The sequence below is a fragment of the Ursus americanus genome, chromosome 18 (assembly GCF_024610735.1).
Source record: "Ursus americanus isolate L20-20 chromosome 18, mUrsAme1.1.p, whole genome shotgun sequence".
NCBI lineage: Eukaryota > Metazoa > Chordata > Mammalia > Carnivora > Ursidae > Ursus > Ursus americanus.
This window is the reverse complement of record NC_142144.1, coordinates 36,363,168-36,424,830: the sequence shown is the minus strand read 5'-3', so window position 1 is coordinate 36,424,830 and position 61,663 is coordinate 36,363,168. Positions and strand designations below refer to the sequence as shown.

The 61,663-nt window shown below is 42.9% G+C and overlaps 1 protein-coding gene across 2 annotated transcripts; it reads right to left on the bottom strand.

The window, feature by feature from the left end:
- Nucleotides 1-28,529: 28,529 nt before the first annotated feature.
- DCAF12 (DDB1 and CUL4 associated factor 12) lies at nt 28,530-61,386 on the bottom strand. Of its 2 annotated transcripts, XM_045780378.2 has the most exons (9): nt 60,800-61,384; nt 59,287-59,541; nt 42,162-42,368; nt 40,805-40,865; nt 36,557-36,750; nt 35,539-35,604; nt 34,040-34,202; nt 31,241-31,419; nt 28,530-30,708 (listed from the first exon to the last, which is right to left on the bottom strand). In XM_045780378.2, exons 1-9 carry the CDS (start codon nt 60,875-60,877, stop codon nt 30,550-30,552), a joined length of 1,362 nt encoding a protein of 453 aa, XP_045636334.1. In that variant the 5' UTR covers nt 60,878-61,384; the 3' UTR covers nt 28,530-30,549. The 2 variants fall into 2 exon arrangements, with proteins under 2 accessions (XP_045636334.1, XP_045636335.1); XM_045780379.2 differs by lacking the exon at nt 42,162-42,368 and having other exon boundaries at nt 60,800-61,386.
- Nucleotides 61,387-61,663: the final 277 nt, after the last annotated feature.

The following is a 61,663-nucleotide window of genomic DNA, read 5'->3' as shown; positions in this document are numbered from 1 at the left end:
GGTTCTAGAACAAGGGTCAGCAAACTACAACTCGTAGGCCAAATCCAGCCCATTTCCTGTTTTTCTATGACCCACTAGCTAAGAATTATTAGCCATTTTTTCTTTCTTTCTTTTTTTAAGTAAGCTCTATACCTAATGTAAGGCTTTGAACTCACAAAACTGAGTTCAAGCACACTGTGCTCTATGGACTGAGCCAGGCAGATGCCCCAAAGTCTGATGTGTTGTTTTGTTTTGTTTTGTTTTGTTTTGTTTTTTTAAAGGGGGGGAGGAGCAGAGGTAGAAGGAGAGAAAGAAGGCCTAGGCAAGCTCTAGGCCTAGCATGGAGCCTGATGTGGACATCATAACCTGAGCCAAAATCAAGAGCCTGACACTTAACCAACTGAGCCACCCAGGCGTCCTTTGTTTTGTAGTAAACTCTACACTCAATGTGGGGCTGGAATTCATGACCCCAAGATCAAGAGTCACATGCTGGAGGTGCCTGGGTGGCTCAGTCAGTTAAGCAGCTATCTTCACCTCAGATCATGATCCCGGGGTCCTGGGATCAAGCCCTGCATTGGGCTCCCCGCTCATCGGGGAGCCTACTTCTGCCCCTTCCCCCTGGTCACGCTCTCTTAAATAAATAAATAAAATCTTTAAAATAAATAAATAAATAAAGAGTTGTGTGCTCCCCCAGCTGAGCCAGCCATGTGACCCTTGTTAGCCATCTTTAAATGGCCCAAAAAAATCAAAAGAAGAATAATATTTCATGGCACACAAAAGTTACCCAAATTCAAATTTTAGTCTAGTAAGTTCCATTGTAACTCAGCCATGATTATTCATTTATGTATTGTTTATGGCTACTTTCATGCTACAATAGCAGAGTTGAATATCTAGAACAGAAACCATGTAGCCCAGAAACCCTAAAATATTTACTGTCTGGTCTTTCACACAAAAGTTTGCAATCCCTGTTCTAGAAGAATCTAACTGTGTGGCCATAGGCAAGATACTTAATCTCATCCTATCTTAGTTTTCTCAAATGCAAAATGGGGATCACAATACTAGAGGATTAAAAGAGTTCAATATCATGTGGGGTTTGCATCTCTTTTTTCTTTTTTTAAAAATGATTTTTTTTTCTTTGAGTAATTTCTACACCCAACGTGGGGCTTAAACTCATGACCCCAAGATCAAGAGTCACATATTCTACTGACTGAGCCATCCAGGTGCCCTTGTGTTTTTTTAATTTTAATCCTTTTTGACTGTAATTTACAAAACCTACAAGAGGAAATACATACATACATATCTAAAACTGCACATGTTTTACAAAGCAATACCTACTCATATATTTACGTACTCTGAGGATTTCAGTATACCCTTCATGCAGCATTCCTTAATGTTACCATTTTACATCATCATGGCACATTAAACTGTTATTTTTCATTTTTTCTATTTCCGTTTTTTAAAAAATAGATAGGGAGGTGGGTAGGGAAATGGATGAAATAGGTGATGGGGATTAAGGAGTATACGTGTCGTGATGAGAACTGGGTGTCGTGTGAAATTGTTGAATCACTATATTATGTGACTTATATAACTAATATAATGCTGTATGTTAACTGTATTGGAATTCAAATAAAAAATTTAAGAATAGAGCTTAGACCTAGTTTGCCACGACATGGCTAAACGCACCAAGAAGGTCGGAATCCTGGGTAAATGCAGGACCCGTCATGGTTCCTCCCTCAGGAAAATGGTGAAGAAGACTGAACTAACAAACGGAGAATGGAATGAGAAAAATAATAACTTTATATAGAGACTTGACAGACACTACCTTAACCAAGTGATCAAGGTTAACGCAGAAGTCATATTGGTATCATGAACACCTGATCTGATATGAAGCAATGCAAAGGACACCTCACCTCTGTGGCATTCTTCGCAAAAATCTATCACTTGAGGGTAATCAGGAGAAAACATTAGATAAACCCAAACTGAGGGACATTATATAAAATACCTGAGCAGTACTATTCAAATGAGTCAAAAATCATAAAAAAAAAACAAGGAAAACAGAAACTGAGGCACATCAAAGAGTCTAAGGAGACATGACAACTAAATCCACTGTGGGATCTTGATTTGGATCCTGGGATTTTTTAAAAAAGGACATTAATGGGAAAAATGAAAAAATGCAAATAAAGTCTGTAGTTTAGTTAAAAGTTTTGTACTAGTGTTCGTTTGTTTGTTTTTTTCTAGTGTTCATTTCTTACCATGATTTCTTACATCAGAAAGCTAGATGAATCTAGATGAATAGAAAAACTCTCTTTCCTATTTTGCATCTCTTCTTTAGGTGTAAATTTATTTCAAAATAAATTAAAAAAAAACAGCAGGTCATAACCCACTAAACTGATTTCTTTCTTTTTTTTAAGGTATTTTTAAAAAAGATTTTAAAAACATATTCATTTGACAAAGAGAGTGCACAAGCAAGGGGAGCGGTGGGCAGAGGGAGAGTGAGGAGCAGATTCCCTGCTGAGCAGGGAGCCCCATGCAGGGATCAATCCTGGGACCCCTCTTTTTTTTTTTTTTTTTTTTTTTTTTTAAGATTTTGGGGGCGGTGTCTGAGTGGCTCAGTCGTTAAGCATCTGCCTTCGGCTCAGGTCATGATCCCAGAGTCCCCGGATCGATCAAGCTCTGCATCCCCGTTTCCCTGCTCAGCAGGAAACTTGCTTCTCTCTCTCCCACTCCCCCTGATTGTGTTCCCTCTCTCCCTCTCTCTCTCTCTCTCTGTCAAATAAATAAATAAAATCTTAAAAAAAAATTTTTTTTAAGATCTTTTTTTTAAAGTAATCTCTACACCCAACATGGGGCTCAAACTTAGAACCCCGAGGTCAAGAGTAGCTCATTGACTGAGCCAGCAGGTGCGCCATGATTTCTTGACTCTTTAATGCATCTGAATCTTCAGGTTGAAAAAGACTAAATTAATTAGTACAAGTAAAATGTTTAGAACATTGGCACATGGTAAATGGACCATAAATATTAGCTATTATCAATATCCCATAATGTTAATTTTTTTCCAATGGGGTGCCTGGGTGGCTCAGTCGGTTAAGCATCCAACTTTCGATTTGGGCTCAGGTCGTGATCTCAGGGTCCTAGGACTGGGCCCTGCATGGGGCTCTGTGCTCAGTGTGGAGTCTCCTTGCAAATTCTCTCCCTTTCCTCTGCCCCTCCTCCCACTCACAGGCACTCTCTTTCTCTCTCAAATAAATAAATTCTTAAAAAAATTTTTTTCGGGACACCTGGGTGGCTCAGTTGGTTAAGTGTCTGCCTTCGGCTCAAGTCATGATCCCAGGGTCCTGGGATCAAGTCCTGCATCAGGTTCCTGCTCAGGTGGGAGCCTGCTTCTCCCTCTGCCTGCCGCTCCCCCTGCTTGTGCTCTCTCTCTCTCTCTCTGACAAATAAATAAAATATTTTTAAAAATAATAAGAATAAAAATAAATTAAAAATAAAATACAATAAATTTTTTCTTCCAGTTTCTCTTTTTCTTTTGTTCAAAAGAGACCTGCCCTGAGGGCAGCTGGCTGGCTCAGTTGGTAGAGCATGGGACTCTTGATCTTGGGGTCATGAGTTCACGCCCCATGTTGGGCATAGAGCCTACTTAAAAATAAATAAACTTCAAAAATAATTTAAAAAACCAGAGAGACTTGCCTTTAGTGACTGAAAATACATAGACCTCAAGATAGACTGTTATGTATCATCTGTACCAGTCAGAGTAAAGAGTCCAGGGTAAAATGGGAAGGAGACACTGATTTAAGGGGTTAAAATAGTTCATTACAACTGTATTTCCATGCTGTCCAAGTTGTTATGCCTAAAACATTGGGCCTGAAATATCCCAGTTTCAAAATATACACTTCCTAGCATTAAGATACCAAAAAGAACCTACAGAAAAAGACCCAGAGGGAAAGGAAAAATTTAAATAGTCTAAGCTAGACTTCAAAAACATCTGCCACCATGACAGTAGTGTGCTTGCTGTCAGTTCATAAGAACACAGATTCTTGCCTTGCAGATAATAGTTAAAAGTAAGTAGGGAGTAGGGAAAGGATGGGGGCATGGGCAAAATGATTGAAGGGGAGTGGGAGATTCAGGCTTCCAGCTATGGAATTAATAAGTCACAGGGATGAAATACCAGTATAGGGAATATAGTCAACGTTATCGTAATAGCATTGTATGGTGACAGAAGGTAGCTACACTTGTGGTGAGCACAGCATGACATATAAGCTTGTCAAATTACTATGTTGTACACCTGACACTAATGTAACATTGTGTGTCAACTGTATTTCAAATTTTTTAAGTTTATTTATTTATGTTTAATAATCTCTACACTCAACATGGGACTCAAACTCATGAGCCCCAAATCAAGAGTCACATGCTCTACCAACTGAGCTAGCCAGGCACCCCTTAAAACTTTTTTTAAAAATAAAAATTAGAAAGACAATTTATTAACAACCTGGGGGAAAGCTTTAGAGCCATACTGCTCTCCTTATACCAAAATGATTTAAAGAGGGTAAGGGTTTACACTGACTGTAAAGGTAAACATTTACTGTCTATTAGGCACCGTGCTGTTCATGTCCATCTTATTTTTATCCTAATTACAAGTATGCAGGCAGGTATTCTGACTTTACAAAACAAAGAGAAGAGAACACATTAAATAGCAGACCCAGAATTCTAAATTTTGACTAGAAAGTCTGTGCTCTTTCTACTCACTTAACCGGGCTGCCACTCTATATAAAACTGTTAAATAGTTTTTTAAAACATTGAAAAGCTTGGGGCGCCTGGCTGGCTCAGTCAGAAGAGCATGTGACCATGTGACTCTTGATCTCAGGTTCATGCATTGGAAAGCCCCATGTTGGAGGTAGAATTTACTTAAAAAAAAAATCTGAACAGCTTGAAGAAAACAGAAATGGCTATAAGTAATGGACAGGCAAAAAAGGAAATAATCAACATATGAAACTACTCATTTCTATTCTTAAAAATTTTATTATTTATTTATTTATTTATTTATTTATTTATTTATTTATTTATTTATGAGAGAGTATAAGGGGTGGGGAGAGGAGCAGCGGGAGAGGGACAAGCAGACTGGGAGCCCAACTTAGGGCTAGATCTCACAACTCTGAGATCATGACCTGAGCCAAAATCAAGAGTTGGATGCTAAGCCATCCAGGTGCCCCTGAAACTACTCTTAAATAGAAGACTTTTGTATGTAACATTAAAAAAAATTTTTTATGGGTGCCTGGCTGTCTCATTTGGAAGGGCATGTGATTCTTGATCTCTGGTTTATGAGTTTGAGCCCCATGTTGGTGTAGAGATTATTTAAAATTAAAAAAAATTTTTTTAAATAAAAATAAATTTCAGGGGCGCCTGGGTGGCACAGCGGTTAAGCGCCTGCCTTCGGCTCAGGGCGTGATCCTGGCGTTATGGGATCGAGCCCTACATCAGGCTCTTCCGCCATGAGCCTGCTTCTTCCTCTCCCACTCCCCCTGCTTGTGTTCCCTCTCTCGCTGGCTGTCTCTATCTCTGTCAAATAAATAAATAAAATCTTTTAAAAAAAATAAAAGTAAAAATAAATTTCAAGGTAAACAGTAGATCTGGGGGGGAAAACAAAACAAGTTTTTGAATGATAGATATTTTTACAATAAACAGAATCTCATACAAATTGACAAGAACAGTGACATTTCTATGGATAAATGGGCGTGCCTGGGTGGCTCAGTCAGTTGAGCTTCCGACTCTTGATTTTGGCTCGGGTTGTGATCTCAGGGTCGTGATCTCAGGGTAATGGACTGAACCCCGCATCAGGCTCCGCATTCGGCAGGGAGTCTGCTTGAGAGTCTCTCCGTCTCCCTCTGCTGTTCCCCTGGCTTGCACTCTCTCTCTCTCTCAAATAAATAAATAAAATCTTTTTTCAAAAAAGAAAGAAGGAAATTTCTGTAGATAAATGGACAAATCTTATTGATGATTCCTAAAAGAAGAAGTAGAGGTAATCAACAAACATGGAAAAATGTTTTGCCTCGCAATTTTTAAGCGAGCTATAGCAATAACATGCATTTTGTCTATCAAATTAATAAAGAGTAAACATATTGGTGTTACCCAGTGCTAATTAATTTATATCTAAAGAGGCACTCTCATGTATCTTCAACCAATGGTGTTGGGAAAACTGGACAGCAACATACAAAAGAATGAAACTGAACTACTTTCTCACCTCATACACAAAAATAAGTTCAAAATGGTTTGAAGACCTAAATGTGAGACCCGAAACCATAAAAAATCCTTGAAGAGAACACAGGCAATACCTCTTTGACATCAGCCTCAGCTACTACTTACTAGGTGTGTCTACACAGGCAAGGGAAACTAAAGCAAAAATAAACTATTGGGACTACATCAAAATAAAAAGCTTCTGCACAGGGATGCCTTAAAGGGATACATGCACCCCAATGTTTATAGCGGCATTATCTACAATAGACAAATTACGGAAATACCCCAAGTATATCATACACACACACACACACACACGCACACACACACACACACACAGGAATATTACCGAGCCATTAAAAAGAGCGAAATTTTGCCATTTGCAACAATGCGGATGGAGCTAGAGAGTAGTATGCTAAGCAAAATAAGTCTGTCAGAGAAAGACAAATACCATACAATTTCACGCATATGTGGAATTTAAGAACAAAACAAACAAATAAAGGGAAAAAAGAGAGAGAGGCAAACCAAGAAACAGACTCGTAACTATACAGAACAAGCTGATGGTTGCCAGAAGGAGATGGGCAGGGGGATGGGTGAAACAGGTGATGGGAATCAAGGAGTGCACTTGCTGATGTGAGCACTGGGTTATGTACGGAAGTGTTGAATCAGTATATTGTACACCTGAAACTAATATTACACTGCATGTTAACCAACTGGAATTTAAATTAAAACTTTAAAAAAAAGGGGCACCTGGCTGGCTCAGTTGGTTAAGGGTCTGACTCTGATTTTGGCTCAGGTCACGATCTCAGGGTCATGAGAGCAAACCCCACATCAGCATTGGGCTCTGTGCTCCTCAGGGAATCTGCTGGAGATCTCTCTCTCCATTTCCCTCTGCCCCTCACCCTGCTCACACTAAATAAATAAATAAATAAATAAATAAATAAATAAATAAAATCTTTTTAAAATTTTTAAAAATAAAGAGGCACTCTCTTATTTGGCTAATAGAAATACAAATTGGCATAAACCTTTTGGAAAACAAAAAGTCATTATGTATTAAAACCTCTTCACTATTCTTCACAAGTCTAGTACTCTGCCCCAAGGAAATAATTTTATTTTTTAAAGTTTTATGTATTTAAGTACTCTGTGCACCCAGCCTGGGGCTCCAGCTCACAACCAAGATCAAGAGTCTCATGCCTGGGGCGCCTGGGTGGCGCAGCGGTTAAGCGTCTTGATCCCTGCGTTCTGGGATCGAGCCCCACATCAGGCTCCTCCGCTATGAGCCTGCTTCTTCCTCTCCCACTCCCCCTGCTTGTGTTCCCTCTCTCGCTGGCTGTCTCTATCTCTGGCGAATAAATAAATAAAATCTTAAAAAAAAAAAAAAGAGTCTCATGCCCCTCCAAATGAGCCAGCCATGTGCCCCAGGAAATAATTTTAAATAAGGAAAAACTGTCGTGCAGAAAAGAACATTTCTCACAACTTTATTTATAATAGTAAAAGATAGGAATCTCCTTTCATGTCTGAGTGTAGAGAAATGGTTAAGCAAATTATGTCATTCTTACTAGATCTCATATTATACAGCCTTTATAAATAACATTTACATTCCCAGGACATGGAAAGACATTTTTTTAATACTCTCAGATATAAAAAGCCAAAACCAAATCACTGAGTGAATATAACTATGTAAGAACACTATGCATAAGAAAAAAAGACTAAAAATACATCAAAAGTATATTAATATGGGCCACGTATCAATAATGGGATTATAGGTAACATTTTCCCATTTCACTTCTATATTTTCAAAATACATTTATTTTATTTTAAAGATTTTATTTTATTTTTTAAAGATTTTATTTATTTATTTATTTGAGAGAGACAGAGAGAGAGAGAGAGCACAGATAGGGGAGGAGCAGAGGGAGAAGAAGGGGGAAAGAATCTCAAGCAGACTCCATGCCCAGCACGGAGCCTGACTGGGGGCCCAATCCCACAACCCCAAGATCACGACCTGAGCTGAAATCAAGAGTCAGACACTTAACTGACTGAGCCATCCAGGTGCCCCTAAAGATTTTATTTAAAAAAAATTTTTAGGGTGCCTGAGTGGCTCAGTCAGTTAAGTGTCTGCCTTCAGCTCAGGTCATGATTCCAGGGTTGTGGGATCGAGTCCCACATTGGGCTCCCTGCTCTGCAGGGAGCCTGCTTCTCCCTCTGCTTCTGCCTCTCTCTCTGTCTCTCATGAATAAATCAATAAAATCTTTTTTTTTTAAGATTTTATTTATCAGAGAGGAAGCATGGGAACAAGCAGGGAAAGCCGCAGGCAAAGGGAGAAGCAGGCTCCCCCCTGAGTAAGGAGACCGATGTAGGACTTGATCCCAGGACCCTGGGATCATGACCTGAGCCGAAGGTGGATGCTTAACCATCTGAGCCACCCAGGCATCCCATATTTTAAAAATTTTTTAAAGATTTATTTATTTTAGCACCTGGATGGCTCAGTTGGTTAAGCATCTGCCTTCGGCTCAGGTCATGATCCCAGAGTCCTGGAATCAAGCCCCACACTGGCTCTTGTTCAGCAGGGAGCCTGCTTCTCCCTCTCCCTCTGCCTGCCACTCCCCCTGCTTGTACACACACTCTCTCTGTGTGTGTTAAATAAATAAAATCTTTAAAGATTTATTTATTTTAGAGAGAGAGCAGGGGGAAGGGTCAGAAGGAGAGGGAGAGAGGAATGCCAAGCAGACTCCCCACTCAGTGTGGAGACCCATGTGGGTCTCAATCCCAGGATCCTGAGATCATGATCTCAGCTAAAATCAAGAGTCGGACACTTAACTGACTGAGCCACCAAGGTGCCCAATGAGGATTTTATTTTTAAGTGATCTCTACAACATGGGGCTCAAAACCACAACCCTGAGATCAAGCATTGGATGTTCCATTGACTGAGCCAGACAGGTGCCCTTCAAATTACCTTCAATACTCAGGTTTTATATAATTTTAAAGACGTTTAAATTAAATATTTACAGCGGTACTAAAAGTTGTATGCTCTAAGAGAGGAATCTAAGACATATGGTTATAATAACCTATGGGATGAATTATGTCACCCTCAAATCATATGCTGAAGTACTAACCTAGTACTACGAATGTGAGTGTATTTGGAGATAAGGTCTTTAAAGAGGTAATTACGGTTAAATGCGGTCATTGGTGTGGGCAGGAATCCAGTATGAGTGAGGCAGAAAAAGGAAGGACCATGTGAAGGCAAAGGGAGAAGACAGCCAACTACAAGCCAAGGAGAGAGGACTCCGAAAAAAACCAATCCTGCCAACACCTTGATCTTGGACTTCTATTCTCCGGAACTGCCAGAAAATAGATTTCCGTTGTTTAAGTCACCCAGTCTGTGGTACAGTCTTAGAGTAATGCTAGCAAACTAATATAGATGAGATGTTAGGGTTTACTAAGCAGGAAGAATAGGGGCTTGCAAAGAATTATCTTCCTTCCTCTTGGAAGACATTATTTTAGTTCGGGTAAGTCCATAGATTGTGAAGTAGAACGACCTCGGACATTACTGTCTGATTAAGAACAGAATACCCCTTAAATAAATACAATACAATACAATACAATACAATACAATACAATACAATACAATGAATAATTAAAAAAAAAATAGAACACCCTTACCCCTTCACTTTCTACCCAACCTTCAGTGGTCAAAGACCTCTTTTAACATATGAATGTTTTCTTAAAAGATGTAAGCCTATCTGTCTTTTCTTTTTTTTTTTTTTTAAGTAGGCTCCATGCCTAGCGTGGAGCCCAACGTGGGGCTTGAACTCATGACCCTGAGATCAGGACCTGAGCTGAGATAGAGTCAGACACTTGGGGCGCCTGGGTGGCTCAGATGGTTAAGTGGCTGCCTTCTGCTCAGGTCGTGATCTCTGGGTCCTGGGATCAGGTTCCTGACTCACCAGGAAGTCTGGTTTTCCCTCTCTCTTTGCCTCTTCCCCTGCTTGTGCTCTGACTCTTTCTCTCAAATGAAAAAAATAAGATCTTTAAAAAAAAAAAAAAAAAGAATCAGACACTTAACCAACTGAGCCACCCAGGCACCCCAACATATGTCTTTTATAGAGCAAGTGGATTTTTTTTAAAGATTTTGTTTATTTATTTGAGAGAGAGTATGGGGGGGTTGCAAAGGGAGAGGGAGAATCAGCAAGGAGCCTGATGGGGGGCTCCCCGAGTAAGTGCATTTTAAAGATGTTTACAGGGGCTCCTGGGTGGCTGAGTTGGTTAAGCAACTGCGTTTGACCCAGGTCATGATCCCAGGGTCCTGGGATCAGGCCACGCATTGGGCTCCCTGCTCAGTGGGGAGCCTGCTTCTCCCTCTCCCTCTGCCACTCCCCCTGCTTGTGCTCTCTCGCTCTCTCTCTGTCAAATAAATAAATAAAATCTTTAAAATAAATAAAGATGTTTACAAAAATTACTTTTACTTTCCCACAGTAATTCTGAAGTACTATTATATTTTTAATAATGATATATTTTACTTCATTTATTAATTTTTTTAAGTAGGCTCTGTGCCCAGTGTGTCACCCAACACAGGGCTTGAACTCATGACCCTGAGATCAAGACCTGAGATCAAAGTCAGACGTTTAACTGACTGAGCCACCCAGGTGTCTCTTATTTCATTTTTTAGATTTATTTCTAAGTAATCTCTACACCCAGCGTGAGGTTTGAACTCACAATCCAGAAATCAAGAGTTACATGCTCTCCCAACTGAGCCAGCCAGGTACCCCCTGAAGTATTATTTTTATAATCATCACCACCCCTCAGAAAAACTTAATTCAAAAATCCTAATGCTACCAAGTTGCAGAGTTAGTGGTCAAGTCCAGGTTTCCCTAATTCCAAACACCGTGTTTTATTTTCTCCAGCATCATTAGTGTTTCTGCTTGTCTCTTCCCCCTGGACTGTAAGCTTCTTGAGACAGGGACTGTGTCTTTTCACCTATGTATTTCCAGCACTTAGCATAGTATCTAACAAATAATAAGCATACTCAATAAATATTTTTAAAATGAAGAGTGATGGGACGCCTGGGTGGCTCAGACAGTTAACCGCCTGTTCATGTCCTGATCCCAGGGTCCTGGGATTGAGCCCCACATCAGGCTCCTTGCTCAGTGGGGAGCCTGCTTGTCCCTCTGCCTGCCACTCTGCCTGCTTGTGCTCTCTCTGTCTCTCTGACAAATAAATAAAATCTTTGAAAAATAAATAAATAAAAAATGAGGAGTGATGCTTTCACATAGTTATCTTGTAAAAGTCTGTTTTTCATTTCTACATTTTGCTTACAAAGGAGACACGGAAACCTATACACACGCACCTGTATATCCAAATCAGGATTTAGCAAATTCTAGAGATGAGAGGAATAAGAGGCAAATTTTACTGGATGCCTACTATGTGCCCAGCTCTATTCTGGCTGCCGTGAATAATTACCAAAATAAATAAATAAATAAATCCCCGACACAGTGCTTCACTATAGTAGGTGATAAATAAACATCTACTGAGAAAAGGAAAAGAGACAGGCTAGAGGGTAAGTGGCCAGAAAGGCAGGAATTCCAGGCAGGGGAAATTGTGTGAACAACAGGAAGAGGGAAACAAATGCAAGCAAGGCAGGCTCAAAGACCAGTTTGGATGAAGGGAAAGTTCTTTGGGGATCAACATAGCGGAAGATAAAGTTATAAAGGTCAGTAGCGTCTGATTGTATAATGTCTTGAATGTTAGGCTGAAGAATTTGTTCCCTCCTGTTACTAATCCCTCCTAAAATGCTCTTTCCTCAGGAACTGGAATGTCAGTAGGGTCTCTAGCAGCAGAAAAGCCTCCTCAGAGACACTGAAGAATTAAGCTCTAATGGTGGAATGACAGGTGGAGGGGTGGATATTTTAGATGAGGAGGCCACCCCCTCAGATCCTCTGCTGATGTGGCGCCAGTTCTGCCAGCTCGAGGGTGGGCCAGCTGTGGTCGCTAAATAAAGAATATTTTCACTGAGCACTCATTTGCACGTCAATTTTTTGTAAGTAAGCTCTGTGCACAACATGGGGCTTGAACTCACAACCTGGTTGTGAAGACTCTCACGCTCTACCGACTGAACCAGCCAGGTGCCCCACATGTCAGTTTTTTAAAAAAGATTTATTTATTCATTAGAGAGAGCGCGCGCATAAGCGGGAGGGGCAGAAAGAGAGGGAGAGAGAATCCCAAGCAGACTCTGCACTGATCCCGGAGCTCCATGCAGGGCTCAATCCCAGGACCCCGAGATCATGACCCCAGCAAAAACCAAGAGTCGGGAGCTTGACCAACTATGCCACCCAGGCGCCCCACCCACATACCATTTTTTAATTACTGAGTGAACTTAAAACTTTCTTGTCGAGCTTCCAAGAACATACACGTGGTAGTCACCAGGACAAATCTGCTGTGATAAGCATGAGTAGAATTCCCAGCCTGGCTATGGAAGAAAGTGCACCTCCCACAGCACGCTAGAGGAGGGAAGGGGGGCGCTTAACAACCTGTTCACCTCAGACCTTCCCTGACATTCCTCCAGCCAAACGCTAATCTCCCAGCAGCTTGGGCCATGTTCAGGCCAAAGATAGTTGCTATGGCCTTTTGCAGGGACAGAATGGCTACACCTGTTGGCTTCTCCCCTGCACGCCCCCCACCCCGTTGGCTTCTTAAAGTAAGATCAAATGCCTTCGGGTTGAAGGATAAAACCACAGTGCTTCTCAACATTTCGGATACCAGGCTCTGCCCTAGGGGAAATTGTGAAGTAGGTCATGTATCTGGGAAATGACTATGAGCTCATCAACTTCGACTTCCTGGCAGGCAAGGAAACATTAGCCTTATTTTAAAGAGGAGCTCTGAGGCCCAGGGAAATTAGCTGCTAAGCTTTTCTCTCCCTAAGCCGCCCCTTAAATAAAAATTGTTGTTGCCTACTAGATAAATGCTTGAGACTATATTAAGTGATGGGAGACAACGAATCAGATTCTGCCTTCAAGACTTTCATAATCTAGCCAGGCGACAGATATGTCAGTTATTTACCCCCCCTCCAGCTTTATTGAGATCTGGTTGCACATATAACATTGTGCAGATTTAAGACATACAATATGATGATCTGATACACATACATTGCTAAATATTTACCACAGTTAGGTTAGTCAACAAATCCTTCATCTCATGTAATTACCATTTTGTCGTTGCTATGGTGAGAACATTAAAGCTTTCTTCTCATAGCAACTTTCAGGTATACAATACAGTATTGTTAACTGTAGTCACCATGCTCTCCCTTAGATCCCTGGTATTTATTCGTCTTATGACTGAAAGTTTGTACCCTCTGACCAACATCTCCCCAGTGTAGATTCTTTAAGTGTACGGACATAGAGAATCAGTTATGCCAGAGGGGACGGGGCACCAGCTAAGAGGTCAGAGAGGAGAAACTGTACAAGCAGAACGTGAAAAGATGTAAATTTGTCTAGGTTAGGAAGGAATAGAGGGCATTCCTGGTAGGGACTGTAGCATAGGCAAAGCTCTGCAGACAGGATAGTGCAGAGCAAGTTCAGGGAAAGCGTGAATGGCCTGGTAAGGTTGGGCATGAGGGTAAGAATGTAGCGATAGAGATTAAGCTGGAAACATGAAGGACCTAGATAAAATTTAGAATTTTATCTTTTTTTTAAAAAAAAAGATCTTATTTATTTGAGAGAGAGAAAGCATGAGAGGGGGGAGGGTCAGAGAGAGAAGCAGACTCCTGGCAGAGCAAGGAGCCCGATGTGGATCTCGACCCCTGGACTCCAGGATCATGACCTGAGCCAAAGGCAGTTGCTTAACTGACTGAGCCACCCAGGAACCCTAGAATTTTATCTTGAGAGGCGCCTGGTGGCTCAGTCAGGTAAGCATCTGCCTTCTACTCAGGTCATAATCTTAGGATCCTGGGATAGAGCCCTGCGTCAGGCTCCCTGGTCAGTGGGAAGTCTGCTTCTCCCTCTGCCCCTTCCCCCACTCATAAATAAATAAATAAATAAATAAATAAATAAATAAATAAATTTTTTAAAAATAGAATTTTATCTTGAAGGCTGGGAGACATATCAGAGATGTAGGCTGAAATGTGTTTTTTAAAAATAATAATGATGGCAGCATTGCGAAGAATGACTGAAGTGATAGTGTTACAGACATTTCCACTCTCCTCATTCCCAATCCGGAGATTTCAGGCCCCCCTGACCAATTTACCCCTCTCATCCAACCTTCCTCCAGATTTCTTTAGACAAGACGAAAGAGTCTAACAACAGCTCAAATAGTGCCCAGCCCCTACTTCCCCTTACCAAAATGTAGTCAGGCTCTTTAGGTGTCAAGGAACTAAAATACCAGTAAAATCACATTCATTTATTTATTCAAGAAGCATTTACTGAGTTCATTACATGTTATCTTCACAGAGCTTATAGTCCAGTAAGGAAACCAGGGTGTGCTGGAGCGGGCTCTTGGGGGCTCATGACAGCCATTTGCTAAATTTTCAGGAATTCTGCAGGTTGTCAAGAATTAAATAGCATACACGCAAAATTAAATAACTTACACTAAAAAAAAGGTGAAAAATACTCAGATTCATTCTGTTGTAATAATTTCACTATTATCTATGCTATTTTATCTGTACGGTGGAAAACTATATACTGTGCATTTCTCCCTAATTTGTGTTCAGTGACATCATGCTGGTAGCTTGAAATAGTCTATGTTGGGATTATTTACACGCCAGGAATCAGCAAATGCTACAAATCAGGCTTGTTTCTTTCACTGTCTGGACTTGGGAAAGTGACAGAAAATAGGTTAATAATGCAAATTAAGGGGCGCCTGGGTGGCACAGCGGTTGAGCGTCTGCCTTCGGCTCAGGGCGTGATCCCGGCGATCTGGGATCGAGCCCCACATCAGGCTCCTCCGCCGCTATGAGCCTGCTTCTTCCTCTCCCACTCCCCCTGCTTGTGTTCCCTCTCTCGCTAGCTGTCTCTATCTCTGTTGAATAAATAAATAAAATCTTTAAAAAAAAAATAATGCAAATTAAACTTAAAAGTGTGTCGTGCCTGTAGCTATTACACTGTGAATACAGCAAAAATTAAATATTTGTTTCCAGTATTCCAAAACTATTATTCAATTCAGCAAGGAAGTTACTCACTTAACTGCCGACTAAGTTCCTACACTTTTCGCCTCACTCTGCTGTGTAATAAGGGATATATTTGGTCCCTGGTTCCCGGCACAGAGCTCTAAAACCTTTGTTTTTCCCAAGTGATAGGAATGTCTTTTGTTATTCGTAACAAGCCTTTTCTCTTTCAACTGAGTTTATGCTAATGGTGAATTAGGATGGGGTCCCTACGTAGCCGCAGGATGGGGCTGGTTACCCGAAAGACCCAGTGATTAGAGGGTTGGAAATTTTGGTTCCACCCACCGACCAAAGAGTCAAAGGGAAGATCTCTGAGCTTCATCCACCTGCAAGGTAGCCCGCTCCCGTTCCACTCCTGTACTCAAGGACCCTTCTGGACCTCACCCTGTGTACCTTTCTATCTGGCTTTTCATCTGTATCCTTTAAAATATCTTCTTTTATAATAAAACTGATAAATGCAGGTAAAGGCTTCCCCGAGCTTTGTCAGCTATTCTAACAGATCACTGAACCCAAGGAGGAGGTCCTGGGAACCGCCGATTTACAGCAGGTCTGTCAAGAGCAGAGGTGACAACCTGGACTTGCAGTTGGCATCTGAAGTGGGGCAGTCTTGTGGGACTGACATAGGTAGACAGTGAGTGTCAAAACTGAGTTAAATTGTAGGATACCCAGTCCGTGTACACCTGAAAATTAAAGAATGGCGTGGTGGTGTTGGGAAACACTCCACCTGTAAGTGAAACTCTCAGCCCCATTTATGTTGGAATACATTTATTAGTTGCAAAAACAGATTGGCTATGGTTACAAGAATTTGGCAAATATTAACAAAAGCACGCAGTGAAAATATGGAATTTACAATAAAGAGTATGTTTTGCTATTATTTGCGAACTGTGTTGAATACATCTTTATGTCAGTGAAATTTATAAACACGATTATGTGTGTCTGTCTGTGCATTCATACTTTTCAGAGAGCTAGTTGCCAAACATTTTACCAGCACAACCACTGGAAGAAACAGACAATAAACAAACATAATTTAATGTGAGGTGTAAGGACTAGGAAGAAATCATAAACAGTCTGGGGCCAGCGTGCCAGAAGAATATGTTATTTAGCATGCGCAGGCGATCTCTGTACTAAGATAGCAAGTGGGCAGAAACCTGAAGGCACTGAGTGAGCCACGTGCAGAGCGTCGTAGGTAGAGGCACCAGCAAAGACGAAGGCTCTGAGGTAGGAATGTGCTCGTGTGTTCGGCCGAGTCTGGTTTAGCCAGAGCCTCGTGAGCCACGGAAACGGAGTAGACGGAGATCCAAAAGGTGGAGAGGACCTTGCAGGCCAAGAGCAGAGACTTTGAGGTAAATTTTACTCTAAGAGACAGTCAGCATTGGAGAGCTTTACACAGTTGTATCATGCCGCGGACTTCACTTTTTTTCTTGAGAGAGAGCGAGCACACATGAGTGGGGAGGGGCAGAGGGAGAAGAGAGCGAATCCTAAGCAGGCTCCATCTCAGGACCCTGAGATCATGACCCGAACAGAAATCAAGAGTCAGGTACTTAACTGACTAAGCCACACAGGTGCCCCTGAACTTGACGTTTTTAAAAGATCACTCCAGGCAGCTTTGGGAACAGACTGTAGGGAGAGGGCATGTGAATGTGAGGAAGCTGGAGACCAGTCAGGTGAGAGATGATGTGGCTGGGACGATGGAGGCAGCAGTGGAGTTGATGAGAAGCAGATATTTAAATTTTATTTATTTTATATATTATATACATTTTTATATATTATATATACATTTTATACATATACATTTTTATATATTTATATATTATATATACATTTTATATATATTTATACACTCATTATATATATATGTGTGTGTGTATGTATATATATATATATATTTTTCTTTTTTTAAGCAGTTAGATTTTAGATATATTTTGAAATCTACCTGACAGGAAATACTGATGGGTTGGATGTGGGATGTGAGAGAAAAAGATGAGTTAAGGATGACACCAAGGTTTTTGGCCTGAGCAACTGGAAGACTGAAACACCATTTACTTGAAAGAAATCAGAAAGTGGTTGGGGAAGGGCAGGATGGGAGCCTTGGTGAAAATTTATTGGTTAGAGGCTTGAATGAACTTTCTGAGGTCAAGGAAATGTTCTATGCCTTATCTGGAGAGGTGGCTGTCTGGGTGTATACGCTGTGAAAACGCAATGAACTGAATATTTAATAACTGCATTTTATTTTACATAAATTATGCCTAAACACAACCCCCCAGTGGAATTTACCTTTTTTTTTTTTTAAAGATTTTATTTATTTATTTGACAGAGATAGAGACAGCCAGCGACAGAGGGAACACAAGCAGGGGGAGTGGGAGAGGAAGAAGCAGGCTCATAGCGGAGGAGCCTGATGTGGGGCTCGATTCCAGAACGCTGGGATCACGCCCTGAGCCGAAGGCAGACGCTTAACGACTGAGCCACCCAGGCGCCCCACCATTTGTTGATATGAGGAAGCCTTAAGAAAAAAGGGGTTTACTTTATTTTTTGTGTGTGTTTTTTTTTAATAATCTCTACACCCAACGTGGGGTTTGAACTCGTGACACTGAGATCAAGAGTTGCATGTTCTTCTGAGCCAGCCAGGAACCCTAAAAGGATTTTACTTTAAAGGTTACACATGAGTGGGAATGCCATCCATCTGGAAGCTATTGAGGTCCAAGGCTGCTTTGGGGGCAATCCTCCCATCTCTTTCATGGGGTCTCTGCATCTCCCTAAGCCTCTGCATCTACATCACTTTTTTTTTTTTTTAAGATTTTATTCATTTATTTGAGAGAGAGAGAGAGAAGGAGCCAGGGGAGGGGTAGAGGGAGAGGGAGAAGCAGACTACCTGCAGAGCGTGGAGTCCAACTTGGGCTCGATCCCAGGACCCTGAGATCATGACCTGAGTCAAAATCTGGTCAGATGCTTATCTGGCAGATCCACCCAGGCGCCCCTACATCACTTTCTTCAGGCTTGATAATCAAGAAAACAAGCCTGATTTGTAGCATTTGCTGATTTCTGTGATATAAATATTCCCACCACACCTATTTCAAGCTACAGGACACATTAAGCTACATCAAGTTACAATATAATCCTGATGGTGGTATGAGGTAATGGAGAACACAGACTCCAATGCAGGCAAGTTTCTTTGCCCAGTGAGCCTCGGTTTCCTCATCTGTAAAATGAAATGATAATAACTAATGCTTCCTCCACAGGGTTGTTGTGAAGATTTAATGAGTTGATATATGAAAAGCACTCAGAGCAGAGCCCAGCATTATGTACCTTTTAACTGTTATTAGCTCTGCTCTTAATTTATTTGTGTGACTTCGGGCAAAACCATTCGTCTCTCTGGATCTTAGTTCCTTTATTTGTAAAACAAAGAGGTTTATTATGTATAATCTTTGAAGTCCTTCCAGCTCTAGAAATCTTAGGGCCATCTATGACTCCAGTTAAAGACAAATCTCAGCCTCCCTTTCTTTTCTTTTCCTTTTTTTTTTTTAAGATTTTATTTATTTATTTATTTGAGATAGAGTAAGCAAGAGAGAGCGAGCATGAGCGGGGCGGAGGGGCAGAGGGAAAGGAAGAAGCAGGCTCCCTGCTGAGCGGAGAACCCGATGTGGGGGCTCAATCCCAGGACCCTGGGACCACGACCCGAGCCAAAGGCACATAGACACCTCGCCAACTGAGCCACTCAGGCGCCCCATCTGGTTTTCAAGCACTTTCCCTGAAATCACCGGTATAAGGCACCTCAGTGGTACAAGAGACAGCCAGGTGAATTCTGTCCAAAATAAATTCAGCCCCATGTGTAGAGTTAAAATTAACGGTCAGCTTTGGTCTCAGCGTGGGAAAACTTCTTCAGGCCAAAAGTTTCCAGCATCTGGGACTTCTTCACTGCAACTGGCAGCTCCAGGTGCTGGTCAGGCTGCCTCATTTGCATGCGGGCCAGGTGCCTTTGTTTAAGAACTTCCTGATTCTCGTATGGTGACTAACATAATATAATAAAAAATCATTAAAAAAAAAAAAAGAACTTCCTGATTCTCCCCTGCTAAGGAGGTGCTGAGGGAAATGTTTTCTTTTTTCTTTTTCTTCTTTTTTTTCCTTTTCTTTGTTTTAATGGAAAGAAACAGAAATAAAAAGAAGGAAAAAATACAGAGAGAGACTAGATATATAGAAATAGATGAAAAGAAACAAATTGAGAAAAAAGCATTAGGAGAAAATTCTTTTTTTTTTTTTAAAGACTTTATTTTGAGAGAGAGGGCATGAAGTGGGGGGACGGGGAGAGGGAGAGAGAATCTCAAGCACAGTCCATGCCAAGCACAGAGTACAAGGGAAGGGATACCTGACAGGGGTCTGCAGGGACCCTGCTTTTAGGAAGGTGGACTGTACCATGGGGAATAAACACTCTCACATCCCTCTCCTTCTTCCCCCTCGTCTCCATTGGCTAAATATAATCAAAAGCTAGGGTCAAGGAACCTTGTTATTAAGAGACAAAATAGAAGCACTGAGGAGCACAGAAAGCAGATCTTGAGGGGTACAAGGAAAGCATACCTCTCATCATTTTATTTACTGGAATTTCTTTTTCTTTTCTTTGTTTTAAGATTTTATTTATTTGTCAGAGAGCGAGTGAGCACAAGCGGGGAAGGGGCAGAGGGAGCGGGAGAAGCAGGCTCCGTGATGAGCAAGGATCCCGATGCAGGACTCGATGCCAGGACCCGAGCTGCAGGCAGATGCTTAACTGACTGAGCCACTAAGGCGTCCCTGGCATTTCAAACAATGCTGTTTATGCCCCGCTGATTTCGCTTGAAAGTGCAACAGAGCAAACCACCAGGAACTAAGACACAACAGGAGTCAAGAAAACTATGGGTGGCGCTCCTGCTCAGCAGGGAGTCTGCTTCTCCCTCTCCTTCTGCCGCTCCCCCCACTGGCGCTCTTGTTCTCTCAAATAGATAAATGCTTCTCCCTCTTCCTCTGCCCCACCCCCTCGTGATCTCTCTCTCAAGTAAATAAATAAAATTATTTTAAAAATGTAAAAAGCAAGCTCAGTTCCTGACCTTAAGGAGCCTGAGTCAAGTGTTACGGAGAGTGAGTCCTGACCGTAGGTGACCACTCCTGGAGAGCTGTGCAGTGGTGCCGGGCGGGGAAGACTCCTCTCAGAGCACAACTTCCTGCACGATCAGAAGTGACCCAAGCTATAGGAGAGACTGGAGCCTCTGTTCTGGGACCTGTGACGAGATAGGTTGGTGGAATCTGAGGGAAGCCTGGAGCTCCACCCCCCACCCCCTCCAGAGTAGTTACCTGTCCAAGGATTTCTTGACTTCACGGTTCCCTTTGGCGGTATCTTGTCCCCCCTCCCCCACCCCTCCAACTCCCTTCCCTGAAGCTAAAGGAGTCTGGGGTGGAGCCAAGACTCCCAGAAGCCAGTTAAACCAGTTCCTGCGGGCCTGAACACGCCCTGCTGAGGAATAGCCCCTGCAGAGCACTACTGTCCCCAGCTGTAGCCACAGCCAGCAGAGACCTGGGGTGGGCAAAGAACTCAGGGAAAACACAAGATCAGCACTTCCTCCGAACACAGGTGGACCCAACCTGGACCTATAGATGCCGAGGCCTTGCGGGTGGGGCAGAGCTGATGCTGGTCACCCCCTAACCCTGGTCAGCAATGGCAGAAGTAGGACTATGAAATGTATGAGTACCAATGTCTCTCTCTAATTCTCCCAGCTCAGCTCTTAGCAGAGTTCTTAGTGTTATCTGAGAAGCTGCCTGTCAAGGTCTCAGAGAGCCCAGAGCTCTCTCCAGCGTTGCTTAGGCCCCCTGTGTCTTGGGGGAAGGGCCACACAGGGATTCTTTCTCCAGCATGGGCAGTCTGGCTAAGCCTCTCTCCTCTCTGGTTAAAAGCGGAGGTGGCAACCAGGAGGGATACAGAGGCTTATGGTTCCTGCTTTGGTAAAATCCTGGCTGGATGCTCGAGGACTTGAAGCTTTTTGTCAAAGTAAACACCAGCTAGTCGCTATGCTCCTGGCTGCCCCAGAGTCACAATCATTTGGACTGAGCTTAAGTGAAGGAGACCTGCCATATCCCTGGGCCTGTGAAATCTCAACAGATGGCTCAGGCTGTTGGGAGCCGTGGGAACGCTTTACAGTTGTGCTCTATTTCAAAGCACCTTCGGATCCCTTATCGGGGAAGTTCACAATCAACCCAGACAGATTCAAACACCTTACAGCCAAAGAGCTGGTTAATCATTAGAGACAGGATTTAACGAGAACAGACCCAGCACTTTTCCTCCAAGCTGCCTCCTACCTGATTTTTAACTACACACACACGCACACATGTACACATACCTTTGAGAAGTTGTGTGTATATCTTTTTGTAAAGAATCTGTTCATAAATGTAAAGAGGAACTTGGTTTAAGGATTGCTACTCCGAAAAGTTCCTTAGAGCAAACCCACCCCCAAACAAACAGCAAAACTCTCCTTCAAGACTGATACTAAAGCTCTGCCTGCCCCTTCTCTTTCCCTGCCTTGGTCAGCGGGAAGCCTGCTTCTCCCTCTGCCTGTGTTCCCTCTCTCGCTGTCTCTCTCTCTCTGTCAAATAAATAAATAAAATCTTTATTACCGAAAAAAACCCCCAAAACCCCACTTACTAAGCATATCTTGGCTCACACTCTGTACTGAGTTAATGCAGGGGTGGTACCTCCAGAGTTTGGGAACTAAGTTCTGGCTCCCCCTACTGGGTGGATGATGGATTCATTGGCCCAAAGGAGAATTTACCCAGTCTCCTCAGAAGTTTCTGGATCTCTCAGGAAAATCTTGTATTTGCCTGTGCTTGGAAAGACCCCAAAAAACAAGGATCCCTGTGAAGGAGTGTGATCATGGAAGATTTTCTAGAAGATTAGGACCTGAGCTTGAAGGATTTTGACAGGAGTTTGTTGTGAGTAATTTCTTTTTTGATTGCGAGCAGTTTTGACAAGGAAAGTGCCCTGTGAGTTGAGAGGATGAATGAGCTAGCTGGTTTAAGCAGAAAGTTCATACCAAAGGAAAGGAAGTGAGGGATTTTTGTTTTAGGTTTTTGTTTAGTCTTGTTTTAAGTAGGCTCTATGCCTAAAGTGGGGCTCAAACTCATGAGCTTGAAATCAAGAGTTGAGTGTTTTACAGACTGAGTCAGCCAGGTGAGTGAGTGAATGAATGAATGAATAAAAACATGACCACAATATCATTATCATACCTAGAAAAAGTAACAATCACTACTTTTAAAAAGTTTTCTTTCTTTTTTTTTTTTTTAAAGTAATCTCTATGCCCAACATGGGGCTTGAAATCACAATCTAGAGATCAGGAGTTGCATGCTGTACCGACTGAGTCAACCAGGTGCCCCAACAATCATTATTATTACCTAATAACCTAATATCCAGTGTTGATTTTCTTTTTACAATAGCATTGTTTTGCATTGTTTTGAATCAGGATGTAAACACCATCTACACATTACATTTGCTCGATGTCTGTCTCAGGTCTCCCTTAATCTATTGCAGTTGTCTTTCTTCTTGCTATTTGTTTGTTGGAAAAAAACAGGTCATTTCCCCTACGTCCTGGATTTGATTGTTTGCATCCCCATTATGCCATTAATATGTTCCTCTAGCCACTGTATTTTCTTTCTTTTTTTTAAAGATTTTATTTGTTTATTTTTGCGAGAGAGAGAGAGAACGAGTAGGGGGTAGGGAGAGAGGGGCAGAAAGGGAGAAGCAGACTTCCCACTGAGCAGGGAACCCGAGCAGGGACCCTGGGATCATGACCTGAGCCAAACAGAAGCTTAACTGACTGAGCCACCCAGGCACCCGCCACTGTATTTTCTTAGAATTGATGGATCTGTGCTTGTTTAGATCAAGTAACAAGATTACTTGTTAGTGATGCTGTTAACTTCCTATCACAGGGGTGCCTGGCTGGCTCAGCTGGTGGAGCATGTGACTCTTGATCTTAGGGTTGCAGTTTCAAACCCCATGTTGGGTATAGAGATTACTTGAAAATAAAATCTTAAAAAAACGAAAACAAAACTTCCTATTGCAACCCTTCAGGAGGCACATAATATCTGGTGGTCTCTCTTTCAGTGATGAGATTAACCAGCAAATATATTTTTTTGAAGATTTCATTTATTTATTTGTCAGGGAGAGAGACAGACCATAAGCAGGGGGAGCAGCAGGAAGAGGGAGAAGCAGGCTCCTAGCTCAGGAGCCCAATTCAGGACTCGATTCCAGGACCCCGGGACCATGACCTGAGCTGAAGGCAGACGCCTAGCTGACTGAGCCACCCAGGTGTCCCAACCTGCAAATATTTTAAGTAGGCTCCATACCCAGTGTGGAGCCCCACATGAGGCTTTAACTCACGACCCTGAGTTAAAGACCTGAGCTGAGATCAAGAGTCTGATGCTTGGGAGCGCCTGGGTGGCTGGGTCCATTAAATGATTGACTCTTGATTTTGGCTCAGGTCATGATCTTAGGGTTGTGGGATTGAGCCCTCCATCGGGCTCCCCACTTGGTGAGGAGTCTGCTTGAGATTCTCTCCCTCTCACTCTGCCCCTTCCCCTGCTCGCATGTGTGTGCATTCTCTCTCTCAAATAAATAAATCTTAAAAAAAAGAAAAAGAGTTGAATGCTTAACTGACTGAGTCACCCAGGTACTCCATGACCTGCAAATACTTTACATTTTCTTTTCCTTTTCCTTTTTTTTTTTTTGGATTTTATTTATTTATTTGACAGAGAGAGACAGCCAGCGAGAGAGGGAACACAAGCAGGGGAAGTGGGAGAGGAAGAAGCAGGCTCCCAGCCGAGGGACTCGATCCCAGAACGCCGGGACCACGCCCTGAGCCGAAGGCAGAGGCTTAACAACTGCGCCACCTAGGCGCCTCTCCTTTTTCTTTCAATTTTGCATTTAGCCATTTCCTTATTAATAGACTTAGGATACTTCCAGGTGTTTTTTTTTTTATTTTTAATTTAATTTAATTTTATTTTTTAAAGATTTTATTTTTTTATTATTTATTTGAAAGAGATAGAGACAGCCAGAGAGAAAGGGAACACAAGCAGGGGGAGTGGGAGAGGAAGAAGCAGGCTCATAGCGGAGGAGCCTGATGTGGAACTCGATCCCATAACGCCGGGATCACGCCCTGAGCCGAAGGCAGACGCTCAACCGCTGCGCTACCCAGGCGCCCTCAGGTGTTTTTTTTTTTAATTAATGCTATGACAAACCATCCTTAAACATCTACCTGCATGCTTGCCTAGAACATTTCCTAAAATTCCCAGAAGTGAAACTGCTGGGTCAATGGATATAATCAATAATTTTTCAACACGATAAATCCATTTTGATAGGCTAAGGGTTCCTAATAAAGACCACAGCCACCAGTGAGATTAACCAATAGCCTAGAAACAATAAAGTAAATGCTAACTTTATCTAATGACTCACGCATTTTCTATCTTTGACTCATGCACGCATCCTTGATCCTTGGGGATCTTTCTCTCACTCTGGCTCGTAACTCCAGGTCTGCACAGGCAGGCACCAAGCAGACCCTATAGTAGAGCAAGTTTAGGTCTGACAGGACTTACTTAGACCTATTATCTCCTGCTATCAAGGGGGACTGCAGAGAGCCGCTTGTGTTATCGGCCAATAAACTCAGGATGGGAAAGCATCCTGACTCTGTAATGTGCACTGTGAAAAGATGACCTTAAGCAAAAGTTAAAAATATTTAGACAGTTTGTGATAGGTAGGAAAAAGCAACCAGCAGTGAGCAGTTTGGGGATTACTGCCTTGGCCCTAGAAGGAACAGATCTTCCAGGAAGAATCAATTCAAGTGTGGTTCTGGGCTTTAATTTTTCTTTTACAAGTCTTAGCACTATTATGTGAGTACCATTCATCTTTGTAGTATCACAAAAGAAAATTTTTTCTTAAATCTCAAATGTGGTTTTATAAAAATTGGTATCTGAAAATTCCTCAGAGTATTCCTATATTAGTTTGCTAAGGCTGTCGAAACAAAGTCCCACAAATTTGGTGGTGTTAAAACAACCGAAATCCATTACAGTTTTGGAGGCCACGAGTCCAAAATCAAGGCATTAGCATGGACACCCTCCTTCCCAAGTCTCTAGGGGGATCTTTCCTGGCCTCTCCCAGCTTCTGGTGGCGGCTGGTGTTCCTTCGCTTAGAGATATATCACTCCAATATCTGTTTCTCTCTTCACATTGTCTTCTTTGCACGTTCCCATATGTCCTTTCCTATCTTTTTTTTAAAAGATTTTATTTATTTATTTGCGATAGAGCGAGCACACGTGCAAGAGAGAGGCATTCTCATTGCAGTTAGGGCCTACCCTAACCCAATACGATTTCATCTTGATCCTTAACTTAGTTATATCTGCAAAGACCCTCATTCCAAATAAGGTCACATTCTGAGGTTCCAGGTAGACTTGAATTTTGGGGAGACACTATTCGACCCACAATTCTCAATGTTTTATTGGAAGCCATTAAGAAAATAAGACACATAACAAAATTTAACAAGCCCTGCTATAATATATTACCTGCTTTGAGGACAAACTGCTTGAGGGGAGGGATTGCTTCCTATTCTTAGACTTCGCTGCACTAGAATAGTTGTGGATGTTAAGGACTCAGGAAATCATCTAATGTCTAATCTGAACTCCTCTCCTCATTGTAGAAGACGAAAATCTAAAGAGAGGAAAAGACTTGTTCAGTCATGGCCAAAGCAGCTGCAGAACTAGAAAAGAACCCATACCCTGCCCTTTTGGTCCACACACACCCTGAGTGGTTGGTCAGCACTTGGGGGGTGGCATGGATCCCCCTTGAGGAAACAGTATCTCTAATCAGTGATAGACTACACCTCTCCCCCAGTGGGGGAAAAAGATCTAATGGGGGAAACTTGAGTATGGTGGTTGGGGCAATAATTCTGTGTTTTTAGCAAAAGAGCCTGGAGGAGCAGAGAGTGTGGTGGTGGTGACGATGAAGGATGTTTCTTACATAAGCAGTATATTACCACCACACCTCAGGCCATGGTACCCAGGACAGTGTTATCTGCAATGGGCAAATGGCCTTGACCCTGGAGCCTCATTATTATTTCTAGTCCTCTGTTTAAGCTGCCACCAGTTAAGAAAAGAAAGTAGCTACAAGTGAGGGAAGTTTATTTTCTTTAAGGCAGAAGTTGATCATTTGTTTTCATCCTGTCCATAGCACTAGGGATGTTAATTACAGCTCTGAATGGTGCTTAACAAGAAATGCAGTAAACATGTGACTCTGAGCTCAGTTAATGAGTATTATTATCCTTTAAAAATTCTGACTTCGGCAATTACACACTAATCAAGAGGAGTGTTCAGATGTGAGGCTCAACCCAGCAGGAATTTGAGAGGACAGCTCACAGCCCTGTCTTGGAGAGATGAATCATAAAATGGCTTACAACCCCATCTGGAGCGGCTTGGTTCACACCTCTCTCTCTAGGAGTAGCATAGAAACAAATTTCTCACGTTTCTCTGGATTATTCCTCGGAGGAGTTGAAGTAAGGGCAGAAGAACCAAGCTAAGAAACCCAAACTTTCTTGTCTTCATTGGTGGTTCCAGACTTAGCCTATGTCTCTATCCTTGAAAAGCTCCAAGCTGTCTCAGCACACTAGCATGAAATGAGATGTGGCTAATAGCAAGTAACATTGAGTGATTCCTCCCCAACCCCCATCCATTGTTGACTCCCAGACATCAGCCAATTGGAAAGGATGGGTCATAGGCTGACTCTTACAATTGACCCCAATGCTAAGCCAGGGGTCTTGACACCCTGACTTGTTATTTTCTGTGTGGCAGCTGCATCAGAGAAGCCTAGATCGGGAGTCTTTATTGGAAACACTGGAGGCCAGATTAGTACTAATCAACTCTTGGAGTGGCAAGGGTAGGGAACCCAGAGCATAAATTAATTTCCAAAGCCTTCTGCAAAAGGACCCAAAAGATGACGGGAGGAGCCAGTAGACCACTTGGAATGAGGCATATGGCCTGAGGGATAACAAGGAAGTTCTTTCATGGCCTGGGAATAGGGACTGCTGGAAGGAAAGGGAGGGACCCTATAAAGTCCACAAAGCTTTTCTGTGAGATACATACTTTGCTGGAAAGCCTGGCTGGAAAACAGAAGCAGGGCCAAGATTCCATGGAGGACAGCAGCCTAAGCCCGGTCCCCCCATATCCCCGTCACCTTTCTCTGAACACGTTCCAGGAACATGAGTCCCATAGTAACTAAAAACCTGAGGTTGGGAAGTAAAGAAGCATGTCTTTGTTTAAATTTGCATGTCCCAGAAATAATTTGACCATGGCACATTCTGCAAACACCCATCACTATTCCATGGCTTGGGTATTCTCAAAACCTCATTTTGGGAAAGGCTCTTCTCTAGGAAGCCCTCTCAATTACAACCAATTCACTTCCCCCTTCCTGTTTTATCGCCTTTGATTATACAGGGAAATACCTGTATGAATCATTCTGAACTAGTCAGCCTCTGAGGCAGGTGCAAAGGGCAGCTACATCTAGCTTTCCTGAAGAGGAGTTAAGTACCATATGACAGAGGAAGGTACTGCCTTGCCTGGCTCTGTGGCCCAGCCCCGATGGGTCCTCCAGAAATGGCTGTGAGGAAGTTGGTATGATTCAGCGGTCTGCCTCTCAGCCAAAAACAAGCTCTGGGAAGAGCATCACTCACCATGGTCGCTGTTTCCTCCCCCTTATAAAGGGCAGCTAGGAGCAATGGTGCCAACTTAAAAAAGATATCCTATTCTCTGGGCACTGTGCAGCCACTTTCAGGGAACCCGCCACTGAAGGAGACAGAGCCTATCACCAGCCCGTCTAGGTAAAGGAGCTGGACACCTTGCTCAAGTCCAGTCATTCAGAGCAGGGACTAGCAGCCTTCCTGCTCACATTCAGCCCGCACATACTCATCCTCCACTGGACCCCAGAGCCACTGATCTTGGTCCAGGGCTGGAGACGAGGCACAAGTAGGTCTTAGTGTTTGTGTGTTTGCACTTGACCTGTCTTTAACTGTGAGGGAACTCTTGTGTTCCTCTTCTGTTCCAAGCAATCCTAGCCCCCCAAGGTAACCCTCCAACCAGTCATTTCCTTCTGTCTCTTGGCTATACATACTCACTCAAACCACTTTGCAACTGGAATAATATTTATTTTTTTTTAAACTTGGCAAAAAGTCAAGTGCTACATTTTTAAAAACAAAATCTCAAACAATCAAACATATTGCCCATCACAGAAGAGGGTCTGGCAACAGTACAAAACGTCCTACTTAAGATTTTTTTTTTTTTTAATATACAAGTTGGTTTAAAATGATAGAAGTTCTGTGAGAACTAAGAAATCTACAGCTTGTAGTTTAATAATAGAAAAAAAATTAAGACAATTAAAAGATCTATCATATCCAGCATTTTACTTAATTCCCTGTTTATAGCACCTATTTCTCTAGGTTAGAAGATAAGAATTCTAGAACCTGTGGTGTGCACCTGGGGTATCACCAAGATAGGGTGGACTTGCTGTCTCCCTTACCCACCAGCCCCCATTACCGAGGAGAAGGCACTCTTTTTTTCAATCTCCCCACTTAGACCCAGAGCAGAGGGAGATAGCTGGGACAGCAATTTAGAAACTAGAGTGCAGGAATAAATATGACTTTTCCATTCCCCAGGATGGGCTGTTGACAGAAGCACAGTATGTGCTTAGAATGGAGGAGCAATCTGTGGGTGGGAACAGCTGCTATCTGCAACATGATGCGTAAAAAGCAAGGAATAACTGGACATCACGGTCAGTCAGTTGCCTGCAAGTTTCAAAACCTCAGACTAAACACAGTTCAAGGGAAGAACAAATTACTAGTCACATCGATGCTTTTACATGCACAATGTTGCTGGCTATAGGCCACCCACCACCACCCCAGGGCTGAGCCAACAGAGTGGGAGAGGTGGCTTCAATTCCAGCCCCACTGTAATAAGAAAATGAACATTCCACGCATGAAGCACTCGATACACACAGATAAACCCCCTGCTTACCCCCACCCTCCTGGACTGAACTCAATTTAGAAAAGAAAAGCAAAACCCACTGGGGAGATGAGAAGAAAGGCAAAGGAGAAGTTTCTCCCCAAAGCCAAGGGGACTGAGTATTTGAATCTTAGCAGACTTAAGGCCCCCTGCTCCAGGCCCCTGAGATACCAGATCAGGTCTTGTTTGAGGAAGGAAAAGAAAGGCTGGGATGGGGATTCTCTTTACCAAGTTCTACCAAGTCTTCTGCAGCCTCCAGAGCTGCATCCGGATGGAGACCCTGATGTTTTCAGGGAGTGGCCACTGGCTAAGCAGATGGGAAGTTAAAGTGGAAATGACACACAGAAGTATTCTCAGCTGGTGAACACAAAGTTGGGAAGTTAGGTAGAGGATGGATCACTCTGGAGTCCTGGGATGAGTGTCACCAGGAAGCCTGCAATCTAACTCAAAGGGTTTTCCTGATGGTGATTGTTTTTCTTTGTTTTTACTTCCTATAATCAGTGCTGTTAGGCTTTAAAAAACAAGATAAAGACTAGTGCCAAAGCTGACTCTGTGAATAAAGTTGTTTTTTTTTATAAATATTTTAATTACAAGTAATTCTTACTCCAGGTAATTTCAGTGACACACGGTGTTTGCAGGCACCCAAGTTTTCTCTCTCTCTCTCTCTCTCACACACAGACACACACACAGACACACACACACACACACACACACACACACACACACACGCAGCCCCCAAACTTTCACAGAAAGTCTGACAGCAACCACATAATTATAAAGGAGCCCCACCTCTCAAGAGTGAAGTAAGGGTGAGAATGAGTATGCCAGCCTAAAGAAGCGAAAGGGGAGAGTGTGTGTCACTTAAAGAAAAAATAAGAATTAACAATGTTTGGTTGAGAAGCCAGAAAGAAAAAAAGACAGTAAAATTCTGATTACCAAAAGCAAAAAAAGGAAAAAAAACCAACAACAAAAAACGCTTCAGAATTCTGTACAGAGCTTCCTGTCAAGTGCCTAAACCATAGGCAAACTCTTGTGTTCCCACTAAAATGAGGGCCTCACACAACTGGAAGAAAATCAAAAGAAACAAGAAAACTAAGAATGGAAGTTAGTGTAAATCTCTGCATTTTGGGAGAGAGTTAGTTGTCATTAACTCCAGAGCCCAGCATAGTTTCCATGGAGCCCTGAAGGGAGGGGTCCTCCTGCTACAAAGAGTTTCGTTCCCGACGAGTCGTAGCAGTGGGTGTAAACAGCATTGGGGAAGAAATCAATGTCCGAAAAGTAATTCCTCCAGGTTTCATCATGATTCTATGGGAAGAAAAAGAGACTCTGTTAGCACCTCTAGGCTAAGGGGCAGAAAAGAGACAGAAAGGGACAGGAATGCCTTCTGGTCTTAAGAGGAGGGGGTTCTGCATCTAACCTGATGTCAGGAGACTCTGACTGGTGCTCATGGGAATTGGAGCCTCATTTTTCCAAATGAACATTAGGGAGGAAATGAACAGGTTGAAGAACTCTATACAAACCTAAGGTCTCAGGACAGCTGGAAGCAAACTCTTTAGTAATTCAATGGCAGCCACAGTGGGGGGGGGTTCCTTCTCCTTCACCTGGGGGAAATCCCAAGTCAACTAGCTTATCTTACTGGGCCTAAGTTTTCCCACGGACATGTAGACACAGAAGCAAAATCAAGGGAAAGTGCCTTTCTCTGCTCTAAGGAGTGCCTCTTTCCATTGAAAAAGTATGTGGGTAGCTGATGTATCAGTAGGGGTGGGAGCAGGTGGGTAGACTGAAGACAATTTTTCTGTCACTGTTCAGTAACCGTATCAGGCAGGGGCTTACTCACCAGCCAGCCTTTGCCAGTGGTTAGTTTCAGATTCTCCCCTGCTAGTCTGGGCTTGGACCCATAACAAGCTGAGAGCCTCTCTTCCAGGAATCTCTGAGCTCGGATGTCATAGAACAGCAGGGAACCCTGCCCTGTGCCCACAGTGATGATGTGCTCGTAAAAGCTCACTGACCGGATCCCTGAGAGAGAGAAAAGTAAAGGGCAATGAGTAGGGAGAGCACACACTGACAGTCTATTAACCTGTACTCCTCTGGCACTGAGTTCACATGGCACCTCCAAATACCAGACAATGCCTCTCCCAGGTGCATATGGCAGGTATAGCTCATGTGAAAGCCTGAGAACCCTGGTGCCACAAAGCCCATTCATACACTAACAGGAACCCTTCCATAAGCCTCAGAGAAGTGCCAGAGGCCTGATGATGCCTAACATGCCTTTGGCCTAAGACCTTAAGTATACTCAGAACCTCCCTCCCCTAGACTCACTGTGAAGTCATCTTTTATAACTCTAAACTCTCCTTCAGTATGTCACTGAAACAGGGTAATCTGCATATTTACAAATCATTATATTAAAAAGGACTTCTTTCTACCTGACCTAAAACCACTAACATGGCACTGCAAGAGGTCTTTATCTGGTATTGCATCTGTGGATCAAATAAGTGCACGGGATACAAAGATGTCTCTTGGCACATAAGAGGTGCTCGAGAATATCTGTGCAATTGGTATTTCCTTATTAGGCATGAAAGCTACTCCTGTAATAGTAATCAAAATCTCATAAAGCTTTTTTTTTTCAGATTTTATTTTTAGGGGCTCCTGGGTGGCTCAGTCAGTTAAGCATCAGACTCGTGATCTCAGCTCAGGTCCTGATCTCAGGGCTGTAAGTTCGGGCCCTGCATTGGGCTCCACGCTGGGTGTGGAGCCTACTTAAAAAAAAAAAGAAAAGAAAAAAAGATTTTATTTAATTTTTAATTTTTTAAGATTTTTTTATTTTTAAGTAATCTCTCTACCCAACATGGGGCTCAAACTCACAACCCCAAGACAAGAATTGCACGCTACATCGACTGAGCCAGCCAGGTGCCCCAAAGATTTTATTTTTAAGTACTCTCTACACCCAACATGGGACTTGAACCTATAACCCTGAGATCAAGAGTTGCATGCTCCACCAACTGAGCCCAGCAGGCACCCCTCTTAAAAGTTTTTCATTGCAGACATTATTCCAGCCAAACCTATTTATTATTCCCCTTACAACTCTCATTGCACACGTTATTCTCTCTGCTCTGAAACATGAGTGTCTTAGAGTAATTGAAAACAAACCCCAAACAAAAGCCACTTTTACAGTATCTGCATGAAAATAAACACTACTTGAAAGAGAGAGGCTAAATTCTAATCCATATTGTGCCTTTTAGGACCTCCAGGATAATATAGCTACATTTTTGCATGAGAATGGGAACAGTGAGATGAAGAAAATACACTTTGATAACCTCAATGATCTGGATTCTAGTCTACAGCTGTTCTCCCACCAATCTGTATTATGTTGAGCACATTATTTAACTGCTCTGGGTCTCAGTCTTCTCATCTATAAAATAGGGTAAACACTAACCTTACCTTTTCCTACCTGCTTCCCACAGGGTTCTGGGTAAGATGATGTAAGATGGCAGAAAAAAATATTTTGAAATCTTAAAGTACAGTACAAACATAAGTCTTTTTATTCCTTGATAAAGAAAGAGTGCTCTCAGAGAAAATATGTTATAAAAGATGGGAGGCTGAAGCTGAATTCACCCAGTGGTCAGAACTAACCTACGTTATTTTCCTCAGCCTTACTGAGGTATAACTGACAAACAATACACTGCACATATTAAAGCTACAATTTGAAGTTTTAACATATGTATATATCCACGACACTATGACCACAATCAAAATAACAAATATACCCACTACCCTCAAAAGTTTCCTCATGCCCTCAGGAAACTCCTCCTCACTGCACATCATCCCTTAGCGTAAATGAGTTTTACAGTTAAGGCAGGGCATCAGCAAAAAACTACCACAGGAAAGTCAGGATCTATAAAATATGAAAACCACCAATATCCTCGCTATTGGTTTCCACTAAAGGCTTCACGAGGCCACAAATCTGCCTGTGGTGCTTGAAGCTCTGCTGCCATTTGCAGGTTTTTAAGCTCCATTCTTGTGTCACCAAACACCTCCACCAGGTTTCATAAAGATCACTATACTTGTTTGGAAACCAACGTAGAAACTGAAAGTCAAAACCCATCTGTAAGGCAGCTATAAGCCTCAGGGGCATACAGGGACTTTTTTTTTTTGGTGCAAAATGGTGGTTTATTAAAGCACAGGGACAGGACCCATGGGCAGCAAGAGCTGCTGCCCCAGGGTCTTGAGGAGTGGCTGACTGATTATACACTCTGGAGTTGGGGGGGAAGTAAGGAAAAGGGAGGTTTCAAAAGAACCTTCATCTGCTAAAGAGGACTGACCTACAAGATGCCTACCTACAAGATACCAAAGGTCTTGCCATTGTCAAGTTAAGGCTGTTTTCCCTTCTAGCAAGGTATTAACATTAAGACAGTTTGGAGATCCCTAGAAGAATGTCACACATGTCACACCCAGGAGTGGCAGGTGGAGGGAGGTTGTGGGGTGTCGGCTTATGCTTTGTCTTCAGCTAGCCTTCTGCTCCCTTGTCATTTCCCCCCTGAACAATTGTGACCCTTCCATCTTCAAGGTTGTTGAAGGTGGAAGGTCTCATCTTCTGTAACGTCTTCCTGCTGAATAGGGGCCATACCAGGACTCTTACCACTGCCTCGCTCCCTGGAGCAAACAGACTTGACGTTGTATGATGGCTGCCGTGGATCCAAGAAGGAGACATGAGCTTGGGAGCCCACTGCATATACTGACCATTCACTACCATAGGCCAGGCACACATTCTCACGGCAATATGGCAGTTTGGTGGAGAGGAGCTGAAACAGAGAAAGGAGTGATGCACCCATGGCAATACCAGACAGCATACTACAGGGCAGTGTTCTTAGTCAGATGCCCAATTCTGTAAGCGTCCTTCATACACAAGCCACACAGAGACAAAAAGACAAAAATAATGCCCTGTTCCACCACTAAGTAAATAAGAGAAAGAGAGAGTGACTGTAATACACAATGAGATCTCAGTACTGAAGAGGACTAATCAGAGAAAAAGATGAAGCTGGAATTAAATAATCAGAAACAGAAAGGCCTAGACCTACAGGTTATTTCCAGGGATAACCCCAGGGCACTAAAGCCAAGGTCACACTCTGATCTCTGCCATGACCCTCTTTGCTACCACCCTCCTTACTGCTCTTCAGATAAAGGGGCTGATTTCTGGCTACCCTCAGCCTAGCTTCCCAATTGTATGGGAGCTGTACACTACAAAAAGCACACTCATGGGACTGGCTCAACCTCAGCTAACACCACTCAGCCTTGACCCTGGATCCTTGTCATTCAGCCAACCTTTAGTGTAGTGGGTGCCTACTGCATGTAAAGCACCAAGAAAGGTCAGTGGAGCTCAAAGGCTGCTTGACATGAAGGAGTCAGTAATTCCTAGAGCTCTGCTTCCTCATGAGAAAGAGTATCACAGAAGCAATAAGCAGCAAAGGCCTTTGGGACAAGTAGAAGGATCCACACGTAGGTTTGACTTTATGTAAAAGTTGCTTGTAAAGATTGTAAATAGTCTCATTACCTATTATTTCAGAGATAGTTTATCTTAGTTTAACTGATTTTTTTTTTAAAGATTTTATTTATTTATTTGACACAGAGAAACACAGCCAGAGAGAGAGGGAACACAAGCAGGGGGAGTGGAGAGGAAGAAGCAGGCTCCCAGAGGAGCAGGGAGCCCGATGCAGGGCTCGATCCCTGGGATCACGCCCTGAGGCGAAGGCAGACGCTTAACAACTGAGTCACCCAGGCGCCCCAGTTTAACTGATTTTTAGTTGCCGGTGATTTCTAACTTCTAGGTTTTCCTGCCCTTTCAACATGCCAAATGGTCAATAATCCATAAGCAAACACTTAAATGCCTTGTGGACTGGAGGACTGCTAGTTAAAGGAGTCTCTCAGCAAGTCCTTGCAATGTGAAAGATTCTTCCCCTCTGATCTCTTTAAAAGACTTAAGATAGGCATGTCACACTCGGAATTCCACGCACTGTGCGGTAACATCAGACCCTTGGAAAACCGGGGCTTCAGACAAGAATGAAAAGGCTCAGGGAGAATAAAAGTATTTTAACCAAAAGGTGAGTTTTTAGATAAAACCACTAAGTCAGTTCATCACACCTTAGACAGTGTATTTTCAGCCTTCCAGAGATGAAAATAACCATCCAGAGATACTGCTCCCAGTTCCTACAAGAGCAATGAAAAACAGGTTATATTTCAATCTGTAGCAACTAATATAGGGTAGTAAGCAGGGGAAGACCCTGAAGGTTGGGGTCCTCCCATTCTTCATTCTTATCCCATGATGATTCCAACAGGGGGGCCAGGGATTGTCAGCCCATCATCTCCCTCTATGGAATGCAGCTGGACAGCGTATTAAATCAAGGTTCTTTTTGGGAGAACTCAAGAAGGAAGCCAGGTTCTAGCAGTAATGTAAACACCCATGATTCAAAAAGCTCTTACTATGCAATCATTCCCACGACATCCCGTTGGATAGTTCCAGCAAACACACACATGAAGGGCAGTTTCATAAATGGCTTCTATGGGTGGAGGATCTCCATCTATCTTTAGGCCATAATTTTGGCCAGGAGATACAAGACTGAGGGAACTACCCTTCAAAATGTGGCCTGATTCAGATTTTGGGAGCTTTTCTACCCTTTTGGCTCTGAGTCCCCACCCCAACATTCTACTTAATACCCCCAGTTTCAGATCTGACTCAATGATTGGGTAAGACCTGCTGGTAGGTTAAGAAGAGGCAGTGAAGAATGAAAACAAACTGAATACCAAAGAGAAAAAAGCGATCGTTTTCAGAAGCATGTATGAAAATCACACCCAAAATAAAGCACCTGCAAAGGCATGTGCAAATGAGAGACAGTCAAATCAGAGTGGCCCTACGGTAACTCTGAGAGGCTGACACACAAATATGGACCCTCCAGAGAAATACTGCAGAGCTCAATGCAAGGGATGGGTTTCATAATCTCAGTTATAATTTCTCACCAGCAACCCTCAGCCTTCAATCCTCCATGGGCTCAGACCTAAGCTATGTTAGCAAGGACTGACTTGGAAGGAGAAGCCAAGTGCCAAGATATAAGCCAAGAAGCTGAAGCAAGAGAAAGAGGCTTCCTCTTTGGCGAGCTCATACCTTGTTCTTGTTGTTGAAGGCCAGAGCCCGGACCTTGCAGTTGTCAGGGTTTGTGTCCTCCTTGGGAATGTCCTTTAAGGCCTTGTGAGTGATGTGAGCATACACAGGGACCCGCGACACATTGTGCCTGGCATCACTTTTGGTCAACACATCGTCTGTCACCTCCCAGAGTCCCATAGAGCCATCACGTGAGCCTACGGGGCAAGGAGACCACAGATGTCAGACACACCCACTCTCTATGGGACAGTTCTACAGAAACCAAGATGTGCTTTCTTAGTCTAGCTCTTTGTACATCATCCTCATATGTGCTGAAGCTTGGTCAGGTGGTCCACCGCAAAACAGCAAACAGTACACATTAATAGCTACAAGAGGAATGATTCAACTAAGATGTAGGAGTTAAAATACAACCTTTAACCTTTGGTGAGATTTTTTAAAAGAGACTATTAAATAGTTTGAGAAAGCTCAGTGATTTTCCAAGCCAAATGCTTAGGTCAATTGGGCATGCATGCACAGGCGCTGTCTGATGGGTAGCAGGGTTTGGGACCCTCCACCTTAAATCAGTGGTGCTATGCCTCTGAGAGACCTAGGAATGTTAAAGACCCCTTTCTATAGGAAAATACACAAAACACCACATTGTACATTCAATTTCAGGGAGGTTCATGAACTTTTTTTTTTTTTTTAAAGATTTTATTATTTATTTATTCGACAGAGACAGCCAGCGAGAGAGGGAATACAAGCAGGGGGAGTGGGAGAGGAAGAAGCAGGCTCATAGCAGAGGAGCCTGATGCGGGGCTCGATCCCGGAACGCCGGGATCACGCCCTGAGCCAAAGGCAGATGCTTAACCGCTATGCCACCCAGGCGCCCCGGTTCATGAACCTCTTAAAGGCTTTCCATGGACCCACAGGGACCATAATTCCAAGGTTAGGGATACTGTAGGGCACCTGGCTGGCTCAGTTGGTACAGCATGCTACTGTTGATCTTGGGGCTATAAGCTCAAGCCCAGGTTGGGCATAGAGATTGCTTAAAAAAAATAAATAAAAAGACTGTTCTACAGAAAATGAATACTTAAAAAGATAGTTTTCCTTAGCAAACAATAACGAAGCAGTGAATTCCTTTCTAGGGGCACCTGGGTGGCTCAGTTGGTTAATCTCAGGGTCCTGAGTTCAAGTTCCGCATTGGGCTCCACACTGGGTATGGAGCCTATTTAAAAGTAATAAATAAATAGATGGATGGATGGATGGATAAAATAAATAAAAATAAAATTCCTTTCCAGTAAAGTTATTTGCCAACTCTCCTTTAGACTAGAAGGTGTCCTTCCCACACTACAAATCTCCTGAATGCTTCGTAGTACAAATTATCTAATAGGAAAGAAATATCATTCAATTTGTTTGTATCATAAGGCTTATGGGCAGGGATTCAAAGCAGAGGTTTTATTACATGTGAAATCTAGAAAAGGCCAGAGAGAAGGACACATCTGGAGAACTATGCATGGTTTATTATCCAAATTAAAAAATAAAGCTACACAAGTTTTATTATGAAAAACTCAAGAAATATTCAAAGAATTTTATAATGAACTGTTCAATTACATCTACATTCTACAACCAACATTTCATTATACTTGGCACATTTATCTATATATTCATCCCTCTGTATGATCCCATTTTATTTATTTTTTTAAAGATTTTATTTATTTATTTGTCAGAGAGAGCACACACACACAAGCAGAGGGAGAGACAGGCAGAGGGAGAAGCAGGCTTCCGGCTGAGCAGGGAGACCGATGAGGGACTCCATCCCAGGACACTAGGAACACGACCTGAGCTGAAGGCAGACGCTTAACCGACTGAGCCACCCAGGCATCCCTGTATGATCCCATTTTAACCAACTAAAAAAAAAAGTACTGAAAAATGACTGGCAAGATATATTTCAAAATATTAACAGTGGTTATCCCTGGGTAGAGATATTGAGGATAATTCTTATTGCATTTTTGTTTATCTGTATTAAAAAAATTTCTTATGGGGGTGCCTGGGTGGTTCAGTCGGTTAAGTGTCTGACTTCCTCTCAGGTCATGATCTCAGGGTCCTGGGATCAAGTCCTGCATCAGGACCCCTGCTCAGCGGAGAGCCTGTTTCTCCCTTTCCCTCTGCTACTCCCCCTGCTTGTGCTGTCTGTCAAATAAGTAAATACATCTTAAAAAAAAATATATATATATAAAAAATTTCTTATGATAAACACATATTACTCTTATAATAAGGAAAAATTACTAAGTTTTCTATTATTTTTTAAAGATTGTATACACCTATTTGCCAGAGAGAGAGACAGACAGAGAGCGCACAAGAAGGGGGAGCAGCAGGCAGAGTGAGAAGCAGGCTTCCTGCTGAGTAAGGAGCCCGATGTGGGACTCGATCCCAGGACCCTGGGATTACGACCTGGGCCGAAGGCAGACACCTAACCAACTGAGCCACCCAGGCACCCCTGAGCATTTTCAGTATGCTTTATTTCCTTTAATCTTCTCAATGACCCTGTGAAGTATCCAAGTTACAGATGAGGAAAACCAAGGCTCAAAAAGCTTAAGTAACTTACCCAAGATCACAGTGCTAATAACTGGTAGGGCCAGGATTCAAATTCAGACCTCTAATATCAGTGTTCTTAAAACCTGCTATACTGGTTCAGAAAATGTAGACTTGGGAATTATCTGCCTGAAAACATAGATGTTGGCAGGGTATCTGAAGGAGATGGGAGGCTCCCAAAGCAAAGCCAAGTCCTGGCTCCCAACAACCACATTTAGTACAGGTTACTGTCATACAGGTAATCCCTATTATAAAGGTGACATGGGGGTGCCTGGGTGTCTCGGTCGGTTAAGCTTCTTTCAGCCTTTGGCTTGGGTCATGATCCTGGAGTCCCGGGGTTGAGTCCCCCATTGGGCTCCCTGCTCAACAAGGAGTCTGCTTCTTCCTCTGCCCCTTACCCCACTCTTGTGTTCTCTATCAAATAAATAAATAAAATCTTTAAGAAAAAAAAAGAAAAAGGCCTGACATGACTAGGCCTTTGCTCTCAAGCAGCTCTTGTTCCTTGGCGAGACAAATGACAGAGAATCCAAAAGCTTCTGAACCACTTCTGGGTAATGCTGACCTCTGACCATGCTTATTCATTAGATTTATTTTCCCTCTTGGCTGCTTTCTACTGCCTTGGAAAGAACTGAAAGAAGAAATATTTATGTTCCCTTAGCTCTGTTAGTAGTTTTTGTTTGGTTTTTATTTAAAATTTGTTAGTTAACATACAATGCAATATTGGCTTCTGGTGTAGATGTTTGTTTTTAAGTTTCATTTGTTTAAGTAATCTCTACACCCAATGTGGGGCTTGAACCCATGGCACCAAGTTCAAGAGTCAAATGCTCTTCCAATGAGCCAGCCAGGCACCTGTTACTGCAGTTCTAAGTATGGGCTTTGAAATCAGATCTGGATTCAGATCCTGATTCCACCTGTCAGTATTTGTGTGGCCTTTGGCAGGTTATAATAACCTCTCAGAATTGAACTCTTTTCATTTGTGAAATGAGGCTAATAATGCAAATCTTTTAGTACTACTCTGAGGATTATATGAAATAACATATGTGAGGGACTTAATTTAGCTACTACTATGATTATTTTTATTTGGGAATCTAGAACTGGTGGGCTGTATTTTTACATATAGGTCTCAAGCCAAACTCGTTAGCACTCTCAGCCTACTTTCTAGGCTGCTGTGGGAATCCAGAAAGCATTTGTGTATCTCTAGATTACCTTCTCTACACTCACTTCCATGTATTTTTTTTCTGACGTCTACCACTGGGGAAGAGATTCCCCCAATCCTATACAGCTTTTATCAACAAGAAACACACTAACTATATAGTTGTACAGAAAATAACTGCTCCTAACACTTTACACATATTCCAAAACACTTTCACAACCACTGTCACAATGAAGCCCCGCAAAAACGTTGTGGCTAACACACTGTCACACATACTTCTGGGAACAAGGCACAGTATGAATAATAAATGAAGAATGCTAAGGAATTCTTCCAGATCAGGAATATACAGGGGAAATGACTTACCCAAGGACACACAGTAAGTCAGAGAAAGAGCCAATATTGGTAATAAGATCTCCTGGCCAATGGTCTGTTTACTGGGCTATTTCCAATCAATTGCTACCCCTTTCAACTTCTAGTCTCCCTCCCACCCTGCCACATCAAAACCCCATACAAAAGGTCAATTTTACCAGACACCGCCATAGTATCACTGATCCATGCAATGGAAAAGATCCAGTCCTTGTGTCCATCCTTGGAGAGGAGTGACAGGTAAAGAAAGAGAGAGAGAGAAAAAAAGAAATGAGTAAAAAAGGATTACAACTCACACTCCTGAAAAGCATATAGCCTGACTGAAAATATATCTGTAAAAATTACAATTCTGATTTCTGATGATCTTAACCCATAGGGCAGGATCCCACAATTTTTAACTTCTGTCTTGAAGAGCTCAAAGGTGGAATGAAATTGGCATTCCTACAGGCAATGAACATGTCAGGTAGACACACAGCTCTGGCCTTCTACCTCTGGATGTTTTATTTTGGGCTTCTACACATAATCACCCACGTCTTATTCCTCTAACCTCATCCTACCACTCTCCTCTGTGCTTCCTGGTACAACAGCTATACCCGACCTCTTCCCTGTTCCGTCCGTCTGGAACTCTTTTCCTCCAGACTTCAGCATGACTTGTACTCATCTCATTTCCTCTATATCTCCCTACTCAAATGTCATTCTTATCAACGAGGACTTCCCTGACCACCCTCTGAAAAAGCATTCTCCACCACTCTCTCTATCCCTTTAAACTGCCTTTACTCTTCTCCATGGCACTTATCACACTCTGACATACTCCTGGAAAATATTTATTGGTCTATGTATTGGTTTATATGTCTCCCTCCACTAGAATGCAGGCTTCAAGAGGTGGAGAACTTTATCTGTTTTATTCACTGCATGTCCCCAATGTCTAAAACAATGCCTGGGGACGCCTGGGTGGCACAGCGGTTAAGCGTCTGCCTTCGGCTCAGGGCGTGATCCCGGCGTTCCCGATCGAGTCCCACATCAGGCTCCTCCGCTCCAAGCCTGCTTCTTCCTCTCCCACTCCCCTGCTTGTGTTCCCTCTCTCGCTGGCTGTCTCTCTGTCACATAAATAAATAAAATCTTTAAAAAAAAAAAAAAATAAAAATAAAAATACAATGCCTGGACAGAAAAAGCTCAATAAATAGTTGAATGATTTAATAAACTTTGCTCTCTGACTATGGGCAGTGGGAGTTGTATGGACACTGGATTCAAACACCAACCCACTGATGCTGGCCCCTGAAGTATGCTGCTCACCCCTTTATCAAACACATGCTCTCTGTCAATATACCTCCCTATAGGAAGGTCAGTCCCCATTCTGATATTTCTACCCTCACATCTCACCCCCATGCCCTGTAGTCAGCAGAAATCTAGAGGAAACTATTCTTTCCCAGGGGGCATGTGGGAGGGGGGTCCATGTTACCTATCAGACTCTGCTTAAAAACAAAGCTACCTCTAACTACAGTTACTGGGGAAACTTACATCACCCACACACACAGGATCTAGTGTAGGTAGCCGGTAGATGGCAAGACTGTTGGGGTTGTCTCCTCCAGTGGCTAACAGAGTTCTGGAGGGATTCAGCTCGATGGCATGGATGCCACAACCCTGCTGGGTCACACCTCCAGGCTCCCGGTCCTTCAGAATGGGAATCTTGGTGATCTGGCTTGTCTGCACGTCCACTACAAACAGCTACAAGAAAAGGGACACAGAAGCTGACAGTTTCTCTTTCATGTGGCTAACCCTGGGTAGAAACACCGATTCACTCAATTAACCATGAAACTTAAATTAATGTCTACTACATGTTAGAGCCTGGGAATTGTTAAAGGCATAGTCAGGGCTATTAGTCAAATGAAATATGAAAATAAGAAAATACAACCGCGATAGGCATAATACGTTACATGAACAGATTAGCAAGTAGTAAATTCTGCCTGGGATTCAAAGACAGCTTCAAAGACGAAATGCATTAGACTATGGACCTAAAGAACCCAATTAAAGCTTTTCTGCCAGTTTGGACATATTTTATATATCTAATTCTCATTTACCCATGCACAGAAACAAAACAATTCCCAGAGCCCATCACAACTACTATTAAATGTACTATAAACATTAGGTTTGCTGGAATGACTGGAGACATTTGACAAGGTAAGAGTTATCTGTAGCACACATGCCATTCTCTGCTATGCCTCCATGCCTTGTTCATGATGCTGCTTCTGCCTGAAATGCTCTTCTCCACCCCTTTTCCAACTTAACCCCTTTCCACTCTGCAAGATTTAACTCAGAAAAACATTTTATGGGAAAGATCAGTCTCAGAGAAAGAACACTCCTAGAGTGTTTAATTAAACTCTTTATGGGATTAAATGATTCACTCTCTCATTCATTCAGCACCAACTAAAATACCAAGTACTGTTCCAGGTGCTAGCAATGTGACTATGAACAAGAGAGAAATAATCTGTACCCTCATATACCTTAGCCTAGGAAGTTAGCTTAAAATCCTCTCAGCAATTCTTGTGATGGAGCCAAATCATGTCGGATCTTTGTATAAAGTAACCTACTGCTTGCACAGGAAGGATCTATGAAAGGAGAAACTATTCTTTCAGATGGCTCCTTCCTCTCATCCTCTTTCTCATCACCTCTCTGGACAATTGCAACTGGTCTCTGCACCTTCAGGCAAGAGCACCATCAAAACTATTCTCTATATTCTATCAGTCATCTTCATAAAAATGGCAATCTTCCCAATGTCAAATATCCGTAGGTGGGACACCTGGGCGGCTTAGTCGGTTAAGCGTCTGCCTTTGGCTCAGGTCATGATCCCAGGGTCCCGGGATCGAGTCCCATGTCAGGCTCCTAGCTCAGTGGGGAGCCTGCTTCTCTCTCTGCACCACCCCCCACCCAGCTCGTGCATGCTCTTGCATACTCTCTCTGGCAAAAATAAATAAATAAATAAAAATACTTAAAAAAAAAAAAGAAAAGAAAAGAAAATCCATAGGGGCACATGGGTGGCTCAGTTGGTTGAGCAGCTGGCTCTTGATTTCTGCTCAGGTCATGGTCTCTGGGTCACAGGATTGGGCTCTGCATCAGGCTCTGGGCTCAATGGAGAGTCTGCCTGGGGATTCTCTCTCTCCCATGCCCTCTGTCCCCCGCCCCCACCCTCACAACCTCGCCTGCACATTCCCTCTCTAAAATAAATCTTTTTTTTAATTTGAGAAAGAGAGAGAGAGAACGAGCAGGGGGAAGGGCAGAAGGAGAGAATCTTTCAAGCAGACCCCCCACGGAGTGAGGAGCCCGCCGTGGATGGGGCTCCCAGGAAATCACCACTTGAGCTGAAACCAAGAGTCAGATGCCTAACCGAATGAGGCATCCAGGCACCCCATAAATAAAATCTTAAAAAAAAAAAAATCCATTGGTTCCTCTTAACCTAAATCTAAACTCCCTAGAGTTTTGGCATCAAGATTCCTCAACGTGGCTCAACCTCTCTATCTTTACATCCTGCCACGGACCTATGATCTAGAAATATCAGCTTATTAACTATTATTCACACAAAAATCTTTAATGGAATATAATTATTTTGTTTCATGCTCATGCTATTCACAATGCCAGCAATGCTTTCTCCCTCTTTTCTATACCTGGCCAGCATGTACTTATTTTTCATGATTCAGTTCAGACACGTCCTCTCTGAATATTCCCTAAATATCCAGGCTGGCTAAGTTTCTCTCTTATAGGTTTCCCAGTCAGCTCTCTACCCACAACATTTAGACTGTATCACCGCTTTAAAATCTTTGTCTCTCTCCCCCAATAAGCTAAAATTCAAAGAGCAGGGGATTTATCTTATTTGGCTCTATAATTCTGCCTCAACAATGCAAGGCTACATAGTAAGTGCATGTAGAAGACACCTTTCAGGGAGCCTGCCCAATAATGTTAGGGGGAACCCCACATCTAGGTGTGTTTGATGTAAGCCCTGGTCTCCAGATAAGAGAACTATCCAGAGATGGCCTCCTGGCTCAGGGAGAACCAGTCCAGAGTCTATACTGGACTGATCAAATTCTCTTAGGAATGTGAAACTGGCTTGGTGGTACTAGACCAAACTGGATGGACGGCTAATTTCTACCAAAGCCAGTCTCCAGAGAGAAGGAAACAGAATAGAGACAGCATGAGCATCCTTAGCTTCTAATGGTTTTCTAAGACCTAGTTCTGTTTCATTCTGAGATCCAGAGATACTTCCTGCTCTTGGAGTTAGCAAACTATCCCTTCCAATAAACATGAGTGGGTTTCTTACTCTTTTAGAGCAAATAATCTCTATACAACACAGCCACTCAAATGTTTAATGAAGCAAAATTAACTGCCCACTTACACCTTGGTGGTTTTGTGGGACAATGCATCTATAACATGTTACTTTCTAGACTAATGATTCCCAAACTGATTATCACAATAACTTGGGGGAATTTTCTTTCTTAGAAAAACTATAAAACAAAAACAATTCCCAGGCCCTACCCTAAAACTCCTCCAATTAGAAATTTCTGACTTTGGGGCCTGTAAAACTGACCTTTTTCCCAAGATCTCCAGGCCAGTTAAGTCGGATGACTGCCCAGGTTTAACAATCACTAAACCCTTGCTATTCAAAAGAGCACTGAGAAACTTGTTAGAACCCAAGAATTTCAGGCCCCGCCCTAGACCTATTAAATCAGAATCTGGAGTTTCCCGAGATCTCCAGGTACACTGAAGCTTGAGAAACACTGATGTAGAGAGAATCTGCTCTGTATACTAAGAGGAATGAATGAATCTGATAAGATACAAGAGTAAACCGACCGGCAATCTGGAAAGATCCAAGTTTCTCCTATGAAATCTGAGGGTTGGCTAAAGCTTATTTTAGTCCACTGTGTTAGGCCATTCCTTTGCCTTTTTTTTTTTTTTTTTTTGGCCATTCCTGTCTTAAAACAGGGCTCCATTTCTGCCATCCAGAAAAGATGTGAAGATAAGGTTTCATCTATTCATGTCCAAGAAAGTGTTGAGTTCAACCTCTCCAGTTTTAGGACTGGGAGAAATCTAGATTTGAATTTCACATTTGTTATCTATTAGCTGTGCGATCTTAGGCAAGTCAGTTAACCTTTTTGAATCCTGTTTCTTATCTATAAAACTAGAATAATATCTGCCTCTAGGGTCGCTAAGAGATCTAATAAAACATAAAGCATCTAGCACAGGGCTCAGCACAGAATTGGTGCTGAACAAGTAACAGTTAATAGTAATACATTATTCCAATGTTTGTTCAGTTTTGTATGGTGTAGTTTCATCTACTCTTGATGAAAAACATTTGACACAAGGAAAATGAAAAAGCTGGCAACATTTGGGTCTCCAGAGGGCCCAAGACACCAGGAGTTTACCCCAACCTCACTCTTGCAGAGGAATGACAAAGCACCATGTGTAGGACAGAACCTTTTTGCTTTTTCAAAGGAAGGGAAAGGGATGTGAATGAGCTGCCACAGAATATCTCCCCAAGCTCTCTGACAAGGGACCAAGGCTTCATGCAGCTTCTGTAACAAATCCCAGAATGGGGCTGTTCTACATTAACCTACTGGGATCCCTGCCAGGAACTAGCAGCATGGCAAGGTAAGTTTGAGTCTTAATGGCTCCCTGCAGCCTACATTCTAGAATAGATGGGAAAAAAATAAAGCAAAGTCCTTACAATCAGGAAGCTTATAAGACTAGAGTACATCTCTGAATGTATGTATAGTGTATGTAGGGTACACGCAAAATGTGTACACATAGAAAGATCAAGGTAGCTTAATAAAATGGAGGGGCTCACAAAGTTACTTAAATTCCAAAGTGTTTTAGCTCCAGCCTAATGAAGAAAGTAAATCCACATAGGTCACACAGACAACAAGGTAAATTATACTGGGGCATCTGGGTGGCTCAGATGGTTAAGCTTCTGCCTTTGGTCCTGATCTCCCAGTCCTGGGATCGAGCCCCATGTCAAGCCCCATGGTGAGCTCCATGTGGGGCTCCTGGCTCAGGGGGAATCTGCTTCTTCCTCTGCCTCTCCCCACTGCTCATGCTCTGTCTCTCTCAAATGAATAAATAAAATATTTGAAAAGAAAAATAACAATAAGCACTTACTAAAAAAAAAAAAAAACAGATAAATTATTCTAAGCCCGACAGGAAAAGGCAAGTGGACAGCCTAAGTCTCCTGAAAGTTGGGTAAAGGGAAGACAACTGAAACTGAAGCAGAAGAATCCATTCCCTATCCCAAACCTAGAAGATGGGTAAGAGCAAAGAAGAAAGTCAAGATGAAGAAAACAATAGAAAATGGTCAGACAGTATGTATCAAAAATTAAACAGTGTAAACCCTACAATTTTCAATTTTAGGAACTTAAGCTAAGGAAATAATGATGGATGAACAGTTTTAACTAGAGTGCATTAATTTTGGGGCACCAGGCTGGCTCAGTCAGGTGGAGCATGCGACTCTTGATCTTGGGATTTTGAGTTTGAGCCCCACAGTGGACACACTGGGTGTAGAGATTCCTTTAAAAAAATGTTTAAAAAAAAAATAAAATGAAGGGGTACCTGGGTAGCTCCGTTGGTTACGCATCTGCCTTTGGCTCAGGTCATGATCCCAGGGTCCTGGGATCAAGCCGCACATCAGACTCCCTGCTGAGCAGGGAGCCTGCTTCTCCCTCTCCCTCTGCCCCCTGGTTCGCGCTTTCTCTCTCTCTCTCACAGTGTCAAATAAATAAATAAATAAATAAATAAATAAATAAATAAATAAAATCTTAAAAAAAAAAAAAGAGTATTTATTTTTTATTCACTTACTTAGAGAGAGAGGAAGAGGGAAAGGAAAGAGGGAGAGACAGAATCTTAAGCAGTTTCCATGCCAGTGCAGAGCCTGACACAGGGCTCAATCTCACAACCCTGAGATCATGACCTGAGCCTAAATCAAGAGTTGGACGCTTGAGGGGTGCCTGGGTGGCTCAGTTGTTGGGTGTCTGCCTTCAGCTCAGGGCGTGGTCCTGGAGTCCTGGGATCGGCCCAGCGTCGGGCTCCTCCACTGGGAGCCTGCTTCTCCCTCTCCCACTCCCCCTACTTGTGTTCCCTCTCTCACTGGCTATCTCTATCTCTGTCAAATGTATAAAAAAAATCTTTAAAAAAAAAAAAAAAAGAGTTGGACTCTTGGGACGCCTAGGGGGCTCAGTCGGTTAAGCAGCTGCCTTCAGCTCAGGTCATGTTCCCAAGGTCTTGGGATCGAGTCCCGCATGGGGCTCCTTGCGAGCCTTCTTCTCCCTCTGCCTGCCCCTCCCCCTGCTTGTGCATGCTCTCTCCCTCTCTGACAATAAACAAAATCTTAAAAAAAAAAAAAAGAGTTGGACGCCTAACCAACCAAGTCACACAGTGCACCTAAAATAAATTTTTAAATAGTGAAACACCACAATATAACCACATAATAGACTATTATAGAGCTTTTAAGAATGGGGTGCTCAGGGGTGCCTGGCTGCCTCCAGTGGAAGAACATGTGATTCTTGATCTCCAGGTAGTAAGTTTGAGCCCCACACTGGGTGAGATTAGTTAATAAAAGCTTAAAAGAAAAAAAAAAAAAGAATGGGGCGCCTGGGTGGCTCAGTTAAAACATGTGACTCTTGATCTTGGGGTCATGAGTTTAAGCCCCTTGCTGGGGGTACAGTTTACTTGAAAAAAAAATGGAGTAGAGGTATTTATTAACCTGGAAAGCTGTTCATGCTATGGTATTAAATGAATAAGCTTTTTATTTTATTTTTTAAAGGTTTTATTTATTAATTTGACAGAGAGATAGCCAGCGAGAGAGGGAACACAAGCAGGGGGATTGGGAGAGGAAGAAGCAGGCTCCCAGCGGTGGAGCCTGACGTGGGGTCAATTCCGGAACGCCGGGATCACGCCCTGAGCCGAAGGCAGACGCCTAAAGACTGCGCCACCCAGGCGCCCCCGAATAAGCTTTTTAAAAAAGATTTTATTTTTAAATAATCTCCACAACCAACATGGGGTTTGAACTCATAACCCTGAGATCAAGAGTTACATGCTCTACTGACGGAGCCTCCAGATGCCCCCAATAAATTGATTTCTAATCCCTGATTCTGGAGGGCTCTGTTAAAAATGAAATTAAGTCCTGAGGCACCTAGCTGACTCAGTTGGTAGAGCATGCGACTATTGATCTAGGAGTTGTGAGTTCAAGCTCCATGTTGGGCATAGAGCCTACTAAAAAAAATAAAAATAAATTTAAAAAACCCATAAAAATAAGTCTCAAAGTCACTTTTAGCACAACACCTAAGATTCTGCCTAGTACCCACCCCAAAGTCAACAAGTAAAGAGCCTCTGACAGCATACCACAGAGGTTTACCTACTTGAAGTACCTTGACAAACATTTGGTTAAAAAAACTCCTCTTAAAACTACAAAATCAGAACCCAACTGAGTATTGCTTTCATATAATTAGAAAATCTGTGTCCTCCTTCCAAGTGGTACCATCCAATCAGAAAAAATAGAAGGGCACGGGGACCCTGGGTAGCTCAGTCAGTTGAGTGTCTGACTCGATCTCAGCTCAGATCTTGATCTCAGGGTTGAGTTCAAGTCCTGTGATGGGCTCCACGCCCAGCTTAAAAAAATAAATGAATAGGGGCGCCTGGTGGCTCAATTGGTTAAGTGTCTGCCTTTGGCTCAGGTCATGATCCCAGGGTCCTGGGATCGAGTCCCACATCGGGCTCCTTGCTTAGCAGGGAGCCTGCTTCTCCCTCTGCCTTTCACTCCCCATGCTTGTGTGCTTGCTTGCTCTAACGAATAAATAAAATCTTTAAAAAAAAAAAATAAATGAATAAAAATTAAAAAAAAAGAAAAATAGAAGGGTAAATAAAAGAACTGACCTACTGTCTTATTTTACACAAGTCCTCACTTCTTTCTGTGGAAGACAGAAATTGATTTCTGTAGCACTCAAAGATGCGAATATTTATGTACAGATTACTCAGAAGAAAACAATTTCTATACAAGACATTCTCAGCTTTTTCTTCCCCTACAGCATTTTTAGGTATAAAGCCATCTACTCAGAATTAGCAGCAAGTCTTACTTATCTCTAAGCCACAAATTACTGGAGAACAGAGATTATAGTCACATATTAATTACTTATCTGGTATATTAAGAAATTATAAGCTTTCAATAATAACAGTATTAAAACAATGATAATACTATATAATCCTTTTTCTTTCACTTTTATTTCCTGAGCATTATAGCACAAAGACTTAAGGACAATATGGTTGTGTACTTGCCCACTGAGAAGAAAGATCTCTCTCTGTTATTTTGAGCTCCAAAAAACTCCTTGTGTGACTCAGAAAGGAAACTCCTTTTGTTATATATCCTACCAGTGTATTTTATTCCCTCTCCCCAAAGGAGGTATATAATACATAACTGTGTTAAATCTTTGTCAGCAGACAAGCAATGAATGGTAACTGAGCAAGGCCATTTCCGCCACTGTTTTAGGCCAAGAAAAAACAAGAGTCATTCAGCTGAAGTAACATTTAAAGAAAAAACAAGTTTGGGGTGCGTGGGTGGCTCAGTCGGTTAAGCATCTGCCTTCGGCTCAGGTCATGATCCCAGGGTCCTGGGATGGAGTTCCGTGTCCGACTCACTGCTCAGTGGGGAGTTTGCTTCCCCCTCTGCCCCTCACTCCACTCATGTTCTCTCTTCCTCTGTCTCAAATAAATAAATAAAAATAAAATCTTAAAAAAAAAGTTTATTAACAATATTTAATCAACAATAGAAGTAAAAAAAGCAAGACAGAGCACTCAGAATCCTCTTTTAAACAAAAAATTTTTTAAAGATTTTATTTATTTGTGAGAGAGAGAGCGAGCGAGCACAAGCAGGAGTAGTGCCACAGGCAGAGGGAGAAGCAGGCTCCCCGCTGAGTAGGGAGCCCAAGGAGGGGCTCAGTCCCAGGACCCTGGGATCGTGACCTGAAGAAATGGCAGACGCCCAGCCAACTGAGTCACCCAGGTGTCCCTTTTTTAAATTTTTATTAAGTTATCTCTATGCCCAATATGGGTCTTTAACTCATGATCCCGAGAATCAAGTGTCACACGCTCCACCGACTGAGACAGCCAGGTGCCCCCTCTCTCTTTTCAAATCTGTTTTTTCATTTGTCCAGTTCCTGTTTACTCCTTAACCACATGCATGCATAAATGTGTGTAGCTATAATAAGCACAGATAGAATTTTGTATCTTGGGGTGCCTGACTGGGTCAGTCAGAGGAGCGTGCAACTCTTGATCTCGAGGCTGTGAGTTCCAGCCCTATACTGGGTGTAGAGATTACTAAAATAAATTAAAAAAAAAAAAAAAAGAATTTTATGCCTTGTTACACTTATCAAATACTTTGTGTGTTTGGCCTCCTTGGTGGCTCAGTTGGTTAAGTGGCTGCCTTCAGACCAGGTCATGATCCCAGGGTTCTGGAATCAAGCCATACCTCAGGTTCCCTGCTCACTGGGGAGTCTGCCTCTCCTTCTCCCTCTGCCTGCCCCCAGCCCCAAGCTCTCTCGCTTGCTCTCTCAAAGAAATACAATAATTTTTCATTTTTTTAAAAAAGATTTTATTTATTCATTTGAGAAAGCATGGGGGGGCCCAGGGGAACGCGGAGGGGCAGAGGGAGAGGGAGAAGCAGACTCTCTGCTCAACAGGGACACAGGGCTGGATCCTGGGACCAGGAGATCATGACCTGAGCTGAAGGCTGCCGTTTAACTATGGGAGTCACCCAGGTGCCCCAAAAAATGAAATCTTAAAAAAAAAAAAGCTTTGTGTGCGATTAGTATTCATAATTATGTTAATTTCTGCATAATATCATGCAGATATGATTTACCATAAAATACTCAAGTATTCTCCTTTTATTAGTATTTTTTGTTTAAGATTCAATTTATTTATTTCAGAGAGTGTGTGTGGGCAGGAGCAGGGGGAGGGGCAGAAGGAGAGGAAGAGGGAGAAGTAGACTCCCCGCTGAGCAGGGAGTCCATACAGGGTTTGATCCCAGGACCCCAGGATCATGACCTGAGCTGAAGGCAGATGCTGAGCCACCCAGGCATCCCTCCTTTTGTTAGTGTTTAGATAAAATAGCTTCCAATGACTATCTTGTTAAAAAAGACTTCTCTTGGGGCGCCTGAGTGGCTCAGTTGATTAAGCGTCTGCCTTCGGCTCAGGTCATGATCCCAGAGTCCTGGGATGGAGTTCGGTGGGAGCCTGCTTCTCCCTCTGCCTCTGCCTCCCTCTCTCTCTCTGTCTCTCATGAATAAATAAATAAAATCTTGAAGAAAAAAAAAAAGATTTCTCTTCCTTTGGATAAATTCCCTAGTCTGAAAATATTAGGTCAAAGGGTATAATACTTTTAGGCTCTTCATTCAACAAGTAATATGTACCAGATTTTTGAAATATAATACCAAATTACTGTCAATAAAGGGTTTTAGTGGCAATGTATATATGTACCTGTTCCACTACATCCTTATCACTAGATATTATAATTTGTACACAGTAAATGTTTTGCTTTTATCTGTATTCTTTCTATAATGAAATATAATTTCTTAATTGTACTTTGTTATATAATTATATAATAATAGTATATGATAAATATATTTTTTTTTATTTGAGAGAGAGCGAGTGGATGAGCGGGGATGGAAGGGCAGAGGGAAAGGGAGAAGCAGACTCCCTGCTGAGCAGGGAGCCCGACATGGGGCTCGATCCCAGAACTCCAAGATCATGACCTGAGCCAAAGGCAGACACAACTGACTGAGCCCCCAGAAGCCCCTAGATGAATTATTTAAACGTGTTTAAGCTACTTGGGATGTGACTGGCATACAGAAAGAAGCCATTTATAGGATACAGCAATGTTCACTATTTACCTTAAGCATACCTGAGTCTGGCCAGAAATACACCTAAAATCTAGAATCATCAAATCACCACCACGATTAATTACATCAACAATTTACTAAATACAACTTTTTTTTTTTAAGATTTTATTTATTTATTTATTTGACACAGAGAGAGAGACAGCCAGCGAGAGAGGGAACACAAGCAGGGGGAGTGGGAGAGGAAGAAGCAGGCTCCCAGCGGAGGAGCCTGATATGGGGCTCGATCCCAGGACTCTGGGATCACGCCCTGAGCCGAAGGCAGACACTTAATGACTGAGCCACCCAGGCGCCCCAACTAAATACAACTTTTACACACTGTGCTAACCAACGTTTTATTTAATTCTGTTTATGACTCTGCTGGGCAGGTACTACTCTCTCTCCATTTATTTTAAAGGTGGGAGAAGAAAGGCTTAGGAGAAGGTACCTGGGGCTTGTCTATAAGCAGAACGTTAATAAGAAATGGGGCTCAGAATCAACATAGCAATTCTATCATTTCTACATCTAAAATCTTCCTCTTCAAGAGTCAAATATTCTGAGGTGTGCCTGGGTGGCTCAGTCCATTAAGCATCTGCCTTCAGCTCAGGTCATGATCTCTGGGTGCTAGAATTGAGTCCCACGTCAGGCTCCCTGCTCAACACGGAGTCTGCTTCTCTCTCTCCCTCTGTCCTCCTTCCTGCTCATTCTTTCTCTCAAATAAATAAACAAAATCTTTTTTAAAAATAAAGTAAGAGAGTCAAATATTCTGAAAATAACATAAGACTAATTCTGGGATAAATCTGCACATTTCTTACTAGGCAGAGAATAATCAGGTCATTTGAAAAATGGCTAATTTGGGCACCTGGGTGGCTCAGTCGGTTAAGCGTCTGCCTTCCGCTCAGATCACGATCCCCGGGTCCTGGGATTGAGTCCCACATCAGGCTCCCTGCTCCGCGGGGAGTTGGCTTCTCCTTCTCCCTCTGCCTGCAGCTCTCCCTGCTTGTGCGTGCATGCTCTCTCTCTCAAATAAATAAAATCTTTAAAAAAAAATAAAAATAAAAGGGTATAATCCCTTTGGGGAATAAAATAGTAAAATGAAGAAGCATGAATTAAAGATCTGGTCAGAGCAAAACTCCCACACTTCACCATATTTTGTTTTCCCGTGTATCAGACTGGATTTCATATTCTGCTTTTATCATTCATATGGAAACTCAGGGACAACATTACAGCTATTTCCTCAACCCTGATGTCTACCATTTCTCCCCACACCCAATATCAGGCTCCTCAAAGTTCTCCTTCCTCCCATCTGACTGCAAATCGCAGCCCAAACTCATTTTGTCTGCTTCATTTTTTTAATTTTTTTTTAAATTTTTTTTTAAAGGTTTCATTTATTTATTCGACAGAGATAGAGACAGCCAGCGAGAGAGGGAACATAAGCAGGGGGAGTGGGAGAGGAAGAAGCAGGCTCATAGCAGAGGAGCCTGATGTGGGGCTCGATCCCATAACGCTGGGATCACGCCCTGAGCCGAAGGCAGACGCTTCAACCGCTGTGCCACCCAGGCGCCCCTGCTTCATTTTTTTTAAACTTTATTTTTAAGTAATCTCTATACCCAATGTGGGGCTCAAACTTACAACCCTGATATCAAGACTCATATGCTCTACCAACTGGGCCAGCCTGGCATCCCTTTTCTGCTTCATTATAATCCACCAACTCTATCTGTGAAGTCAGCAGTATACCCCTGCCCATCACTCTGGGAAATGGTGAGAAAAAAGAAAGCAGCCCTGACATCTAGGAGTTAACCTAGTACTCTCAGCTAGGCTTTGGTGTCTTGGTGAAAATAATTTAACAGGAAATTTTCCTGTGAAAATCCCATTTCTTTAAGCATTCCCCCCAAATCGCCCTTTTAAGTTCTTTCTAACACCCTCTTACTGGGAGGTCCCATGGTTCCCTTTGGTGTAGGTTCTCTGGAGCTGCAATAAGCAGTTGTATCTACTATACTAAGTTCTTGATAGTCTTTGGCTGAAGGGCATTAGTAAATGAGAAATAAGAATCTATAATTATGGGCGCCTGGGTAGCGCAGTCGTTAAAGCGTCTGCCTTCGGCTCAGGGCGTGATCCTGGCGATCGGGGATCGAGTCCCACATCAGGCTCTTCCGCTATGAGCCTGCTTCTTCCTCTCCCACTCCCCCTGCTGTGTTCCCTCTCTCGCTGGCTGTCTCTCTGTCACATAAATAAATAAAATCTTAAAAAAAAAAAAAAAAAAAAGAATCTATAATTATATACCTCATACTCTACATATATTACCACTCTATCACCATCTTTCTCTTCAAATTGCCCCCTCTCAAAATATTCCCTTTCCTTCTCTTTTTTAAAAATTATATTTATTTTGGGGCGCCTGGGTGGCACAGCGGTTAAGCGTCTGCCTTCGGCTCAGGACGTGATCCCGGCGTTACGGGATCGAGCCCCACGTCAGGCTCCTCCACTATGAGCCTGCTTCTTCCTCTCCCACTCCCCCTGCTTGTGTTCCCTCTCTCGCTGGCTGTCTCTATCTCTGTCAAATAAATAAATAAAATCTTAAAATATATATATATTTATTTTAAGTAATCTCTACACCCAATGTGGGGCTTAAACTTAACGACCCTGAGATCAAGAGTCACATGCTCTTCTGACTGAGCCAGCCGGGTGCCCCAAAATATCCCCTCCTAGTTCTCTGACGTTCTTACTCCAAGGTTCTATCTTTAGGTACCCTTTCAATATCAATGGTTCTTACCCATTTTTGGCTCACAGTACTCCCTTTGAAAATGTAATGAGAACTATGGACTGCTCCCCATACCACAACCCCCTCATTGTGCCCAGAAAATACTCATGTAATGAAATTTTTGCAATTTTAGGGAAGGTTTATGGAACTTAAGAGTGTCTTCTTTACCCTCTCCCCCATGGTAGTACACTAATTTCAATAATCCCTTATATATAGATGACTATTCCCAAACCACTAACTTCAATCTTTACCCCCACTTAAATTTCAACTAAGTGAAAGCAGAAAATTAAACTCATTTTCTTTTCAAATCTGTTCAATACTCCTTCCTCTTGCCATCTTTCCGGTTACCCAGGTTTTCAAGACATCAGTATCAATTTTAACTTAATCCTCTGCATTACATCTGAGCATATCACCATCTACAGATTGTATACCTCTTAAAATGTATTAAAATTTTTTTTTAAGTAGGCTCTATGCCCAACATGGGGCTCAAACTCACAACCTCGAGATCAAGAGTCGCATGCTCCACCAACTGAGCCAGCCAGGCGCCTCTCTCAAAATATATTCTCTATGTCTTCTCCTCTCTCTCCCTGCACTATCTTGCTTTTGGCCCTTATTACCTCATTTATACTATAGCACTAGCATCCTGTAACTGCTTTCCCTAAAGCACTACTCCAAAACTGCGTCACTCCCTGCTTAAAATCCCTGGGTCTTGTCTCTCCATTCCCCACCAAATAAAATCTTAGCTTGACACTCAATGGCTTCCATAATTTGATCCTAAAGAGCCTTTCCAACGTTAATCTCCCAATTCTCTTCCAGATACCTAAAGCTCTTGTCACACCAGATCCTAAATAATCTTCATAAGTGGTTGATACTTCCCCCATAAAAATCCAGATTCCCAGTTTCTCTTTAAAAAAAAAAAAGAGAAAGAAAGAAAGAAAGAAAGAAAGAAAGAAAGAAAGAAAGAAAGAAAGAAAAAGAAAGAAAGAAAAGGAAAGGAAAATTAACAATAGGCTCAATAGGCTCAAATTCTTGCATGGCAACAACGGCCTGGAGCCAAGAATACCTTCTCTGGCTCTTTGCAGTCCCCACAACTTACTGTCTTGTGCTTGGCAAGCTTCTCTTATTTAGTTTTTCTGTCCAGCTCTGTAGACAATCTGACTTTGTAACCCTAGAACAGGGAAATATACCTACCCATCCTGGTTTCCAGGCCCATGTTCCAATTAAGGCTATTACCCCTTTTTCTTTTATTAATTTAGTAAAATATAACCATACAAACATTATTAATGATTAAAACATACGCTGGACATTTTCACAGTCCTTCTTGTGCTTACTGGGCCCAGAAAATTCAAAGGTTGAATGACTGCTCCTAGTTTAAGTGTTAGCCCACAGCAGAGGGCAATTCTCACCTCAGGTATCAAGCTACAGAAAGGTTTACAAAATATATCTGCTGCCTTTTTTTTCAAAAAGAATGATCTAATGCCTCAGCAGAGGTTTCAATACTATTGCCACAAGCTAGTTAACTTGAAAATAACCTGGCTTTTTTTTTTTTTTTTTTTAAGATTGTATTTATAGAGAGAGAGCACAGAGAGGGAGAGGGAGAAGCAAACTCCCTGCTGAGCAGAGAGCCCAACAGGGGCCTCGATCCCAGGGCCCAGAGATCATGACCTGAGCCAAAGGAAGACACGCAACTTAGCCACCCAGGAGCCCCATAACCTGGCTTTTTTAGCATTTGTGTACCTTCAGTTAAATGCTGATGAATACCAATAGCATCCAAGACAAAAACAGCTTCTGAGCTGCAGGTACATTAATTAACAGGCTATTTTAGGATATAAATGGTTGTGGTATACTTTTCCGACTTAATACATTAAAATTGCTTCATTGATAGCAAAATTTCAATACATCGAAACTTCATTTATTACTGACACTTCATTACTACTGACATTCTTCCCCCCAAATCTTCACATACTATCCAAAGACAATTCTAATTGTTTAATTTTCCTTTCTTTCAAACTGAGGGAAGTCCCAGGGAATGCAAAGAACGTTGGAAAAAGCTTTGCATTCATTATCACCACTACTATTTTTGCATAAGGAAGATATTGTTAACTTCAAGTATTTCCCGAGAAGTGCACAGCCACCTTCTCAGCTCTGGATATTACTACTCCCACGTTACAGATGGGGGAAAAAGGCGCAGATAAGGGAATCATTTGTCAAACCTCACAAAGTTCAAAGAGCAGCATTCCTGGTTCCCTGCTTTGGTTCTGGAAGCTAAACAAATAACAAAACAAATTATAAAGAAAACAGGCCCTTATGTAAACATGTTAGGTTATGAGGAAACAGGATGACAGAAAGAGGTAGGTATTAAGAGTACATTAAATTATTACTTAACATTATGCAAACTTTTGAAATAGGGCCAATAAAGTCAAGAAGAAGGAGACTATCATTAACTTAGTTTATAATTCAACAACATTTGCCGGGCAAAACACTATAATGGTATATATGGAGAGTGGAATGAATTTCTCCAAATGGGAGACTCTTCTTCTACTCCAAATGACAATAATGACAGTTCTCGTAAACCAGAGTGGTTGCCTGAGAGACTAGGAAAAGGAAGTTTTGTTGAGGCTTGCCACCACTATTCAGTTTCGAAAGGCTTCTGTATGACAAGTAGCAACCTTCAACAGAAGAGGAAATGCCAGCTGGGCCCCAACCACCACGATGATTATTTCCTTAAAACTCATGTTTAAATCTTTGCCTATCTCCTTTATAAAAAAACACTTCTAGTACTTATGACACTCTTGATCTACAGCAACCTTCCCTCTTTCAGTTAATCCAAGACGTGTTTCCGTTTAAGGTGAATTTACCATCACGACATGTCTATTGTCTGTTCACCCAGGGTGAGCTGAAAAATGGAAAGAGGAGTTGGGGCTCTATCCTATCTCTTCTCATGCTTCATTTGGAATTGTTTCCCACCTGCAGGCCCTGCCTCTTGCTATTCCTCTGACATCATATTTGTGTCCCTCCGTTCCAATCATATCTGCAATATCCAATCCTGGATTGACATATTTTATCTATGCCTTTAATTGTGCTTATTATATAGCTGATAAATTTTTCCCTTCATCCACTTATAGCTATTTTCTAATTCATTCTGTGTAAAAACACTCTCCTCATGTAATACTTAATTTTTCTCTCTTTTGAATCCTTTTCAGGAGGCTACTTTGCAAAGAACCTGAAATATACCACCAAGCACACATTCTTTGCCCTTTCTTAAAGGAAATCTTTAATTCTACTTTAAATTCTACTTCCTAAAAAAGAATGTTCGGGAAAAAAAAAAAAAAGGTTTGCTTTATTCCTCTCCTGAACCAAGTGATACTTTTTTTTTTTTAAGATTTATCTTAGCACGCACACGCAAGTGGGAGGGGCCGAGGGAAAGAGAGACAAATCTCAAGCAGACTCCATGCTGAGGCCAACACCAGGCTCAATCTCATGATTCTGAGATCATGACCTGAGTCAAAACCAAGAGTCGGACGCTTAACCAACTGCGCCACCCAGGCACGCTCCAAGTGCTACTTAAAATATTTTTATATATGCCCTTAGCTTAGTAGATAAGACCTAGGTTTCCACTTTTATGTATCCTGACTGATGCCCTGAGCATCATTCTTTCCTAAGTCTTTCCTCTAAGGTCTCTGACTTAAGCAACATAAAAAGGTGAGGCCAAAAAGTTCTAAAAGCAGTGGAACAGCTGTATGGCCAGAGGCCTAAAGAAACAGTCCTCTGAAGATTTATCAGGAAAAGGAGGAAATGGGAAAAGGGACAGAAAGAGAGGAAGAAGTTAACAACAGATAGGGAGGGAATGGAAAGCAGAGTGAGGCAATCTCCTCCCAAAAGAAACTGATGGAGAAAATGAGCAGTGAGAGGTTCTAGAGCATGTGCAGCCAAAATGTATCCAGGCCCTAAGATAAGGTTCACTTAACTCCCAGACACTTACCGTGTTGCATTTTGTGCCACACACCACTTGCCTATGATTCAGCCACTGAGATGCAAACACTTTATTAAGGGTCCCAAGGTGAAACTCTCTCTCCTTCAGGAGACTGGGAAGTTGCTGTGCTGCATAGCCATGCAACACTCGAGTATAGCTGGTTTCATTCTGAAGCCTGACTTCTCGATTCTTCAGGTAGTACACTAAGGATCTCTTCACTGGGGGGAGTCTTTTCCTTTTGTGAAGTGAGTGATCCCAGCCAAACTGTGGAAAGCAACATTAGAAATTAGGGCTTTGGTTCGGCTCAGGGCGTGATCCCGGCGTTGTGGGATCGAGCCCCACGTCAGGCTCCTCTGCTGTGGGCCTGCTTCTCCCTCTCCCACTCCCCCTGCTTGTGTTCCCTCTCTCGCTGGCTGTCTCTATCTCTGTCAAATAAATAAATAAAATCTTTAAAAAAAAAAAAAAAGAAAGAAATTAGGGCTTTGGCTACCTTTCTTCAGAATAAATCAAAGAAATCACCAAGAACTCATCCTGCAATTTACGTACAACAGAAATACAAGTACAAGAGAATAGGAATCTCAATATAGAAAGTCCAGTTTAACTCTTCCAACACTGAGAAGATGCTGCTCATAGTCAAACTTACCTACAAGAAACAAGGACTGAAAGACAAGGGAAAGGAAGCAGAAAAGAGGTCAAAAGGTTTACTAGCCCTGTTAGGGGTGAAGGATTCAGAGCCCCTAAAGTTATCCTTGATAGGGAAGGGAATGAGGGACCAAATTATTACCATGCCGAACTGGGCTGCATCTCTACCCAGGACCCTTCTTCCTCTCCAGTCTGTACTCCCCGTGGAGCATGGAGAGAGCAGCTGGGGCCAGCCTGGGGTTCCAGGACTTCCAGGGATGCGCTATCAGGGCGACCCCCTGTCACCAGGCCCACACTCCAGGCGGTTAAAGAATTGGAAAAATCACACACTAACGGGGTAGGAGGCACGGGAAATCTGAGTCCGAATAGGCGTTCAACAAGGGCGTTATAGGGATGATACCTGAGAACTGCTGTTTTTTATATGGGTCCTAAGGGCCAAAAAAGCCCACCTCAGGGCTTTAAGTATCCAGACGGAAACTCCTTCCCATATAAAGGACGCAATCATCTCCCCTTCCCGGGGCCCAGGAAGAGGGACTTCACTCTCCCTCCCAGTATCTTCTGGGAGGTTTTCTGATTCCCCTCGTCGGTTTTCCTTCCTCCAAAGCCAAGATTCTAGTTTCCCCTCAAGCCCCATTACCAGCTGCTGGGCTTCCGCGGAATATGTCCCGTTTCCAAGTTTCCCTTTAGCTCCTCATTCCTCCGGCCTTTCTGATCTCCTATGAACTCCTGAGGGCCCGTCCCTGTCCCAAAAGCCTGGGGTTCCGCTCTTGCCCCACCTCTGCCTACAGACCTCGGTCTCCGGTTCCGGTTCCCTGACCTTAGAACCTATCCCCCTCTGGGTGCCTCGGAGATATAAGGGTCCAGGCCTCTCAACCCTCACCTGCGGGCACTGAGCGTCGCTCCCAGCTCCTGGCGAGGCGGGCGCTTTCCGCTTCCTGCTAACTGCTTTCCGGGCCATAGTGGGCAGCGCCGCAGCGGCCCCGCAGCCACATGGGGCGGGGGTAGCGAGGGTTAGCAAGACGGCGGGTCATAAACTGGGCCCCGGGGCCACGCACTTTTGTGCGCCTGGCCCGGAAAATGGCCCGGACCCGAGAAGACAAGCACAGGGAAAGGAGGGAGGGAGGACTGGGGCCGGGAAAGGGAAAGGGAAGGGGCAGGGGCAGGGGAGGAAGGAACGAGACCAACGAGTCTGAAAGGACGGCGAGCGGCTAGAACCAAAACACCCCCTCCCCCTCGCCCGCGCTCCGTCACCCTTGCGCAGCCGCACTTCGCAGCATGTCGCCACGGCGATGCTGCCGGGCCTTTAGGGGTGGGGTTTAGGGCCTGCAAGTGGAGAGTCCGCGGCGGTTGTTTTGCTGCCGCCCGCGCATTTCCAACGGTCGTCAGACGGCCGCTGGAGGTGGAAGACCTGGGGTCAGAGGACTGTGCGTTCTGGCGGCCGACCTCGGACCCCCGCCCGCCCATCCGCAAGTACCCGGAAGTGAGGACGACTATCCTCGCTCCGCGTAGGAATACCGCCCAGCACACGCCTTTACCCGGCAGCGGCCACTGGTTATCTCTTATTGAGCGCCGCACTTTCCCCGAACCTATCACAAACGGAGCCCTGCCACCAAGGGCTGGACTCTGTGTCAGGAGGCAGGACCTCCTTCCTTCACCCTCGCAAGGTGTTGTCCGGCTCAGAATCCACGCCCGCGTGGCCAGACTTCCCCTCTGCGGAGTAGGTGCCCTGCCTGGCATTACCAGC

Excerpts from the sequence above, each read along its gene's own strand:
- DCAF12 (XM_045780378.2), bottom strand. The coding sequence starts at position 60,877 with ATGGCCCGGAAAGCAGTTAGCAGGAAGCGGAAAGCGCCCGCCTCGCCA. Across the intron at positions 34,203-35,538 it reads CTGAAAATACACTGTCTAAG|CTCCTCTCCACCAAACTGCC; the intron begins GTGTGATGAACT and ends TCTCTGTTTCAG. Across the intron at positions 31,420-34,039 it reads CTCCAGGGAGCGAGGCAGTG|GGATCCGGTCAGTGAGCTTT; the intron begins GTAAGAGTCCTG and ends TCTCTCTCTCAG.